Here is a 72,089-nt window from a genome sequence, read left to right on the forward strand (position 1 = left end):
CATATGAGATTTGCAAATTGATTTATTTGTTTTCAAACTGGGATAATTCAAATGTAAAATCTTTGAAAATATGAGATTTGTAAAGATTTTGACACTTAAATATTTCGAGTAAAAAGATCCTCCATACGGTAGTATCAGAAACCACAGTGCAGTGCACTGTTGCATGGTTTTGCGGCTACTTGACATAAGTGAGAGTGTTACACTTACTCTTACAATTTTCGACTAAGGCTAGGATAATATCTTTGTCTTGACTTCTTGATTGCTTCATCTTGATCATCTTGAAAATCCATTTGATTGCTTTAATTACTAAGCAATTTCAACTAAAATCAAACAATTAAATAATAAAGGGACTTGACATCATCAACCAAATATGTTCTAACAATCTACCTTAGGATTTAGCAGGTGTATCTATGGTTGGTGAAAAGCCATTGATGTTGATATAAATAGTAGCTGTTTGTGTTCACCCAGAACATGCGATGATAAGAGCACCTATATATATTTATAGAAACAGATTTGAAATGTTAGCATAAAATTTGTTAACACAGCATTTTCTAATATTGAGCATTATTGCTATAATGCTCAACTTACTCTTACTAAGAAATAAGGACATGGGTCAATCATCATTATGTGTGGAGCAGTAGAGGTGAAATTAAGGCACAAATTCTTATTTCAGACCGCAAGATCCGTCTGAAATAATGTGCTTGTTTGGTTGCCCCTTAAAAATTATGGGAGTTGAAAAATCCCATGAATTGAAAAATAGATACTTGTTTAGTTGCCCATTATTTGGCAAAATGTAGGAATCCTCCATAATGGAGGAGTTGAATTACCTAGCTCCCCCTAGGTAATTGCAAACTCCTATGGAATTAAATTCCCGTGTGGGCAACCAAACGGATTTACTAAAATCACAAAAATTTCATGTGGGAACTTAATTCCCATGAATTCGGTATTCCGGTGGAGTTAGATTTCAACGGGCAACCAAACAAGCACTAAGACGGATATCGTTTTCTCTCACAAAATACCCATTTAGGGAGTGAGTGAGAAAGCACATGGGGGTGTCCCACCACCCATGTGATTTCTACTTATGAGAGGTCTTATTGTTTCAGATGGATCTTGCGGTCTGAAGCAAGACGGACTGAAATTAAGGAGGTTGTCCTTTAGATGAAGACGTGGAGCCACAATAAGGGGGACATGAGGGGAAGGATCCATTTAACATTTATATGTTGGCCAAATTTCATACAAGGTTACGGTGTTTAACGGTTGGCCATTATAACCACACGATTTTCTCATTGTTATTCGTAAGTCTAATTAGTTTAGTTCAAATTGCCACTTGGCATAGAATAAGCACCTGTTTAGTCCTTTTGTTTTTTTTAAAGAAAAAACACCATCATCGGTTTAATCCCTGTTGTCAATAAACTGATGCCTATTTGTAAGAATTTAACCGATTCTGCTTGAATTTCGTAATTGGTATAGCACATACTTGACCCAAATAATGGTTGAACTATCCTGAAAGAGAAGTATCCAATAATGCTAAATGATCTAATCTCGCAGCAATTGATAGTTTTAAACAAATATCTGAACCAATAACCCACATCATTGCTCCGTTATATATTGAATTACTAACGGATCAATAGTCGATATTTCAGTGAAATAGCCAAACCAGTCTGGCCAATGCCCAATAGAAGATACACTTAGTATTCTAGCACATTAATTACTAATTTAGGCTAAACTAATATATCATGTTAGAATACTTCATTACATTAGCTACATCCTCGGTTACGCATATTGGCCCATACATAGATAATTAAGAGAGCATAACTTTAGTCGGATACTTATAACACACAAGCTGTTAGTGTTTGGTTCTTCATAACCTACCTAACAGAATCCCGGGAACAGTGCTTGGAACACGTCACTATACTATCGTATGCATTATTCGGATCTATGGCAGTGGCAGCCATTGTTTCAGCCGCTTGTAAGGTAGCAAGTGGGACCGCCACATACTCAACGTCGGCAGGAAAAAAGTCATCATCTAAAGAATTAGTGACCCAGAGATAGACCCTCCGTCCAAGTTCCAATTAGGTGAACCATGACCCCTAATTTCAAACATCCGTTCGAGTTTGAATGCTGATTCACAGTGGGCAAATGTTGTGCCAAATTCTATAAGAACCTTTCCCATGAATTTTGTGCCAAATTCTATAAGAACCTTTCCCATGAATTTTGTGCCACACCAGAGGGGCCTAACCTTTGTAATCAAGTAGCCCATATTGATAAGCGTATCAGTTACACTCCTAAAAGTCGTTACAATATTACGCATAGGGTCAGCTCTGCGAGGAGGTACTCCAACCATGATACAAGAGTATGGCCTGGATGCCTAGGCTGCCATGTTTTCAATTTTTTTATTCACTATTATTGTGATTTGTATTATCCAATTAATAGGTGGAATAATTCACCAGTAATTGTTTAAGATCTTATCTTAATAAATACAATAACATTTAACGCATTCCCGTGCGTCCACGTCAGCAAAAGCAATTTTTTTTTCCAATTCCGACATTGCGGGTCCCACATACAAAAGTACGGATTTAATTGCCAAATAGTTTGTTCTGATGTTGCGTAATTGTTCGCTACGTACTCATCTAATCATTCGCGCCGACTGATTAAATTATTCATGCAATTCGAGTATACTGATTCAATTATTTGCCCAAAAATATGTAATACATAATTATGCAGAATACCCAAATAAAATTTCAAGATTTTATATTACAATAAAAATCAACTACATCATTTTACATTACAATAATTACCAAATTACAAATACAATTTTCACATATATACAAGAAAATTAACTACTATTTAAAAAAAAAAGACAATTGTAAATAAACTACATAGTAAAATAGCCAAACAATAATTTGCAAAATCATAAAAATAGCTATACAGCTTACAAAATTTCAATATTTTATAATCTGCAAAACTATATAAATAGCCAAAACGATTACAAAATCTAAATACTTAATGATTACAAGTTTGATAAAGTTAAATATCACATTGGCTATTTATATGTGATATTTTACAGAAATAAATAGCCATTGGTGATGTGATATTTAACATTATCGATAATCAAATACTTTAAAGAAATAATTAATTTCAAAATACCATTATAAAATATTCGTTTTAATAATTACCAAAACTATGGAACTATTATAATAATTTCAAAATAATTTTAAAATGATACATCTCAAAAATTTAAATCATAGTTTAAAACATTCTCTCAGATCTGGTCAGACCACCAATCATCACCGAGAATTTACTTGGAGCAAAAATTTCCGGCAACTATCTAACAGCCGCCATTCCAGTTACGGAAGGTGGCAATGTTAGGCTACCAAGAAAAATCCGCGTCAACAAGTTTATTAGAACGGCCTAATTTTCATCATAATTTATGACTTACGATAATAACTCAAATTTGCACTCCTGGGCCAACATCAGTCCAATCCACATTCCCCTGGCCTTTTAGATTTCCAGCATGAACAGAACATTCCAGAAGAATAATGGTTATACTTGATTACAAAACATAGTGGAGGAGTGGAGGAGTGAGTGCGATAAAGAGAAGTTAGCGGCGAGTTTTCCCACTAATTAAGGCAACTGCAAGTCTGTACCTTATATAAAATAAACAGAACCAAACATCACACTATATCATTTACACCATCAAAAAATATTCATAAACATGGCAAATCATGAAGCAATTCCAATTTCAAGCATCAAGGAGACTACTCCAAGGACGGAATATATCAAGGTCCGGGTAATTCGTATGTGGCTACGAAAATCGGACAAGAATCCATCTGTGGTACAAGGCGTAGAACTTATACTTGCTGACTAAAATGTATGCTCCCCTTATTTACATTTTTACATCATATTACTCCACCATTTATGTTTAATTTACGTAGCAAACTAATATAACATTGTTGTTAACAGGGAGATACCATACAAGCAACAATCAAGAAAAGTTTGGTGAAGATTTTCTTAGAAGTGCTCAATGAAGGTGACACATATAAGATAAGGAAATTTAATACTTCGTCCAATAGACTCGGCTACGACATGGCAACATATCATCAATGCAAGATCTGGTTCGAGTACAGTACAAAGGTCATATCAGCACCAATTCCAGACATTCCTCATATTGTTCATACCTTCTACACATTCAAAGACTTTGCTATGGGCGCAATGCCGGATAAACTCTATGTTGGTATGCATCTTTCACCTAATCTCTACCAAAATTTCTGACAAAATTCATTTTAAGTAACAAATGTCTTACTATGCAGATGTTATTGGACAACTTGAACATGTTTACCCAATCAAACTCAACGGTGATGGAACAAAGAGGATGACAATCGTTCTAGGAAACTATGAGTAATACACTACCTTTTTATTTTGTAGTTTGTGTAAACAAATATCTTCTTTTTTATCAAAACATGTATCTTATAAACACAATTTTTTTTTCAGGAATGAACAACTGTGTTGTACAGTTTTTGGTGATTATGTTGATCAAATGACAAAAATTGAGAATGAATTCAAAAACAAAAACAAACCAACTTTGGTTTTGCTCTACATCAAAAGATCTGTCTATAATGGTAAGAATATATACTCCATATTTTATGCAACAATTCTTACACTTTATACAATGCAAAATACATTTTACGCAAGCATTTCAGTTTAATCTAATGCCATATGATCAATAATATGATTTAAGGGAAGTGAGCATCACCACAACATGGGGAGCAAGTCAAATTTTAATCAACCCCGATATGTTTGAAGTTCGTCAATTTAACAAACGGTAATTAAAGTTGTTCTGTTTGCATGTCAAACTTGAATTACGATTCCAGCAACTTAAATTTTAAAACATTTCTTTTCAAAGTTGTTCCATTTTTTTTTATTGAGTTACGATTCCAGCAACTCAATCTTAAATATCATCAAATTCCAAAAACACATCAGAAAAAGTACAAATATAAGTAAAAAGACAAAACAGGCCAAATTATTGATAAAGTTTCATTGTATCATTACCAGTTTCCCAGCTGCTGAAGGGGTCCAAAATCTGTTTGGTGTTCCAGAGAATGCAACTCACCATCCAGCCATTCTCGCAAGTGCAAACATTAAGTCATTAGACGAAATTCAGACCTTGACTCAAGGAGGTTCATATGTGACTGTGGCTACATTTGTAGAATTGGCAACATCTGGTGTGAGTTGGTTATACAATTCATGCACGGAATGTAGAGCAAAAGTTCAAATGAAGGATGACGGTTTATGGTATTGTGATAAAGACAACCAAACAAACCACCATGCTCTTTAAAGGGGGTTGGCACGAAATCAGCTATTCCTAGGTACAAAAATACTATCCTAACATGTGATATTTATTTATTTACACGATACTATGTAATACAATTCGGGAGTCCAAAAATTACAATTACAACAAATAAATGACATGAAATTACAACAAACAAAAACAGCACAACTAAAACATCACAATTTTGTTTCAAAACAGGTTCCAAGTTAAATTCTTTGCGACGTATGAAGGCGGCAACTTATGTGAATTTATCATTTGGGATGACGTTATGACGGAGTTGCTTGGAAAAACAGCCCAACAAATACTTGATGAAGGTGATGTATTCCTCAAATTATTTTTACTATTAATTTCAGAACATCAATTATCACATTTTGGCATTTTCGTCTAATAATTTTCGTTCTCCATTTCAGATTTTTCACCCTTGTGCCACCACCAGATTTCAGGCCTCGTATTGAGAAGGAATTTATTGTCAAAATTAGGGTTACAAAAGAGTTCAACATTGAGCAGAAATCGCACTCCTATGGTGTCATATGCTTTTCTGATGATCCTACGACAATATCTAAGTGGAAAAACATCCATGCTGCATCAAAGGTACTTCAATTTACATACTCTAAATTTTACAGTACAATCTGTATATTTTACATAAACAAAATTCATGTCTTAATGCAACAAGAAAAATCAATGTCAATTTCATCGTCCAACAAGGATACCAACAACACTGAATCCATGATGGTTTCTCTTTTAAATTCCTTTCCCTTTATTACGTGAAATCCTACTGCTTAATCTTTTTACTTACAATATTTTTATGTGTTAGGAAAAGTTGAGGGAGATGACTGAAGACGAACCTGTCAGGGAAGTTGAGGAGTTAACGCCACAGAAAGGTAATGTGGTAATGGCTGAAACGTCGGACAAATCATCTGCAACAAAACAGCAAGATATCAAAATGGGAAAGGCTCCACTGGATATTTAAAAAACTTTATTATTAGTATTTTTTCGGTTTTGGACTATGTTTTATAACCTGACTGTTTCTTTATGTCTTTGCACCGTTATTTGGACTATGTTATGTATTTCAGTTTCAGGACTTAATTTTATGTCATTTAGTACAAGTGTAATAGTTATACTAGGAAATATCGCTGCATTAGACTACCGAGCAACCAAAGCATTCAGATTGGACCAGCAGCAAATTTCAACGAGGAAATGAAGGCTAATACACAGATGAACCAGGACAGCATGCAAACAATAGAACCAAAAGTGTATTACTTTCCAGAATGATGCTTGCAACAACTTATGTAATTGTCCAGGAGTATAACTTATATAAAATCTTTGTTTCGTTCTCAGATTATGTTGCGCTATTTTTAGTAAATTCAAAATAATGACAACTATGTCAACTATGTTGTCAGTCAGATTATCACGTAAATTATAAAGTCAATGCAGCTAACAAACGACCTGATGTGACCAAGTAATGCACATTTAAAACTTTACGATACAAAATTCAGAAATACGAAAAAATACATGCAAGTACATGCTCATTTTGAAACACTACTTTACAAAACCCGTACAAATAAGATCATATACGATCAAAACCACGTTCAGCACTGAAACACTTTTCAATAAAATTTTCAAAAAAAAGCATTACGACAAAAAAAAACGACTACAACTAAAAAACATACCACCAAACAAAACTCAACTAAATTCATTTTCTAGCATTCTTACCTCCTAAATTGCATATCATCCAATTTTATTTTGAAAATACTTTTCAAATTTTCTAAAAAATTTGATTGATGTGTTTATAACTTCATCACAACGAATATATATAACTCTAAATAAGTGCATAATAAAAAATACGGAAATTTCCCATGGTACCCTCGAACTTTGGCAGATTACACATGGTACCCCTCATTTTAAGTTTCTACATATGGTACCCCTGTATTTACGTTTTTCTTTCCCATAATACCCTTGGCAACCTTCCGTCATAACACCGTTAATGTTATTGACTTAGGATGCCTTTTTTTTTATTATTTTTTTGTTATTAAATACACCAATCCTTATGTTATCTAACAAATAAACAAACCTCAACCATAATCTCACTCATCTCCCTACCACCACATCGGCCATCACCATAAGACTCCGACAGAGATCGTGCGCGCATCCTTATATTCCGCCCAACACCATATCAGCCACCATTATCATCTTACTTTTCTCCCACCATAATCATCCCTCCACCTCCCCCAAAAGACACCATTAAATTCGACCACCTCAACACAAATCCGGCCACTGCTTCCCTTTCTCGTCAAGTCACTCTAGCGTATTGTCGCCGTCCACCTCAGACCGCATATCCCTTCTCCGAGTCAGTTATTTTATGCTCTAAAAAATATGATTTTAATTTTAGATCTACAAAATATGGAGTACAATTTTGAAGAAATAATCGTGATAATGGCTTAGACAGATGATTGTCTTTGTCGGCCAAATTTGAGTCTAGTGGCGGTCGGGGAAGTATGAACAACGATGCTGACATGGTGTTTGTCGATGGATGGGAATGGTGACGGAAGGGCTCAAATGGTATGTTTGGTTGGGTATGTCAAATGGGTTGATGTGGATGTGGTTGTGATAAGAATTTTGAGTGGTAGGGGTCTGTTGGGGTTGACTTGTGCGTGGTTAGTTTGAGGTGTTCGGTGGCGCGTGTGGTGGTCGTCGGAGTCTGGTAGTGATGGTGTGGTGGTAGTGAAGGATGAGTGAGTTTAGGATTGATGTGTATTTATTTGTTTGATAAAATAAGGATTAAAGTATTATATAACAAAAAAAGCATCACAAGTCAATAATACTAACGGTGTTATGACGGAAGGCTGCCAAGGGTATTATGGGAAAGAAAAACGTAAATACAGGGGTACCATATGTAGAAAATTAAAATGAGGGGTACCATGTGTAATCTGCCAAAGTTCGAGGGTACCATGGGAAATTTCCGTAAAAAATATACAAGTCAAGTTACGTACACAACGTAAAGTCAACTTACGTACAATAAAAAGAATTAAAAATTAACATTATAACAGGTCAAATCTATTACAAATGAATTTAAAATTCATAATACCACCAAAAAACGTGGTAAGGTGTTAGTGGGGGCAAAAAACAGTTAGAAAGTAACTGCCATACCATGTAGTTTCTGTCAGTATATAAATCATAAATCAATAAACACTAGCTTTTACAATTAATTATCAAAACATATGCCATTCACTAATCTATAAATTTCACTTGAACTCTTGCCTTAAATTAATTTTTACATTAATGAATCGTTCATAGGATCACACGGGTTGAAAGAAGTTAAATTGAGACTATAATCATGGAAAAGGGCAGTTCATCAACGTCAGGGAAGAAAAGAAAAGAATACGAGAAGCGCAAGAAAAAACAAGAAGTCATCTTTATGTGCTCTTGAGTTTATAACTGTCATTTACTTTAATATAAACTTAACTAGGAATATAGTAAACTTAACTTATAAAACCATAGCTGTCTATTCCATTCCAGCCTTCTATTGCAGGACTAAAATGTTTCTTTATGTTCAAACCTGAAATTTAGAGTAAAAAGATATTAGTACAAGATAAACTCATGTGGCTAAGGTCGGGTGGAAACTGATCTGGGTCTGGGTAAGAGCTATGTGGTTATAGTCAGGCAAAACACATGTTGCTCAATTAAGGTAAACTCATGTGGGTAAGGTCAGATGCATTAAATTATGATTTCATGAAGGTCATTTGATTTGAACCGCTACACCAGATTCATTCTAATTGTTTCATTTCATGAACAACCATTTATAAATCCTTACCATTAAAAAATTAAACATAAATACAGAAATTGCCATTATTGATTGTTGAATTCATGCAAAGAAAACGCAGACATTGCAAACTGAACTAAAAACAAAGTTAAAAGTTAGAACTTCAGCATTGTAGGCAAAAAAAGAATAATACTTTGCAGGTTAAATTAGAACCATCTGGGTCAAGTCTGATCAAAACCATGTGCTCCAACTAAGGTCAGACTCAAGTGGGTCAACTAAGGTCAATCCTTATTACACGCACTAAGTTAGACCCACCACAAGCACCAAGTCCAACTACGCTGAGTAAACTTTACAGCAATATAGACGGAAAACATACCATTGGCTGTATAGTCATTTTGCTTCTTAGATGGTGATATTGAAAGGAACAAAAACTGTATCAAATACCTGAAATTCATTTAATGAAATTCGATTAATGAAAATATAATACCATTACTCAAAATTATAATATTACCTTTAACAAAAACAAACAGATAAAAACAACACTCAAAACTTGCAAATTTAGTTGGGTTGGGTCATACGGTTTAATTGGTTGCTTCGGGTGAACCCATGTGATTCGTTGGGTGGGTCAACCCATGTGATTCGTTGGGTCGGGTCAACCCATGTTGGGCTGGCTCGGGTCGGGTCAACCCCTTGTTGGGTTGGGTCGGGTCAACCCATGTTGGGTTAGGTCGGGTCAACCCTTGTTGGGTTGGGTCGGGTCAACCCAAGTTGGGTTGGGTTGGGTCAACCCAAGTTGGGTTAATTAGGGTTGGGTCGGATTAATCCATGTTGGTTTAATTAGGGTCGGGTCCAATGTTGGGTTATGTTAGGTTGGGTCAGGTCAACCAATAAATATGGGTTGGATTGGGTTGTTGGGTAAATCAGGTCATACCCATGTTCGGTTTAATATACGGTTATTTTTCTGAACGGGTTATAACCCGATTACATAGTTATACAAAAAAATTTTAAAAAAAATAAATTCAAGTCAAATTGTGGATTTAGATAACCAAAAAAACACTTAAATCGAAGAGTAATTTCAATCAAATTTTCAGATCGGGTTATAATCATCTATGTAGTTCTACATTTGGCACTGTAATTATTTTACTAATGAACAATAATACAACAAATTAAATTATTCCGACTATTAAAATCCTCATAAAATTTTTAAAATAATAAAATTTATTTTAACTTCTAAAAAAATACCATAAATTTTGTTCATCATAGATCTACCTATTTATCATTTAAAAAAATAAACTTAATTAATTAAAAAAACACATTGATTTTACATAGTGGAATAATTTTTTTTTTTAAATGAACAATATAACAGATCTACATTTTTAAAACCTAAAAACTCTATATTGCATAAGATCCACAAATTAATTATTCAAAACATAGAACGAAAAAAATAGGACCTTACAATGACGGTACTGTGTCTGAATATAACCTTGCATGTCCGAAAATGTTGTTATTTTAACAAAAGCCAGACGAAATTATTCAAAAGAAGGGAGAAATAAATTTGTTTACCTTATTTTCATCCATCTGACGATGTACTTCATCTTCAACCATTTGACAAACACGGTCTTTAAAGATTTCAGAACGAGTATACCGTTTAACCTTTTTTTAGGGATTTATAATAGATCAATGTTCTAAAAAAGTACGGTCTAAGAGGGAAACGGAGTGGGTCAGAGAGAAGATGTTGATTCAAAGGAAATGTGAGGTAGATTTATGGTGTTGATAGAGATTATGAGGGAATGAATGGCGGAAATAAGTTAGATTTACTGTCTTCAATGGCAGAAATTGAAAGGTGATTGATGAATGGACTGAAAGATGAGGGAGATGAATGAAGGCGGAAAAAATAAGATCTGCAGACTGAAAGATGAAGGCGGAATTTTAGGGTTAGGTTAGTGAGTGTGGCGGAAATATGAGGGTTAGGTTAGTGGAGTGAGGGTGAGGTTGGCTTTATATACATACAAATATTTAGGGTTTGGATTATTGGGTTGTTTGTGAGTGTGGCCTGTTTGTTTAGTGAGTGTGGCCTGTTTGTTTAACATTTACCTACTTCGGCCCATGTTAATATGTTGATGGGCCAGCTTATTGTTTATCTTTTCGACCCATTTTATTAACGTGATCAACCCATATTAATTTACTCGGACTTTTATCATTTTATAAACGCCTCATATTATCATATTAACATTTAAAATTCGGTTTTTTCCCATGGTACCCTCGAACTTTGGCAGATTACACATGGTACCCCTCCTTTTAACTTTCTACATATGATACCCCTATGTTTACCTTTTTCTTTCCCAGAATACCCTTTAGCAATATTCCGTCATAACACCGTTAAACCTAAGACTTATATGACACTTTTTTTTTATGTAATACACTAAACCTTATTTTTATCTAACAAATAAATACACCTCAAGCCTTTAACAAATAAATACACCTCAAGCCTAATATCACTTATCCCCACTACTACCACCACACCATCACCACCAAACTCCATTGACCACCACTCGTCGCCGACACCGGAACTCCGGCAGAGGTCGTGCAAATTTGGTGTGGCCTGATATTGTTTTACGTCATTCTCAACTAGGAGACATCACTGAACCTCCTTCCTTCAACCTCCATATCTAAGACCATCATCTAAACCACATTCCCCCAATTAAAACAACTCAACAACCAAATCTCCACCATTTCATTCTCTGTTCTTTACACCACACCGAATTTGAGTGATGTGAAACTATTTTTAATGAGATATTCTGAAGTTTTTTTAGTTTAATTTGGACGAATTACTGGGTTCTCTGTGCTACCAATTTGGAGCGATTTTCTATTTGTTAAGGCTTGAAATTGCATTCGAATTTCTAAGCAATTCAAGGTGCTGCTACTACTTACTTATCTCCTTGCGTTAACCGTTGGATAAGGCCGTCCTGTGTTGAATTTGATTGTGATTTTCTGGGTTGCTATAACTTGAATTTTTGCGGTTTCGAGTCTCTTTGAAAACGTTGAGCCAACTTAGCGGCTTATTTAGCTCAATCATGGAGTGAATCGAATGTTCAGCTCTGCTAATATTTGGAGTGGTATTGAATTGGGAAATTTGAGATTCATCCCAATTATAAAGTTAATGTTTGCAATCAAGAGTGGTCTGATGACATCCTATTGTGTTTTTTGGGGGAGGTGGAGGGATGATTATGATGGTGGGAGAAAAGTAAGATGATGGTGGCAGCTTGTATGGTGCTGGGCTGAACACAAGATGCGCGCATGACCTCTACAGGAGCTCCGGTGTCGGCGATGAGTGATGGTCGTCGAAGGTGTAGTGGTAGTGGGGATGAGTGAGATTAGGCCTGAGGTGTGTTTATTTGTTAAATAAAATAAGGATTAATGTATTAAACAACAAAAAAGAGGTGTCATAAGTCATAGGTTTAACAGTGTTATCACGGAATTTTGCTGAAGGGTATTTTGGGAAAGAAAAGATTAAATACATGGGTACCATATGTAGAAACTTAAAACGAGGGGTACCATGTGTAATCTGCCAAAGTTCGAGGGTACCATGGGAAATTTGTGACGCACGTGAACATCCACTATCAAATACTCTTACGCCACTCTCTGACATTACAAATGGTATATCGGTTTTTTTATTGTTTTTACAATTTATTATGTTTTTATATATGTAATGGATAAACATTTTTAAATCAAATCTCTGCAAATTAATTTTATTATACATGTTTTTATTTAAAAAAAACTTGCAGTTTCCCGTACCCCAAGTCAAAATACGAGAAGACATGTAGGTGAACAAAACCCACACACATTACGAGCAAGTAATGTAATTTTAAGCCCTGTGTCATCACCTGCCGATGCTCGCATTCTAACGCTTGATCAGTTACGGGTGAAAACGGCAAGAGACAAAAGGAAAACGTTTTCAACTAAAAAACGTACCGGTAATGTTAGTAATGTCTTTTCTCAATTAAGTCCCCCTACTACACCACTTAGCTCCACCAATACAGGTATATATCTATCTCAATTTGTTATATATCATACTTGGTCATATGCGTTATCATATTTATTCATAATTGTTTTTATTAACGTGATTTAGGAGGAGTGTGTAGTCCAACTGACGTGGTTGAGCGATTGGTAAGAGATCTATGTGCTGAGTATGGCGAATCTTTTAATGAAGTTCTTCCTTCTATAACTGTAAATGAACAAAGTCCCGGTCCCTCTGTAATAAATTCATCCTATTCACGTGGAGAATGTTCAAGAACTCAAACTAACTCATCCGTTGACTTAATTAATGACAGTAAGTATATTTACAACATTATTATTCCGACTTTGAGTTAGTCACTAAATGAAAATATACCTATCAATTATTATGTACAAAATTTAAACGTAGACTTTTTTTTTTACAAGGTTGGGAAGGATATTGGGATTTTGGAGATCCAGATTATGAATGTGAAAAATGTAGGGCGCAGATGTGGTTTGAAGAGAGAAAACTAAAAAGTCGTGGTACAAGACGGCCTAAATTTTCACTATGTTGTTCGGACGGCAAGGTTGTTCTCCCATACTTACATGAGCCACCTGAAATCCTTAAGTCTCTTTTGAATGGACAACATCGGTTTAGCAAGCATTTCAGAGAAAACATCAGAGCTTATAATTCGATGTTTTCCTTTACTTCAATGGGTGGGAAAATTGATCATTCCATCAATCAAGGTAGAGGTCCTTACACTTTTCGGATGTGAGGTCAAAACGTTCATCGAATAGGTACTTTAGTCTTGCCTGCAGAGTCAAGCCCTAAGTTTTGTCAATTGTATATATACGACACCGAAGAAGAGGTTTATAATCGTAAAACAGCAATCAGGTACCTATATTAATTCCTTTTTTATGTATAGTCTAAATTCATTAAATTTGTTTCCATTTTACTTTATTATTATCTTTTTTTAATTGGAAAAATATTCAATTCAATTTTCTTTTTAAAAAATGCAGTCCCAACGATCCCTCCAGGTTTAACGATGATCTTATTCGGTTGTTAAAAAATATGATTGACCAATACAATCCTCTTGCTAAGCTATTTAGGATGGTTAGGGATAAATTATCTATAGATAAAGACAGTGAAGTGAGCATCAGACTTATTTCCAGAAGAGAAAAAGATGGAAGAACATATAATCGTCCAACGGTTTCGGAGATTGCGGCTTTGATTGAAGGGGATATCGGTCCAAATATGGAGAAAAGGGATATTATTGTTAAGAAGTCATGTGGTGGTTTGCAGCGGATATCTGAGTTACACCCTCTATATACTCCACTCCAATATCCTTTGTTATTCCCATCCGGGGATGATGGGTATCGATTGGGTATCCTTCACGGTGAAGCTTCTATTGGGGTCAGCACAAGCGAGCAACCGCGTGAGGAAACAACGTGTCGGGAGTGGTTTGCCTATCTTCTACAAGACAGATCACCTGATATTGAATTTCCAACGTTGTTACTATCTGGAAAGGCATTTCACCAGTTTTTGGTTGATGGTTATATGATGGTTGAATCGCATAGGCTCAATTACATTTGTTTTAACCAAGAACGACTTCGGGTAGATAATTACAAGAACCTTTCAAATGCTGTTGGGAGAGGAGACATCGAGCCATCTTCTGCCGGTGCTCGGTATATTATCCCTTCGAGTTTCCCAGGTGGTGACAAGTGGAAGAAAGTGAATTATCTCGATACCATGACTATTTGCAAGTGGTTCGGTTATCCAGATTTATTCATTACATTCACGTGTAATCCCAAGTGACCGGAAATAGTTCGATTCGTTACTAAAAGAGGCTTGAGATCGGAGGATCGTCCAGATATTTTATGTTGCGTCTTCAAAATTAAGCTCGATGAGTTGATAACGGATTTAAAAGATCGACACATTTTTGGAAAAGCTAGAGCAGGTACACATTAAAGTTAACCGTTTAATTTAAAACATTATTTATTATTTAACAGTACTGTATATAATCTCATGCATTTCAAATATTTATTTTCCAGTGGTATATACTATTGAATTTCAAAAACGTGGTCTGCCCCATGCGCATATTCTATTGTTCCTACATCGAGAGTACAAGTTCCCTGAAGCTGCAGATGTTGACAAAATAATTTCTGTCGAGATTCCTGATCCGATTAAGGAGCCTATCTTACATGCTGCTGTTTGTGAGTACATGCTCCATGGCCCGTGTGGTAAAGAAAAGTTATCATCACCGTGTATGGTCGGGGAAAACTGCTCAAAACATTACCCAAAGCCGTGTACTGAAAGAACAACGGTTGACGGTGAGGGTTATCCTATATACAAGAGAAGCAAGAAAGGAGTTACGGTGAAAAAGGACGGTGTACCTCTCGGCAACGAATTTGTCATTCCATATAACGCTCAGTTGCTATTGAAATACCAGGCTCATATCAACATCGAATGGTGTAATCAATCTCGATCGATTAAGTATCTCTTCAAGTATATTAACAAGGGCTCTGATATAGTTACGATGCAGTCCTCTTATATGCGTCGCAATGAGGACGATCCTGGTCGATTTGATGAGATTAAGAGGTATTACGACTGTCGATATTTATCCGCATGTGAAGCTGCATGGAGGTTATTTGGTTTTGAAATTCATTATAGGACTCCTGCTGTTGAAAGGTTGCAGTACCACCTTCCGGATGAGCAGCCTATTTTTTTTTATGATGATGATTTCATTGACGACGTTGTAGATAAATCATCGATGGGAGTATCGCAGTTCTTGAATTGGATGGCCTGCAATAATTCTGAACAACGGGATATTCAGGTTGCAAAAGAATTGTTATATTCTCAATTCCCAACTAAGTTTGTTTGGAAGAAGAAGGAGCGGCATTAGAGCCTTAGAAAAAAAGGGTTTACGATTGGTAGGTTGGTTCATGTTAAAGGCCCCAAGTGTTTTGAGGACATCAGGACCGTCGACGAAAATGTATGTCCGACATTTAGAGAAGCGTGTTACAAATTGGGCTTAATTGGTGATGACAGAGAGTATATTGATGCAATAAAACAAGCTGCAGATTGGGGCTCTGGATTCTACCTTCGGAACCTTTTTTCGACTTTATTACAGTCTGGTACTTTGTCTATGCCGACCACAGTTTGGGAAGAAACCTGACGGCTTCTTTCCAACGATATACTTTATAGGCAACGGAAACTTCTTAAAAATCCAGGTTTGTCTTTTATATCACTCTACATTTATGGCTTCCTTGATTATATTAATTTTTAAATAACGGGTGATTTCTTTACTTTTCCACTCTATGTATCATTATATTTAGGGGTCGTTTGGTTACCCACTAAACAATGCAGGAACTTAAATTCATGTGAATTGGAAAATGGGTATGTTGTTTGGTTACCCCAATTCACATGAATTGGAAGTTCCCATGAATTCCAATTCCTCCACAATGGAGGAAGTTGCTTACCTAGGCCCCCCTAGGTAAGTTAGAATGCCTACATGAATTGCACTTCCTCCATGGCAACCAAACATTTTTTTGCAATTCACATGAATTCCAAATTCACGTGTTTTATGACTTCCTAGGCAATACAAATTCCTATATGCAACCAAACGACCCCTTATTCTTCTGCAACATCTATTTGTTGATCAATAATATATTCACCTTTTTTCCCTATATCAGCCTTACAACTGACTGATGAAGAGTTGAAAAATTATGCTCTGATGGATATTGAAAATTCTCTTCAATTAAATGGGAGTAGCCTAACTAGATTTCAAGGAATGCCTCTTCCAGATTCTTCAACAACGTCACACCATCGAAACACGTTAGTAATGGATGCGTTGTCGTACGACAAACAGTCACTGAGGGAAGAAAATGAGCTTCAACTTTCTTCAATGACTGATGAACAAAGGTCGGTGTACAATGAAATAATGGATGCTGTTTTAAATAATAGAGGAGGAGTTTTCTTTGTTTATGGATATGGCGGTACTGGGAAGACATTCATTTGGCGTTCTTTGTGTTCTGGAATAAGAAGTAAGGGAGAAATTGTTGTAGCAGTTGCATCAAGCGGAATTGCAGCAACCTCGATACCTGGTGGTGTAACAGCTCATCCGAGATTAAGTATTCCGCTCAACGTCAATGAGGACTCTACTTGCTCTCGAATTAAGCCTGGTAGTGATTTAACTGAACTTTTGATAAGGGCCAAACTCATAATATGGGATGAAGCACCTATGACTCACAAACATAGCTTTGAGGTTGTTGACAAAAGTTTGAAAGATGTAATGCGCGTTGTGAACGCGAGAAATGCTGAATTACCGTTTGGTGGTAAGGTGGTAGTATTTGGGGGAGATTTTCGCCAAACTCTACCGGTTGTCTCCAAAGGAAGTAGAGCAGACGTTGTGCGTGCATCTCTTTGTTCATGATATTTGTGGCGTTCTTGCAAGGTATTCTTCCTTAACTACCATAGTAATATATATGTCCACCAACGTTATTAGTTACAACTGTTCTTAAAAATTAAATATATAAATATGATAACATTTGAATTTGTGCAGGTGCTTAGACTAACAAAGAACATGCGTTTGCAAGGTGGAAGGACAAGCGACAATGTTGACGATATAAGGAAATTCTCGGAGTGGCTCTTGGAAATTGGAGATGGTTTAGCGGGCGGTGAAAATGACGGGGAAGTCGATCTTCAATTCCCAGACGACTTACTCATTCAACATGTGGCAGATCCGATTGCATCAATAGTAAATGTCACATATCCAGATCTACAAAACCAGTTGTGGAACCCAGATTACCTCCAAGAAAGGGCAATTCTCGCCCCTACTCACGAGATAGTTGAAGCGGTAAATGACTACGTGTTGTAGAAAATCGATGAGGAGGAGGTTATATATCTAAGCTCTGATGAAGTTTCTAACGATGATAGAGGCGTAGGTGACCCTGACCTTCATTCTACTGAATACCTCAATAGTATTAAATGTTCCGGACTCCCAAATCATGAGCTGAAGTTGAAGGTTGGTGCTATGGTGATGCTTCTCAGGAACATTGATCAATCACGCGGTTTGTGTAATAGAACACGATTAATTGTGACTGATTTAGCGTCACGCGTGATTAGATGTACGGTTTTAACAGGTAGTCATAAAGGTGATCACGTGCATATTGCTCGACTAACACTAACTCCGTCGGACTCCAGTAAATTCCCGGTACGTTTTAGCAGAAGGCAATTCCCCATCGCGGTCTGTTTTGCTATGACTATAAACAAGAGTCAAGGACAATCATTATCTCAGGTCAGCATCTACCTTTCAAGACCAATTTTTAGTCATGGACAGCTTTACGTAGCGCTTTCCAGAGTTACAAGAAAAGAAGGTTTGAAACTCTTGATTTGTGATAGTAATAAGGTTACATCAAATACAACAACAAATGTAGTCTACCATGAAATTTTCCAATATTTGGAATGATATTAGACTATTTTCGTTAATTTTATAGTTATGTTTCTTCAATTTGATTGTAACCGCTTTTCAAATTTGATAACTATTTCCAATTTATAGCGATATTTATTTTGTTTGCTTTTTATTATTTCTCATAAATTACATTTATTATATATTATATACTATGTTCCATATTACAACACCGAATTTGTGGGTTTATATCACAAATTTAAAACATGTTCAAGTTTCAACCCCTTGCAAATTTAGCACGTGTTTTATTCTATTATGAATATATACAAGAAATACAAATTAAAATATACATGTTCATTATTTAGTATTCTTTATATATTCATAGCGATTTCAATGATTATAAATTCATACCCGTGCAAATTGTACGGGTTGAAAACTAGTATTAGGCTAAGTTGAGTGCACATATTTATATAGGCTCATGAAGTAACTATTGATCTGAAATAATAGGACAAGCTAGGTCACTTCAAACTGCAAAATGACTGCAGAATTTTGACAATCCTTGTTTGTTTATAGAATCAATATATATATATATATATATAAGCGGGTTTTTTCAGGCAATTTTAGAGTTTTCAACTTTTGTAAAACACCTATATACTTTAAATATTAATATGTACGAAAAGATATAAATTTGGCCACACAGATAATGCAGAAGATATAATAATTACTCCCTCTTATTCTAGATAAACCTCCCTATTCATAGGGGCACTAGAATTAAGGAGAGGGATTAAAATAAGGTAAAGTATTATAGTGGGGTTTGGTAATTGGAGAGAGGGAAGGTATTGTGGGGTATTATTGTGAGTGTGGTGATTAAAATAAGTATTGTTGTGGGGGTAAGTTGATTAAAATAAATATTGTTGTGGGGTGAGGGGGTATTATTGTGGGGTAAGGTGATTAAAATAAGTATAAAACTTTACTAAATAAGGAAATAGGGAATGTATTGTGAATAGATGAAAAATAAAAGAGAGAAGTTTATGTAGAATAAGAAAGAGTATATTATAATTAATCACAACTGACAAAAGATCTATTTTACATTTGAATTTGTTAAGAACTAAAACACTAATTACAAAGTAGGTATATATATATATATATATATATATATATATATATATATATATAAATTGCATCAAGTGAGTCTAGGTATCTTAGGTGAGTCTAGCATCTTAATCTCAACCATTAGATCTACTCCTAATCAACTACCGAGATTAAATCTCAAAAATTATAATTAGACTATATAAGGCTCGATTTCACGCTAACCTTACAATTCTGTTTCACTTTCTCTCTCTTCATTCACACTTTTTCTCTCTCTACGAATTTCCCTCTGTTTTTCTTCGTTCTCGCGTAAAACAAATCCAAAGAAAAATATACACAAATAATTTTACTTTTCAATTCATCATTCAATTATTTCTACAGTTCAATCGTTCTCGATTTTGCTTGATGGTTGATACTCCTATGGATGCCGATTCTCATGAAAATAGTTTGCGCGAGTAATCCTTTTCTTTGATTATAATCGTTATTGTTTTTCCTGTCAAATTTGATTAGAATCGTTGTTTTCTCTCTTGAATTTGCAATTTCGCTTTATCCTTTGCTTTCATGATAATCGTTGTTGTTTTCCGTCATATTTGATCGAATTTGATTATAATCTATGTTTTTGCTACAAATTCGCTTTTTCCTTTGTTTTTGCTACCGACATTAACATGCAAACAGGTAATTTCCGTAATCCTTTCGTTTTCAGTTTTGCTTTTCGCGATTTCATCTGGATTCTATGTCGCTGATCACTCGCTATTGTAATTTCATTATTCCGTTGCTTTTCAGTTTTTTAGGTTAATCGATTTTATGTTTGCTTCAATTTTAACGAAATCCGTTCACTTCTACTTCAATTTTACGATGTCCTTTCCTTTGATTCTTCTCGTATTTGCTTTTCTCTTAAATATTAGGTGAAATATCCTTGTATTTGTTGTTTTTCCTATCGAATTTTCATATTTGCGTTCTCCTCTGGCTTCGCTTACAATCGCAGTTGCTTTATCGTCACATTCCGTCAATTTTGATTATATTTGTCTTTATTTTGTTGCTTTTCAGTTTTTTAGGTTAATCGATTTTATGTTTGCTTCAATTTTAATGAAATCCGTTCACTTTTACTTGATTTACGGTCTCCTTTCCTTTGATTATACTCGTAGTTGCTTTTCTCTTAAATATTAGGTCAAATATCCTTGTATTTGTTGATTTTCTCGTTCAAATTCGGTCAAATTTCATTATATTTGACCTCTTATCCTGTCTTGTATATTCATGTTCCCCTGTCTCGTATATTCCCTACTGTTTCTCATCAATGCTTACAGGTCAGCTTGTTACAATATCAATGTTACTGTAACACAATCACATATATTCATTTTCCATTGCACATATAACATATGCTGTACCACTTCTGGACGTCCTCTTATTCTGCTGTTACTTCAATGTACTTTAGTTTCTTGTTCTAAATTGAAGTCCATCCTCTTCGCATATTCCTGTTCTCCCGTCCATCCTTATGTCACTACATTGTCATAGTACTAGTATTACTGTAACAATGTTACTCTTTGTAATACCACCGTTGTATTCCAGGTCACTAATACTCGTATTTCCCTTTTTGTATTACAGACTCAAGTTCTGTCACTCAACCCCATTCTACGCCAATTGTCCAAGAGCAACCCAATCCTCAACCAAATAATCGCTTTTCTGTCTCACACGCCTAATGGAGGTGAGCGTTGGATGCGTGTGGTTGAGCACAAGTTTAGACCTACCATTGGTGCGCATTTCGCCTCCTTGAGGCTGGAATCAAGTTCTACGAGGTTTATGCTCGGGCATGCGGATTTACCCCTCGGAAGCACAGTACGAAAACACTACGAGGTGGTGTTGCACACCAAAAATTCGTAGTCTGCAACCGTCAAGGGTTCAGGGAATCTAAACCGAAACAGCGTCCCAGAACCAAGGATGATGAGAATATGGGTAATTGTTCGTCCACAAATAGTACGATTACACGGCGAGTTAAAATCACAAGAATTGGATGCCGAGCATACGTCGATTTGCCCTTCTACATGGCCTTGATGGCCCGACTATGATTGACGAGTTTTCAAGTCCACAATCATCGTCTCACCTCTGTCAGTATGTGAGAGATCTCGATAAGATTTCACGATCCCTTGATATGTTCCCGAAGACGCTTATCTTGGACAACTCCAAGTTGAATATTGGCGCTGGATTGACCTTTAGACAGGTTAAGGAACTTGTCAATGGGTATGAAAATATCGGTGCTACATTGATAGATTTTAAGAACTTTCAAAGAGATATCAAGTGCTACATTGGGTTAAGAGATGCTGACCTTTTCATCGATCGACTCGAGAAACTCAAAGCAACCCAACCCCGATTCTACTTCGCCTATGATGTTGATTCGCAAAACCGTCTAACAAAGTTCTTTTGGGCTGATGCTACATGTATTAGAAACTACTCATTCTTTGGGGATCTTTGTGTTAACCCCCTACTTACGGAACCAACAAGTATGATATGGTTTTTACACCATTCACAGTGTTAATCACCACGAGAAAGTCGGTGTTGTTTTTGCGGTTGTCTCCTGTTACACGAGGATGACATCTCCTTCCAATGGACCTTTCAAAGATTTCTTGACTGCCATGGGACAAAAAGAGCCACGATTCATGATCACGGATCAATGCCCTGCATAAAGAAGGTAATAGTGTGACAATGTTATCAGAATAGACTTACTTAAGATTATTGTACCACAACTTTCTGACTCCAACTACCACTGTTCCATCTCTTCCTCTTTTACAAGGTTATTCAATAACAATGTTACTGTAACTAAATTACTAACATATAATTTACTCACTTGCTCTTTCCCTATCACTGGTCAATATCACGTTCGACTTTTTGTTTCATTATGCCTGGCATACAACAGGCTTTCCTTCATTTTCAAGACAGCTAGGCATCGTTATTGTATGTGGCATATTACACAAAAGATCACGGACAAAGTTGGTTCAGCACTCTGCAGAGACACGGACTTCCTTGCTCGCTTCAACGCTGTTGTTTGGGACCCTGATATGGAGCCGTCGGAGTTCGAAGAGAAGTGGCAGAAGGTCATTTCAGATTTCGAGCTGGAAGATAATGATTGGTTGACTACAATGTTCGACGACATACACCATTGGATTCCTGCCTACCATCGTGACCTTGCCTTGGGCTGCATATTAAGAACAACACAGCGATCAGAAAGTACAAATTCGTTTTTCAAGCGCTATGAGAATCACTTTGGTACACTGGACGAATTTTGGATGAGGTAAACACCTCTTTTTCATTCCTTACGATGCCGGGAACAGTGTATGTTACAGTACCATTGTTTCATTGTTACATAAATAATTTGTTGCCGAATCCTTGTTGCATTAAAACCAGGTTCCAAATCTGCTATGGACCAGCGCTATACACGAAGGTGCGATGATTATAACAAATGACCACTCATTCCCCGAGCTTAAGACAGAATTACCTATAGAAAAGCATGGCGCTATTATATACACACATGCTGTGTTCAAGGTGTTCCAAGAAGAAGTAATGGCGGCCGATTCATGTGGTGTTGATGACTTTGAGAAGGAGGAGCATGTGCGCATAATTCATGTAATCGATGCTGAGACAGACAGAATTTTCAAGGTGAGGTTGGACCTTAGAAGCACGAGATGCGATATGCGAGTGTAAACTGTTCGAAAGAATTGGATTACTCTGCAGGCATATTTTGTGGGTGTACAAGGGCAAAGGAATTGGGCGAATACCAAGCAAGTACATTGTAGATCGTTGGCTAAATAACACACACGCAGCGAATGTTTGATTCGAAAACATTATTACAAAGGATGATTTTGACTTGTAACAATGAATTGTTTTACAAATAACATTGTAACCATAATTTCTTACAGAACATTGTCACCATGATAAACGATGAACTGTTTTTACTTCCAGGCTTGATTCGAATGGGAATGTCATTGAGGATTCATATATGGCTACCTCTGATAACAGTCATTTGTGCAACGTATGGTCAGAGTTCCGTCAGATAGTTGGCGTTCTCAAAACTTTACCTGTTGAACACACGGAAGAGTTAGCATCCCTCCTAGTTGAGTTCCGGTAGAAGTTATGTATTGAACCGCTTACAAAAGACCAAGAGATGGAGATGCTGTTGGGCTGCAGCTCGTCGTCTGAAGTCACTATCCACCCTCCGGAACAAGCACGCAACAAGGGTAGTGGAAAAAGATTGAAGTCAGCTAAACAACAGGCCATTGAAAAAGCAGCCAAGCCAAAGAGGCTATGTGCATACTGCAAAGAAAGAGTTACCCACGACAGGAGAACATGCCCTCTTCGCATAGCTGATGTAGCTGCTGAGAAAGCAGCTAAAAAGAAAAAAGTTTGATACTGTTATGATGTTACAGTAACATTGTGACCTTAGCAATAATTAGTAGGATTTTGTGTTGCTGTGACAATAATATGTCACAGTAAAAATAAAAAGTAGAATTGTGTGTTGCTGTGGCAATAACATGTCACAGTAAAAAGTCATTCGATTTTCCTACATCATAGTTAACATTTTATACAGCACTTACAACATTTTATACAAAGAATACATATTGTTTTAGGACCATTTTCTCGTCCGTTTTAGGAGCATATTTCCTAAGTTTTACAATAATGATATTATACAATTTGTTATACGATTTGTTTTGTTTAAGGAAAAGGGTTTAGGGTTGGATTAGGCGGCTCCGCGAAGCGGTGCCGCCTAATCCAACCCTAAACCCTTTTCCGTCCCGTTTAGGAGCGTTTTTCCCCAAATTTTAATCCGTCCACGACGGTATCACCCGTCCTTCCCTAGGGTTTAGTTTTGGTTTTACCGTAACAACCTTTGTTTAAGGAAAAGGGTTTAGGGTTGGATTAGGCGGCTCCGCGGCGGTGCCGCCTAATCCAACCCTAAACCCTTTTCCGTCCCGTTTTAGGAGCGTTTTTCCCAAATTTAAATCCCGTCGACGACGACGGTATCACCCGTCCTTCCCTAGGGTTTAGTTTTGCTTTTCTTTGTAACAAGCTTTGTTTAAGGAAAAGGGTTTAGGGTTGGATTAGGCGGCACCGCGTGGACAGGGTATCACCCGTCCTTCCCTAGGGTTTAGTTTTGGTTTTACTGTAACAAGCTTTGTTTAAGGAAAAGGTTCGCGGAGCCGCCTAATCCAACCCTAAACCCTTTTCCGTCCCGTTTTAGGAGCGTTTTTCCCCAAATTTAAATCCCGTCCACGACAGGGTATCACCCGTCCTTCCCTAGGGTTTAGTTTTGGTTTTACTGTAACAAGCTTTGTTTAAGGAAAAGGGTTTAGGGTTGGATTAGGCGGCTCCGCGACGCGGTGCCGCCTAATCCAACCCTAAACCCTTTTCCGTCCCGTTTTAGGAGCGTTTTTCCCCAAATTTAAATCCCGTCCACGACAGGGTATCACCCGTCCTTCCCTAGGGTTTAGTTTTGGTTTTTTCGCACCACGATTTTTAAAGGAAAAGGTTTAGGGTTGGATAAGGCGGCTCCGCGAAGCGGTGCCGCCTAATCCAACCCTAAACCCTTTTCCGTCCCGTTTTAGGAGCGTTTTTCCCCAAATTTAAATCCCGTCCACGACAGGGTATCACCCGTCCTTCCCTAGGGTTTAGTTTTGGTTTTACTGTAACAACCTTTGTTTAAGGAAAAGGGTTTAGGGTTGGATTAGGCGGCTCCGCGAAGCGGTGCCGCCTAATCCAACCCTAAACCCTTTTCCGTCCCGTTTAGGAGCGTTTTTCCCCAAATTTAAATCCCGTCCACGACAGGTATCACCCGTCCTTCCCTAGGGTTTAGTTTTGCTTTTACTGTAACAAGCTTTGTTTAAGGAAAAGGGTTTAGGGTTGGATTAGGCGGCTCCGCGCGGCGGTGCCGCCTAATCCAACCCTAAACCCTTTTCCGTCCCGTTTTAGGAGCGTTTTTCCCCAAATTTAAATCCCGTCCACGACAGGGTATCACCCGTCCTTCCCTAGGGTTTAGTTTTGGTTTTACTGTAACAAGCTTTGTTTAAGGAAAAGGGTTTAGGGTTGGATTAGGCGGCTCTGCGAAGCGGTGCCGCCTAATCCAACCCTAAACCCTTTTCCGTCCCGTTTTAGGAGCGTTTTTCCCCAAATTTAAATCCCGTCCACGACAGGTATCACCCGTCCTTCCCTAGGGTTTAGTTTTGGTTTTTTCGCACCACGATTTTTAAAGGAAAAGGGTTTAGGGTTGGATTAGGCGGCTCCGCGTAGCGGTGCCGCCTAATCCAACCCTAAACCCTTTTCCGTCCCGTTTTAGGAGCGTTTTTCCCCAAATTTAAATCCCGTCCACGACAGGGTATCACCCGTCCTTCCCTAGGGTTTAGTTTTGGTTTTACTGTAACAACCTTTGTTTAAGGAAAAGGGTTTAGGGTTGGATTAGGCGGCTCCGCGAAGCGGTGCCGCCTAATCCAACCCTAAACCCTTTTCCGTCCCGTTTTAGGAGCGTTTTTCCCCAAATTTTAATCCCGTCCATGACAGGGTATCACCCGTCCTTCCCTAAGGTTTAGTTTTGGTTTTACTGTAACATTGTTGTACTACGAACAAGCTTTGTTTAAGGAAAAGGGTTTAGGGTTGGATTAGGAGCGTTTTTTGACAATTTTAAACATAGTTACATAATCGTTGTTCAATTTAATATACCACAATTCAAATAGTAAATTGGACAATTAACCGAATTAAGATGTCATTCATTAAAAACAAGTGTTACAAACACTGATTACAAACGAAACACTTAGAAACAAAGAATAAAGAGTTAACTTAAATATAAGTGTCACATCCGATAAGCATAAACTGTAATGTGAAAAGGAAATATTAAATCTTTTACTCCCTTCTTAGTCGTTTATTCACAGGAGGAGAATGAACGCTGCTTTCGCCCTCTAGCAACTCCCTTTTCAGATTATTCCTGTAACCTTCCATCTCTTCAATAGCTTTGACAACAAGAGGCCACTTCCTATTAATCGAAGGGTTGAGTTTAGCATATGACTCCCTAAGAGCTGTAACACCAAGGAGAAATTGACGGTCTAAATCAGTTTCAGTGTACTTCTTCAGCTTATTTTCTTCTAGCTGTTTCCCAATACACTTGTTTTCCGCCATCAGAAACTTGATATGAGCTTCAGCATTTTCCAAGTCATTTTCAAGCACTTGTACTCGTTCCACCATTTCTATTACCTTACTATCAGATGATATAACCTGCTCAAGTAATGAATCTCTATGCCTTGTCATTTCTTCCAGTTCAAACTTGGTGTCTTCTAGTTTCCTTTGAATTCGTTCCATTTTTCTCTTGCTGCAACAAAAAAAAAAAAAAAAAAAAAAAAAAAAAAAAAACCTATTAAAACAGAAAAATAAACTGTTTTCCCTAAATTAGAGAAAACAAAATCTATTTATAAACAAACAGAAACTGTTTTCCCTCAATTAGAGCAAGGTTTTTAATATTACAAAAGATTTAAAAAAAATTAGACATGAAAAACCTTTGAATTTGTCTTGGCTTATTTTTTTTGTTTAGAAAATGAAGTGTAAATGTTGAATGAAAATGAGATTATTTATAGATAACTGAAAAAAACAGAACAGTTTTAAAAAAAAAAAAAAAAAAATAACTGCCTTGAAACACGTCACTTTGAACAAAGTGCAAAACTGTTTTAGAAAGATAACTGCTGCAGATTGTAGAATTCAAAGCGTCAAAACCGTCTGTTACAGTAACATAATTGTGCTTTTTTACAATGACATTATTTATAGATAATTGTGAAAAACAAAACAGTTATTTTTAAAAAAAAAAAATTAACTGCTTTAAAAACCACTTTTATTAACTGCTTTGTAAACTGTTTTTAAATGATGATTGATGTTAACCACGTGCATGTTCCCCATAATTAAGTCCAGTTATAAATGCTGCAGAGTGGAGAATTCTAAGCGTCAAAATCTTTTATTATAATTTTCATTTATTACTATCACAGTGTTACAGTAACATTATTTTCATTTTGTCTCGACTTTTTTTGTTTAAAAAAAAAAACACTTAACATTTTAAAAACTGTTTTCAAAATTAAATGCTTTAAACAAACAGTTAATTTTTGAATTCCAACAGACAAAATCAGACATGAAACTTATCCAACCCATGTTTCGTATTCCCTATGAAGTGCGATTATAACAAAGCAAGAGTGAAGAATACAAAACGTCAAATTATGTTTTCTCTTTTCACTCTTGAAATCACACATTCTGAAGAATATAGTTAATGAATTCTCGCATATAATAAGTTATCATTAAGAAACAAACTTATTTGTAATATATTCCAAAATATTCGAAAATATGTTCCACTTGTCTATGACACCACTATTACGTTGTTAAAGTAACATTGTTTTAGAGTACATCACTTGATTTTCACTTTAAAACGAAGTACAGACATTTCGGTGTTGAGTGGCTTCGGTTCATTCTCAATCGGTGGTTCTTTGTTTGACAATTCATCTTCCGTTGCCTTCCCTTTGAGCATTCTAGCCGCTTCCCTCCTTGCACTATATCCGGCGGATTGTTTTCTTTGATTTTTTGAAAATTTCAACAGCGTCAACAATTCAAATTTCCGTATTTTGTTGATGTCAACCATGAGCAAACATGCAGCAATTTGGGAAGCACATGCCCGCCGATAAAATGTGTTGTTGAGCAAAGAAGACTTGTTTGCATATCCCAAAAATTGGAGACTACATCATAGTGATACAGGCTGACTCTTCAAATACGGAAGCCCGTTTCTGCCATTTAAACTTCACATTTACCACAGGATAGCGGAGCATTTCAGTTACCCTCACGTCGCCCTTTGTGTCCAGGTAGTCACTCATGCAACCTACCTGTCGAAAAGTAACATTAATTTCCTTTTACTATCAACTAAGAAATCATGTAATCAACAATGTTACAAAGATAGGTGTAACAAGAAACACTCGAAACAACATAATAACGTTACGATAATGACATCGTAACATCGAAATCAAACTCGAAATCTGAAATCAAATCGTAAAACATACAATTCGACAACTCGGGGGACTTACTGCTGCCATTGCGATGTCGTAAGTGAATGAAGACTCCCAGTTAGCATACGATTGACTGTCGATCACACTAATCTCTTTGTTGAGGAAATTAATACACACACAGAAGTAGTGATAGCCAGCCAAACAAGGTATAAAAATAAGTTCGGCATCAAGTCTGTAATTTGCCTTGCTCGCGTTGATGAAATTATCCCAAATTTCAAACAACTCGTTCTTTATATCAGACTGTTCACTATCCTCCTGCATCACAGCCAGTAGAGCATGCTGTAGTTTTTTAAAAAAAAAAAAAATGTAAGGGTTAGATTTCCCTTGTAAAAGAATCATATGTTCTTGAACAGAAGCAGACATTTAACACCGATGCAACTTACCATGTGACCTAGTCCTAAGTAAAGTATGGTTGGCCCTGCTGCCCTTGTGCCTCTTTTGCTGTTCTCGACATAATTCAAGAGTAGAGACCAACATTCAAATACCATCCAATTTGTGTGACTCCTAGGACGTAGTGAGAGTATATCAGCTCTTGTCAACCTCCTGTTGTCTCCAAACGCAGCCAGGATCTCACTTTATTCTGGAACCATAAGAGTCAGATTACTCAAGAGTTTTCGCAGAAACAGTGTAACATAAACAGTGTTTAAAAACCAGTTTTACAGAAACAGTGTCACAGTAACACTTTCACAGTAACAACAAGTATTTTACCTTTTGTGGAAGTCGATATCATCCATAAACGCATAATCAAGAACGTGCCTTCTCAGATTAGTTGTCTTTGGATGCAGCTTTTACGATTTGCTCTCATAAATTCAGAGACTAGGAATATATCACCGTCAATTTCACCGTCACCTAGAGAACATCCCATAACATCATCTTTATGAAATTTAAATATTATCTCCTCATCTTCACCAATTGCTCTAGGAGAATGCTTGTAAGCAACCGACTTCACCCTCAGCTGTTTGGGCTCTTCCCCTTTTGTTTTTCCCGTGGCTTCTTTGTTTTTCCTCTTCCTTTTTTCCTCTTCCTTTTTTTCCTTCTTCTCTTCCAAATTCTTCTTTTTTGCGCGACTTTTCCTTCACTGTTCCTTTCATTCCTGAATTTTGATATCCTTCCTTGCACCTCTTTTCGTACTTGATTCAAGTCGCTAAGAACAAGTATTGCACATATTTCAGCACGGTACAACATTCTTTTCCGTTCATCCCCACTCGAGTCAAAAACCTTCCCCGTGTAGAAAGCCATGTGCATCATCATGAAAACCCCACAATCCACGTTTTTGCGGTGCTCGCCATTTAAATTTCACATTCTTAAGTGGGAAACTTTCCACTTTGGAGCCTTTTGCAATTTGCATTTCTAACAACATTTTCCCCATGATATTTGCACTGCACAAAAAGTAATCATTCATATCGTATCTATGTTCTTCAGAACTATGATTGCCAAATTTATTAATGGAAATTTAAAGGTATAACATTGTCACCGTAAGTAGAGAAACTTACCGCATTTCTTGCCATTTTTGCTTTTCGGGATCTGGCATATAAGGGTTTGTTGTCTAGGTAGTCAACGGTTTTTGACATGAAATTTATGCAAGCACAGAAAAAGTGGTCCTCCAGAATGAGTGGAATGAATATCTGCAATTAAGCAGATATATATCATTGCTAAACAGAATTTCTATACACTCTACTTATATAAGAATAAAAAAAAATTAAACGAAATGTGGTTTTACCATATCACGGTCGAAATTCAAAGGACTCTTGTTGTATTTGATCCACTGTGTGAAGGACAGCAAAACTTCACTTTCTAAATGTCTGTTTTGAATGGGTTTTCCAAGAGCCATCGTTGCTAATGCGTCCTACAAAAATAAATATAAATACAAAGTCAATAAACATTATAGAAACACAAAATCAATAAGAATAAAAATTTATTTATTACAAGAACATCTGATTGACCCAAGCCCATGAAGATCCTCAATGGTGTATCACTTGCTACCTTTCGGAGATGAGGTCATTCAAAGAAACATTGACCAACATTCAGTGACCATTATATAAATAAGCTCACCAGGAGCCAATGAAGTTAAATCTTCCCTTGGAATGAAGTGATACTTCCCATACGAGACAAGCCTTTCCTGTTGGACAATGAGATGTAATAGTCAACACCTTTTAATAGAGTAACAGTTTAAGAATAACTATTCAAATGAAACAGTATTCACTTGCAAAGTAAAACGTTTTGTTTATCACAGTGCAAGAGTAAATAAAGTACTCACGTATCTGAGAGGTTCTCGTCATCGTCGATAAAACAATAGTCAATTGTTTCTTTCCTAACTTCAAGAATAGGCGCCATTATCTCCTTGTGTTTTATCATACTCTTGGACACAAGTGTTAGATCCGAGCTGGTAGGCCACATTCGATTGTGCGGCCGTAGCGAGGATCCATCACGCGCATCCGGTCTTGATTGTTTCGACATGTAACAAATAGTGGTCGCCATATCTTCGTCGTAATTGTCATACAGATCTCATCACGCAATCATCGACAATATCAACTTCATCATCGCGTCATCTTCTCGCTACCGATGCCCGAGTAGTTATTGGTTCTTCTTAAGCCGCCAACTGTCTCATCATCGGCCTCACCGGGTTTTTCTCCTTCCTCGCCTTTTTCATCATTCCCATCGGCGTCTTCATTACCGGTTGCTTCATCCTCCTTCTTTGTTATCTTCGTTTTTATCGCCAAAGATTGTCTTCATCTTTATCATCATCGTTCTCTTCATCTGGTTTTTCATTCCCATCATCCTCTTCATCTTTATCGTCATCTTCCTTTTCATTTCCCTCACTGGTTGGTTGGTCAACAACCTGGCCTGATGCATCATCATCGGCCTCTTCCTTGTTATCTGTGGCACAAGTAATTGAATTAAATATAAATTACTAATGTTTTTCGGATCAACAATGTCTCATAGTTATACTAACAGTGTTACTGTAAAATTACCTTCAGAAGATCCTTCTTCAGCTGCCTCAGTCGTTGGGTTCTCTTGACTTGGCCCGATGCATCATCTTCGCCTCTTCGTTGTCATCTGTGTAGCGATAATTGAATATATATATATCATCAGTAAACTGATAAAACTACGACACGAATAAATTACTATATAAAGATGTTACAAAGAATAAAGTGCTAACATGTTACATCGGCTAATACAACGAGTGCAAATAGATTTCTCTATTACCTTCGGAGATCCTTCTTTAGCCGCCTCATTGGTCGGGTTGTCTTCGGCTTGCACGATTCATCAACTCCGCCTCTTCCTCGTCATCTCGTGTCACGGTAATTGGATTCAATATATATTAACAATTTTTCTTTGAACCAAAAAAGGTACAATAGATAAACGTAAACTTCATTTAAAACTACGTCACGGAACATTGTTACTATAACCGTGTTACAAGAATAACATGCTAACGGTGTTACATCGTGTAATACAACGAGTTTAAATAGATTCCTCAATTACCTTCGGAGATGGCTCTTCACCGCCTCACTAGTTGGGTTATCTTCAGTGGCTGATGCATCACCTTCGGCCTCTGCCTTGTCATCTCATCTAGCAGATAATGAATGAAAATATATTACTAAATTGTTTGTTAAAAAAGCACCCGATAATGAAAAGGCTATAACAAAGATTACACTATTACCTTCACCAGATTCATCTTCTGCTCGCTAGTTGTTTTGTCACCTGCCCGCCTGATGCATCATATTCATCAACATCATCGTTTTCATCTAAAAGGAAAGTAATTGATTATTAGTAATTATTTGTAAAATGAAAACTCTATAACAAATGATCATCATAACAAAGATGTTAGTGCAAGTGATTAGATTATTGTAGTATTGTTACTATATTACCTTCATCAGATGCATCTTCATCATCCTCGCCACTCCCCTCTTTGTCGTCTTCATTTTCTTCTTCTTTATCATCCTCCTCCTCTTCATCTCCGTCATCCTCTTGACCTTTGCCAGATTCATCCTCCTCATCTGCATCATCGTCTTCATCTGCATCATCCTTTTCCTCTGCATCATCCTCTTCATCTGCATCACAAGTAAGTAATTGAATATTATATTACTAACTATTAATATATATAAAATATTACGAAAGAATGATGTTATTGTAAAAGTATAACTAAAAGTAATAACAAAGAATAACACCGTTACTCGATCTATTACCTTCACCAGATTGGCTTTCAAAGATCCTTTACATCCTCCTCTTTGTCCTCTTGGTCTTCTTCCTCTTCATCCTCCTTTTCCTTTTCATCCTCTTCATCGTCTTCCTCCTCATCGGCACTTTCTTCATCGTTATCTATGTCCGTGCCACCCTCTTGAAGACTCTTGTTTTTAAGACGACTCTCAACATCGCCGCCATCGTCATCCCCGTCCTCATCATCATCCTCTCGCATCATCGGTCCGTCATCATCATTGCCATCATCAGTCCCGTCATCATCGTTGCCATCATCAGTCCCGTCCTCATCGTCACTTTCCACTCCGTCCTCCATCTCATCTTGCCTGTCCTCGTCATGAACCTCTTCATCATCTTCTTCATGATGTTGCTCACTTAAATCGCTCAATACTTCCTTTACCAGGGATTCTCGATTTAACTGTCCTAGGACTTTTCTCTCGTTGGAAATGGTTCCAACTTCCTATCGACTTTGGACCTTGTATATACCGGAAGTCATTCGCCCTCCTCTTCAACGATTCACCTTTCGCACAACATCTTCGGCATATTTAAGGTATTCGGGTTTTAGTGGTGATTTACTTTCTCGCTTTGATTCGAAAACCTTCAATCGCTGAGCAAATCTCTCGTGAACAAGGTTGGAATCCCTCCTATACATCAAAGAACATCAGCTCGGTCTCCTAAGTCAATAAACCAAAAAGAAAGAAATGAATTAGATACCAGATTTGGGAGTTGTAACAATTGCAGACAATTAAATTTATAAAAATAACTCACATCAACAGCTACTTTTTCCTTCAACTCGGCATCTGTTTCAATGCCAGGAAGCTTCTCCATCAAGATGTACTCCCTTCCCTCATTACTCTTAAGAAAAACTGGCTCGTCATCCTCACCTTCATCGATTCTCGCCCATCATATTTACGAAACATATTAGTAATTAGTAATTAATATTAATAATTAACAATATAGTAAGGTAACAAAGATAATATTATTACAAGAAAAGCCATTACAATAACGATATCACAAAGTGACCATATTACGGTGACGATATTACACCGATGCCACATTACCTTCACTGGGATCCCTTGCCAAGGCAAATAGGATAGACGATTTACGACATCTCATTAGTTCCTAGACAACCAATCTTTCCTTCGTCTTTGACTCTTTTTGAAAGATTTTCATCTCATTCCAATGTCAGTATCGAGGTAAGTCAGTTGGTTGTACCTCGCCATGGAACTCAAACCGGTGAATGTAGGCCAACAGCAGCACCACAATACACCCACAAAGACACTTAACCGTTCCTGTCTTCAACCCCTTGACGCCCTCTACTACCTTCTCATAGACATACTTTGACCAATTAAAACCTTTTATTTTTTCAACATCGTCCACAGCCTTCAACAGTCTGAAATCAACAGAATAATTTGGAGTCGGCGCTAAAAAAGTGGAGAGCGCATAAAGAACGAACATCTGCTTGAACTCATCACCGCAGGCACCCTTGTTATTCTTAAACCAACTAGTCACCAAATCTAGCTTGATGTTCTGTGCTGTAGAGATGTTGAACTTCCTTCTCCATTTGTTTTTTAACTCAGTGTCCTCAGCATGGGATCCGCGACCAGTCGCGGTCAGCACCACATTATTACCCTTCACCGGCAGTAAAAATAGGTCATGAACATCATACTGTGACAGCACAAACTCCTCTGTTTCAGTTACATGAACCTTCAAACTGTCGCAATCAAAAGCCTCAACAAGCAAGTCTGTTAGCCCGGAAGGGACTACTGATATATTCATCTTCAATAGTCCTCCAAAACCAATTTCTTTAATGGCTTTCTTCTGCTTTACGGTAAACTTGCTCATAACATCAACCAACGACTGGGCCCGGCACTTAGTTGGGTATTTATCCGACTGTATTAAGGAAGTGTAAATTAGCACCACTGCTTAAACAGTGTGACACTATTTTATGCCAACAAACCAGCAGTAAGAAAGCAACAAAACAAGGATACAGTAAAGCTGTTACTGTAACACTGAAACTTTAAACAACTCAACACGACGAACAAATAAATCAGTAGAAAGGAGAACGGTAACACACATTAATTGCTCATTTATTACAAATTATTAACCCTAATTTTGAATCGAAAAACTAGAACGCAGAAAATCAATTACTCACTTCGAGCAAAACAGTTAGGATAAATTTATTACGAATCAGTATAATCGACACAAACAACAACAATAACAAGAAGAACAGCAACAAGCTAATTTTTTAATGGAAAATTAATTTCCTTCTAAGATCAATTAACAAACAAGTATAATCGACAATGTTACAAAGACATCATCATTACAGTAGCACTTAAACAAAGATATAAAAATGTTACAATAGGTGTTCTTTGTAACAATGAAACTAAACCCGAAACTTTAAACATACAAGTTTTGGCAACTAGAAAGACACATACTTTTTTAAGACCTCTTCTTTTTCAAATTTCTTCACCACCGTCTTGGCTGGTCTCTTCTCTGTTTTAGCCCTCTTCAACATTTTGGAGCTGACGCTCGAGTCATCCGAAACCTCATAATCTCTATCACTTTCATCTTCAGATGACATGGGCTTATCTCTAGGTCTCTTTTTTGTTACTCGTCTTTGGTTTCTTTGTTTCTCGCCTTTTTTTTTGCACTTTGCGTTTGTCGGTTTCTTTTTTTTACGTACACCTTCACGCTCTCTTTCTTGCTTACTAGCTTTTCTGCTATTGGCTCTTTTGCCGCTGAAACTTTCTTTTTTCGTACAACCTTCTCCGCCATCTTTTGTTTGGGCACCTTCTTTGCCACCTCTTCTCCACCAACTCTGCAGATTTGGCCGTTCTTTGTTTTTCTGTCCGACCCTTTGTTACTGAAACTTTTTGGGCACCTCTTCTTTTGTCTCCTTTGCAACCGATTTTGATTGCTTAGTCGCGCCTTTGACGTTGGCACGATTCTTTGCCTTTTGAGGAGGTGCACTTGCTTGCTTCTCAATGGGCACCGATTGCTCCTTCAACAACACTGGAACATCATGCGACGGCTTTTCTGCTGCCTTCTTCCTGGTCACATTGGTTTCTTTTTTACTTTGCTGGATCGGAACATTCGCAGCCTGCTCCTTTGGTACTGCTGCTGGTGGCTTAAGGACCTTTTCAGTAGGCACCTTACTTTCCTTCACCGCACCTTTTTTGAAGGAGCGGGTGTTGCTCGGCGTAGACTCTCTGTAGGCACCTTTGTCGCCTTTTCAAATTTGTAGGATTTGAAAGCTTTTCGGTCTGCATCTTCTTAGTCGGCTTTGGCAAGTTCTCTGTCGGCACCTTTTTGCTCTGTGGCTTCTCCGATGCGGCCACTTTAGCCTTTTTAGTGGTAGCCGATTTCTCGGGTACCTCTTCTTTCCTGACATTGTTATTTTCAAAAATTAAAATCAGAAGTTTACAATAACAATATAAAAGACAACAATTAAATTGAAAAGGAATGATGGTAGTCAAGTCGTTGAAGAAATGACAAATGGAATACGAATAATGGCGGTCGAATAATTTTTTAAAGATCAATTGATTCTTTTTTCCGTAACAATGAGACAATATATCATAAACCCTAATAGTAGTGACTTGCGGTCGAGCAAAGATTTGTAGACACATACTCGGATGCATGAGATGCTTCGACTTCCTTCGTCTTTGTTGGTTTTGATGGCTTCGTGTTGGCACCTTTTTGCTAGGTGTCTTCTCGATCTTTGCTACTTTTGCCTTCTTCGTCATGGTGATTTCTCGGGCACCTCCGCTTTCCCGACATTGTTTTTCCAAAATCAAAATCGAATAAGATTAAAAGTAAATCAATTACGACTACTACACCGATAGGTAATGATGTCTTGCTCTTTAAAAGGATAGGGGTAGTATACGCTTATTCTTTGTATCGTGTTACAAAGAACATTGTTAATGTATATATGTTGAGAAATATTATAAACTTCAGGAAAAGGGACATTTCATGCAAATCACTAACAACTCAACACAACGAAGAGTTATAGGGACATACTTGATCCGCATGAGATGTTTCAACGTTTTTCGTTCTTTGGCATTTTGGAAGGCTTCGTGTCGGCGCTTTTTGCTCGCTTGTCTTTTCCGAAGCTTCCACTTTAGCCTTCTTACTGACAAGATTTCTCGATTACTACGTGCCTTTTTCCGACATTGTTTATCAAAAAACCAAAACAGAATAACATTAAAACTAAAACAATTACAACTATTAAACTCAAGCGAGAATGATGGTGGACGAGTCTGACAAAGAATGTGGAATGGAACAAGAATGATAGTATCCTCATAGAATGAGACAAAGTGTTACATATTGTCAAACAATTGTTTTGTTATAAAATTACAGAACAACATTATGTAGCAATTGCTTTGCCCTTCAAAAGGATAGGGGATACACTTTTACTCGATAGTGTAACAAGAACATTGTCAATGTAGATCTGTTGAGAAATATTATTAATTTCGGAAAAGGGACATTTCATGCAAATCACCAAAGACGACGAAGAGTTATAGGGACATACTGATCAGCATGAGATGCTTCGACGTTTTTGTCTTGGCGGTTTGGAAGGCTTCGTGTCGGCGCTTTTTGCTCATTGTCTTTTCCGATGCTTCCACTTTAGCCTTCTTACTTGACGTCGGATTTTTCGGTACTACCTCTGCTTTCCTGAGATTGTTTATCAAAAACCAAAACAGAATAACATTAAAACTAAAACAATTACAAATATTACACTTCAAGAGGAATGATGGTGGACGAGTCTTAGAAAGAATGTGGAATAGAATAAGAATGATAGTATCCTCACGAGAATGAGACAGTGTTACGATTGTCAAACAATTGTTTTAATATAAAACTACAAAGAACACCGTTATTCACGCAATTGCTACTCTTTAAAACGATAGGGGATACACTTTTACTATGACAGTTTTACAAAGAATATTGTTATTCTTGTAGATTTGTTCAGAAATTTTATTAACTTCAGGAAAATGAAAATTCCCTGCAAATCACAAATAACTCAACACGACGAACAAATAATTCAATCGAAAGCAGAACGGTAATACACATTAATTGCTCATTTATTACAAATCATTAACCCTAATTTTGAAGCGAAAAACTAGAACGCAGAAAATCGCTTACTCTCTTCGAGCAAAACAAAAAGATTAACAACAAGAACTGTAATAACCTAATTTTTTTTACTGAAAACTCAATTTCTTTCTTCGATCAATTAATAAACGTTTCAAATCACTATAATCGAGACTAACAACAACAACAATAACAACAACAACAACAACAAGAAATAACCTAATTTTTTACCGAAACTCAATTTCTTTCTTCGATCAATTAATAAACGCTTCAAATCACTATAATCAAGACTAACAACAACAAGAATAACAACAACAACAATAATAACTTAATTTTTCGCGGAAAAATCAATTTCCTGCTTTGAGCAAAATAAGAACCCTAAGTCGGTGTTTATTTGAAGAAAAAATAGTATAATCAACACTAAAAACAACAACAATAACAACAATAATAAAAATGAAACAACATGAAGTGGCGAAATAAGTTTAAAAACAATATAATGAAATAGAGCGATTTTATACCTCTTCGTCATCTTCAAACGATTGTTCCGAGTAAATATAATAATGATCTTCACTTGATTAATGCGATTTTGCTTGATGTAATAAAATTTTCGGAAAAAATTTATGGTTTAGTGAATTAACGCAAAGAAAAAGAACGTGAAGCGGTTTGTACAGAGAGATACAGGCGTTTTAGAGAGAGAAAAGAAAGTGAATTTATGATGAATAATGAATGTGTCGTTCTTTATATATCAGTAGCGCCTAGTTTTTTTTTTTTTTTTTTTTTTTTTTTTTAAAATAAGCACACGTGTCATAATCAGGACGGTTGGATCAATAAGATCCAACGGTTCTTATTGATATGCTAGACTCATCTAAGATGCTAGACTCATGGGATGCTCACTCTATATATATATATATATATATATATATATATATAGAGTTAGGATCATGAGAGTCTAGCTTCTTAGAGTGAGTCCGTCCTACCAATCTAGACCATTAGATTAACAAGATCTGACGGCTCAAAATAGAGCGCGGGTTTGAGGGTAGTTTTGTAATTTTCTCACCTAGTATAAAGACTCATCTCCAACGTGTTTCGATCATTCTAGTTCTAAATTATTTCTCTCTCTAACTTATTTGTCGCTCTTCAATTTCTCTCTCTGGAAAATCGTTGTCCGGATCTCGTTTCCTTCGAGCCGCTTTCCTATGCTCTATTGTATATGTGTGATCTTCCAAATCATTATCTCATGTTATTGTGCAATGTTTACGGAGCTAGATCGATGCTAAGAGAAGAAAATTTAGGTCTGACATTTCTCTTAATTCAATTTTGCCAGTTTTGTGATTAGGTTTTGTGTTTGTGTATGTTATCTTTTATTTCGTTCAATGAATTGCTCATATCTTTCAATGTTTTCTATTTTGTCCTTCAATTAGATTGTAATACGGAAATATGTGCCAATGTCGATTTAAATCGTCATAATTTGTAGTTCTTGTGACAAGAAATACTCAAAGAGAGATCTATTGTCTGTAACTTTATATTCTAACATTTAATAAATTTTTCTTTAGGTAAATTACAATCCCTCCGTATAATTAATGAGTTTGTGCTAATGGTGGATCAAATCTCCATATCCCTAACATTTTATGTGCATTCCTATCATTTTATGTGTTTTTCATACTCCATACTCCTATGAAACGTCTAATTTTGCTTGCTACATGAAGAATAATCAAATCAATTGATAATTTAGTGGACTTTTAATCATATGCTTCGTATAATAGCATAATAGTGCAAAAGTGTACTGACAAGAGTATAATAACTACACAAGTTTGCTTGACTACTTGTTCGATATCGAAATCGATGCTTTCTTCGGTGCATTGCACGTGTGCTTTAACTTTGTTACTTTAATGGTATTATTGTGTTACACTAATAGTGTAATCGTGTTACAATAATTGTATAGTGGTGTTATTTTAATCTTTTTAACATTGCTTACTAATTTCTGATGATTTGCTGCTAGTTTAAGTTAGGTGATTCTGGTAGTTCAAATATTCAGAATCCGCTATGAATTTCATTAACCATTGTTAAGCCAAGTCATCGAGTCGAATGGAGTTGAGCTTCAAAAACTGAGAGGCAATCTCCAGAAAACACAGTTACAAAATTGGCACCTTGCTCAAAAACAAGTCACAGATGTTAGCGTTTCGTCTTACTTATTCTTACCACATAACCATTGGTTTATGTTCGTTACTGCAGAAGCACTCTGACATTATTTCCTGTTGCATCTATGGAGGAACTTAACATGAGTAAGGATAAGGCAAGTATGACCACCTTAAGACTGAAATGATTTTAGAGCGATTTAAAGATAAACTTTGTTCTTTGATTTGTCTTTCTGTAGTTCATGAATGAAGCCGCAACTGTTATCTAATTTCGTATAATTTGATGCATTGCTTTTATTGATTGAGCGCAAACTTCGATTTGGTAGTGTGGTTCGTTTTTAAAGAAAGGCTATTAGCTCAACGGTAGAGCGATGTGTAAAGTTGCACAATGACGTGGGTTCAAGTCCCACATAGCCTAATATAGTTATTTCACCATCATTTTAATACCAAGAGTTCATTACAAGTGTTCTATTATATTAATTGGTATAGAATTTACCGATGTGAACAATGATCATGGATTAAAGTCTTCAATGATCATGGATTTTAATCAAAAAGTGTGTTACTGAAACGACAATATATGTTAAAAACCGATATGTGTATACAATAACAACTATTCTATGTCACAATAACAGCTCATATATGTTACAATAACAGATTCTATGTTTCGATAACATCTTATATACGGAGTATGTTACAATAACAATTATTCCATGTTACAATAACAGCTCAAATATGTTACTATAACATCCATATATTACAATAACAATTATTGTATGTTACGAGTATAATAAAAATTATTCCATATTACAATAATTGCATTTCATCTTAACTTGAGACACCTACATAAAACTGATGAGTGATTATATCTTTAATGGATTAGTTTTCTTCAGCTCAAACAACGTTTACTTGCACTTAGATAACTAGCCACAATTACCTACATAAGAATTTGCAAATTTGATACAACTAAACATCAAGACTTCTTGTAACAATGCAATGTAGTCGACCATCAATTTCTAACTCGGTACCTATGTGGGATTTGAACCCACATCCTTCATGCAATTGCACGATACTCTGCCAATTGAGCTAATAGGTAAGTGTTTCAAGTAAAGAACATTTTAAAGCTTGATTAAGCCAGAAAATATATAATACATTGAGATCGAACTACGTACATTAATAAGAGAAAACAGGTGTATTGTGCATCAGATGTATACTAAACCTGTTACAATCTAAGAGACGAAGCTTCATAAACGACATCAGCCTCATGATTAATCATCGCAGTAGAAAAGGTAATAACGTGGCAATTTCATAGCCTTTAAACTAATCTACTATATTCTAATTTTTCTATCAACAGATTTAATACACAATGAAAACAAACCAACCGCCAATTTTGTAATAGATACGGAATTCAATATATCAATGATTGTGCCAAGTTCTACCGATTATTGTGCTAATTTCATCATAACGCAATTAAAACAGTAGAATAAAACAACATCCCCATTATATAAACTATTTTCGTCATTATTAGATTGGAACATAGTAATATTATTAACATAATAACACAGTTATAGGATTATTATAACATAGTTAAATCATTAGAGTAACATTACTCTAATAATATGTTTTGATAGTAATTAAAGAAAAAACTCAACAGATGCACAGAGAAACATAGTTTCGCATTCAGAATAACACAATTGTCTCATTATTATACCACACTTACACCACTAAAGTAACATAGTTACACCATAAATAGTGTAACTATGAGGATAAGCGTATAAGACTAATCCAACTAGAAGAACAATAGACAAGACTAATCCAACAAGTAACTACACAATGAAAAATTGCATCAATATACCAAACAATCAAAGTTACGGGAGATATGTGTTACAATAATAGTTAATGTGTGTGATAAGGATAAAACTCATGGTTTATGGGGGGAAAAAAATAAATATGTTACAGTAACATCAAAGTTGTGTTACAATAACGGCTTATATCTGTTACTCAATACACCAAACAATCGAATAGCTATAACTCAATACAATTTACTTTAGTCAACAAAGTATACATATATTCATCAGAATTATTCAATTTATCTGAAACGTAGTTAAAATGTGCAATTAACAAATAGCTATCAATGATTTCTTTTGAACCAAACATTCTGCAAATTAAAGCGAGCGAGTACGAAGCCATTCGGATATCGATCAACTCAAAATTGCAGAAATAAACATTCTAAATCAAATAAAAACCACACAATTCCTATAAAGGTAAGAAAAATTTAAAATCTGTAAAAATTAAAGCTCTAATCTAAATAGCTATGGGCGAGAAAATCGATTTCGTAAAATCGAAATTGCAAAAGTAAAACATAAATCGAATGGTACAAATGTACCTGATTTTCAACGGTTAATTATGCTACACTTAAGTGGAGAAAATCGACATTGGATAAACAATAGTTAAGCAAATCTTCTATAATTGAATTGTAAGAACTTGAATCGAAGAAGAGAAATCGTTTTTGCGTGATGTATTTTGGGGGAAAACGGTTGTGGGATGAATGAAGAGGAGAGAGAACGAAAAAAAATTAAAGATTTGGAAACGCCCTTTCTTTGCCGGTTTTGTTCATCCCTTACAACTGACGTGGCACCTGCAACGTGGCTTCATCCTATGCGTCTATTATTTTGATCAGACGGTTTAAAATGGTAGGACGGACTCATTTAAAACCCTGGACTCACCGGATCTCTACTGTATATATATATATATATATATATATATATATATATATAGAGGCCGGATCCGGTGAGGCACCTCATTATGGCGAGGCGGCCGGTCTCACCAAATTCCTCATTATGGTGAGGCAAGATCCGGTGAGTCCACCTATATATTTGAGTCCATGAGTCCATAAAACAATATCACGCACTATACAATACCATATCACGAATTTTTTTTTTTCGAAATTTTTTTTTTTCAAATTTTTTTTTTCGAATTTTTTTTTTCAATTTTTTTTTTCGAATTTTTTTTTTTCAAATTTTTTTTTTTCGAATTTTTTTTTCCGAAAAAGTTTTTTTCCGAATTTTTTTTTTTTTTTTTTTTTTTGTGAATCTCATACCTTATTCAGTGAATCTTTAAGGCTTGTTTTGTGAAACTTGATCATCATAATTGGTTAAAATCACCTATTTCGCTCTTTTCTTTATTAGGTGAATCTCGGACTTTGTTTTGTGAATCTCGGACCTTGTTCGTTGAATCTTAGAACTTGTTTTGTGAAACTTGGTCATCATAAGTGGTTAAAATCACGTTTTTTCCTCTTTTCCTTATTTTGTGAATCTCATACCTTAGTCAGTGAATCTCAAGACTTGTTTTGTGAAACTTGATTATCATAAGTGGTTAAAAATCACCTATTTTGCCCTTTTCTTTATTAGGTGAATCTCAGACTTTGTTTTGTGAATCTCAGACCTTGTTCGGTGAATCTTAGAGCTTATTTTGTGAAACATGGTCATCATAAGTGGTTAAAATCACGTTTTTTGCTCTTTTCCTTATTTGGTGAATCTCAGACCTTATTTTGTGAATCTCATACTTTATTCAAAGGAATCTTAAGGTTTGTTTTGTGAAACTTGATCATCATAAGTGGTTAAAATCACCTATTTTGCTCTTTTCTTTATTAGGTGAATCTCAGACTTTGTTTTGTGAATCTCAGACCTTGTTCAGTGAATCTTAGAGCTTGTTTTGTGAAACTTGGTCATCATAAGTGGTTAAAATCACGTTTCTTGCTCTTTTCCTTTTTTGGTGAATCTCAAGCCTTATTTTGTGAATCTCATACCTTATTCAGTGAATCTTAAGGCTTGTTTTGTGAAACTTGATCATCATAAGTGGTTAAAATCATCTATTTTGCTCTTTTCTTTATTAGGTGAATCTGAGACTTTGTTTTGTGAATCTCAGAGCTTGTTCAGTGAATCGTAGAGCTTGTTTTGTGAAACTTGGTCATCATAAGTGGTTAAAATCACCTTTTTTGCTCTTTTTCTTATTTGGTGAATCTCAGACCTTATTTTGTGAATCTCAGACCATGTTCACTGAATCTTAGAGGTTGTTTTGTGAAACTTGGAATATGACTTGCACAAATAAGTTCATTTCCAGCAGACCAATTGATCATATACAGCATCAGATAAGTTCAATCTTAAATTTACACATATATCAATCTTAAATTTACCGTAATATAAGTTCACGACATCACAATGCCAATTATTGTACGCGGCTTGGCTTTGCTTCAATAATCAAAGATGATCTGTAGGGAACTCAACAACGCAATGTCAGACCCGACCTCCGGTCTTAAATTTACAGTATATAGGTTCATCAAAACAGTCAATGCAAAAATTCACAGGACCAAAGTGATTAATAAATAACATTATATATCCTACATAAATATTTCCACGCACAAAGTGATAATATATTCTTACATTCTACATAAATAAATACATTCCATTACAATACAATCCTAAATTCCAAGTTCCGACTTAAAAAGAAAAGGTCTGTCCTAAAGCGGATTCCAACTTGTACAGTCGGCAGCCTCTTTAAAAGATGCGCAAATTTCGATGCCATAATGTTCTCCTTCAATGGTCACATAATATGGTTCCTCGAGATCAAACTCGAATTCTGCCAACCCGCATATAGAATCACCAACACCGTCAATGCCGCATACGCTAAGGTCTGCTTCGATAATCAAATCCGCATCACCTGGAACAGCAAGAATGTTGTTATAAGTAACCCAAATAAGTTATCATTCCCAATGATTAGCATGCCGGGTCATACTGAAACCAAAAACGAAATGATTAGCATGCCGGGTCTACTTGAAAATTTGTCTGAATGCTTCGCCTTCAACTTATTACAAGTAATATTGAACTCACTTTCTATCAGTGATCACCATAGAACGAAGCTCACAATTTGCAAACCTGCAAGTGTCAAAACAGTGTGATATTAGCGTTCAATTTAAAATGAAAGTATTGGAAACTTGGTTATAATACACGGTGGAAAAAGAGAGGACGGAATAGAACTAACCGTTTGCAGATATCATCCTTGATTAGAGGGTGACAGTCATTTCCAAATTGACTCAGAGTATGTTGTAAAAAACCACTGTGAGTTACAACAGCTATTTCCTTCTCATTTCTGGTCCACAACCTGTGTGACGCGATAAGCATGAAGCATAGTTAATAGTCATGCAAACTACATACTGTCATACTTCCTAGGTTTTCCATGTACAAGTGGTTTCTTATATTCAGATACGTTTTCTTGAACTTTCGTGAAGCCAACAAAGTTGCCGACTTTATGGCTTCTATTGGACATTCATGTCCTACTCTTTCGAGGTGGTTTCAAAGCCGGTGGCTTCAACTTACCTCTATCATTCGAAAGGATGAGATAGATTGTTCTTACCTTTAGAGAATCAATCTAGTTTTATTACCTTATCAAAAAAAAAAAAAAAAAAAAAAAAAAAAAAAAAAGGAATGTACAGAGTATGAGTAAAAAACGATTATAAACTCCTCCGAAATCAGTTTCAACAACACAAAGGTCAAACGGTCACACAATTCGCTATTCTACAAGACTACAAGTCGGACATTTTGCAAAAATCCCGACCATTAATAAGTAATTATGTATGCAGCTCCTCTTTTATCATTTAGGTCTTCCATTTTATATGTTTAGACGCTTCACTGAGGATGTTATCTTCTCCAGAAGCATTATAATATAAAAAACTTAACAAAAAAAGTTGCACAAAGAACAAACCAATTCATAAACTTCATTCCCCTTTCTGCCACTTCTGCTTTGGTCTCTCGAACATCAGCCTTCCATAAAACATCTTCATCGCTTTCGATCTACAAGTGCAAAATGTAACTCTAAGATCCATTATACCCTGAACCTTAAGTGAAATATCACACTAAATGGTGCTTACTTACATAGAAATCGATAGTCGGGAACAGATAGTGGGTATTCATGAATGTGTCTCCTCCGGTCGCAAGGATGAACACCACGAAATCATAATGAGTAAGTCCTCCGCTTCTCTAGAGAATTGGTATCCTTTATTATTTAAAAAAAAAAAAAATAAATAAACGAACGAGCAAATCATTCAAGTTAATAATTGGTTACACTTTGAACCTCATCACGCTCGATTATGCTTACAAAATGATCAAAACTCGCATAAGAACAAGATAATAAGTAATGAAAGTAGTTTAGCGAAAATTTATCAAATTAAATCAGTAATTTATCAAATTATATAAGTAATGAACAGCAATAATAAGTAATCGAAATGAAAAAATAGATGATCGAAATTACCGGATCATAATAGCGGTGGAGAAGCTTAGTGATAATGGCGGTCGAAAAGCTCGGTGATAATGGCGAAGATGGAGTGAAGATGGAGCTCAGTGAAGATGAGTTAGAAGAGAGAGAGAAAGGGCGTAAATGAAATGTGTGTTTTGGTTAGGATAATATAGAGGGACATGTGGCATCATCTGGTGAGTTTATAATTTTTAGATCTGACGGTTTAGGATGGGTTCAGCCGCCTCACCCTAAGAAGGGTGCCTCACATGATTCAATCTCTATATATATATATATATATATATATAGAGGCAAGATCCGGTGAGTCCACCTATATATTTGAGTCCATGAGTCCGTAAAACAATATCACGCACTATACAAAACAATATCACGGATTTGTTTTTTCAAATTTTTTTTCAAATTTGTTTTTTCAAATTTTTTTTTTCGGAATTTTTTTTTCAAATTTTTTTTTTCAAATTTTATTTTTTCCAATTTTTTTTTTTTTTTGAATATAAGCTGTGATATTGTTTAATATAAAGTGTGATATTGTATTATGGACTCACGGACTCAAAAAGATAGGGTGGACTCATGTGATCATAATTCTATATATATATATATAAACCATGCATGTTATCAACTGAGGATATAACATCCTCACTTTCTTAATCTGCAGAAACCTAATTCACACGTCTCTCTTTTCTAATTACCCTTTAGATCAAAATTCAATTCCAATTAGTCATCATTTTGATCTTCTCTTCATAATTAGGCACCTGGGTCTTTGATTTTAATTGATTCATCAACTAGGTTTTGATTCAAAGAATCATTTTTGCTATAAACTTGGGACGGAGGGAGCAGCAATTTTGAATTATAACTCACTTTTTAGCATTTAATATTGTTTTTGTTTGTTAGTGGTATGTTCTACAATAATGGGTACAATTTGTTTTATGTAAAATCGGAATTTATCTTAATTTATTGGTTTACTTGGTTTTTTTTCAGTATAAGGAAATTCTAGGAAAAGGAGCTTTTAAGAAAGTGTATCCTCTTTTTAGTTGCTGATATTTTGGTTAATTTCTTGCTGTTGTTATGTTGATGTTCCATTTCGGTTTCGAATTCAGCCATGTTGTTGACAGTATAACATCAGTAGAATTCCTAAAGACCCGGGTATATTAGTCTCAAGCAAAAAGATATTTAGTTTTGGATTTTTCGGCCCCCTAATTCCACAAATCGTTACGTTGGAATTTGGTATAATCAACCTTCTACCAAGGAAGTTATATGGGTTGCTAACAATAATAAAGAGAAGGGCACTTTTGGGAATAAACAAGCAACAAAAAGACGACAACAATAAATTGAAGAAGAAGACCATCATCAAAAACAATAATGATAAGACATAATATGATTATATATATTATTATAAGCAATAAAGAACGTTATTTTATTTCCTCTGTTTAAAATTAAATATTTTTGATGTCTATAAACTGATTTCTTGATACATGGGTGTATTTTCACAATTTTTGTTGATAATAATATAGTTGGTATCTTTAAACTAAAGTATGATTCATTTTTTTATGGCGTGTTAATAATTATAATTAGACAAAAATATACAATAATAACACTATTGTCCAATTGCTAAATCAAGACAATATAGGAAAAAAAACGCATGAAATTCAAGGCTAAATAAAATTGGACTTAATATTTATTTTAAGTACAATGTGGACTCTATCTATATATAAAGAGGATAATTATTGCTAATGCAATTATTAATTATCTGGATTAAATTAGTTTTGATTAGATAATTATTTAAATTTAAAATTTAAAATTTAAAATTTAAATTGAAAATTTTTTTAGAAATAAAGAGGTTGATAAATTAAATTTGATTCCACAATAATTTCACATTTCTGTTCATGTCATCCACAATATCTTACCTTTTTAGTTAATATTAAAAGGTCAACCAATATTATAACCCGTGTAACGCACGAACACAAAATCTAGTATAGAATAAAAAGGACATGTATGGCATACACCACTTCTCACCTTCCAAGAGAGAGCAGTAGTCATAGATTTTTATGAATGAATAATTCATATCCTTTCATAAGTACCAACAGCTGGCATCCAATTAGGCCATTAGATTGTGTTTTTTTCTAAAAGTGAATAAACCATTGGTAATATACATTGTTAGCCACTAGCAATAGAGATTTGTCATAGGTTTGTAAGATGACATGTCAAGGTTTGTTAACAAACCTTTTATTGCTAGATAAAGGGGCTGAGGTTTGTTGATAGGAATGGTTACTAGATAGTATACGGGTTTGTTGAGTGAGTTGTCCATAAAATCTGACAAATAGTGGCCCCTACAATTATAAAGCAACGGCTATTTTGCATGCAACAGCTATATTTTTCACATTATACTACTGCATTAACCCATGGTTGACTAACGCTAATTTGTGAAAGACTAATGATGCTAATTGGAATGCTCATGTAAAACGTACCAAAAGTTTGTTTATTTTGGTCTACTTCTATTACTGTGGTTTCTTAATTTACATTTAGTGTGGGAACAAATTTATTTGTGTGAGACGATCACGCAATAAATTTACTTTCGCACCTAATTTATTGTGAGACGGTATCGTAATAAATTTATTTTGAGACGGTCTGACATTAGATTTAATGTGAGACATTCTCTCAATAAATATAATGTGAGATGGTCAATCGGATAAATTTAGTGTAAGACGGTCTCACAATAAATTTGGTACAATATTGATCAGACGGTAGTTAATAAATTTACTGTCATTAATTTGACGGTAATTTGATACCATAAATCTGATGGTAGTTTAATACAATAAATTAGATTTGGTAAATCACATTTGGCAAAAATATGGAGGAAATGAAGACTAATTATTGATTTTATGAGGCAATTTTTATAATTATCATAAATCATTAATCATAATTTCTTAATATATATAATTTTTAATCTAATACTGAATTATGATGATGGATTTGTTTTAATGTTTAAAATTTGACAAAATATATCCAACATATATATGAGGGAAAGAAATGAATAATTTTATATGGGTCCTATGGTATGAACCTTGAAAAGGTTTGTCTATTGTTATGTATGGGTTTGTTATTAAAAGGGTTTGTTAAATTGGTGATGTATCATGTGAGGTTTGTCTATTGTGGATGCCCTTAGAGCTTGAACAATTCAACTCCGCCCCTATATAAATGACCTGCTACAAGTGCTAGATAGAAACACAATTTTTTTTTTCATAACCCTCCTTACCCTTGTGCCATTCCGTGTAACAATTATAAACATCAGTTCCATTCAAAATGTCCACAAATGCGCTTATAGTCCAGCACATACAAATGAAAATTGACGCAATAGTCGTAGACGCACCTAGGCTCTTTAGACGACTAAACATAGTTATGACATCCGACGCAATATGGAAATTGCTAACCTAGCCATATGCTAATTTGCAAAAGCTGAGCCTTTTAATGGTAGAAGACACCAGCCATGTAACACCCCAACCCAAATCTAGGGTCGGGAGCGGTCACTCACGCAGGTAACTGCTGTACAGGTATACATACCACGATTAACACCTGCATTTTTTCCAAACCATTTTGCTTCACTCGATCCCTAAAACTTCCCCGGGTCACCCATCCTAAGACTACTCCCAGTTAAGCGTGCAGCGTGGCACGCTTAACTGTGAAGTTCTTTTGCATGGATAACACGAAAAGAAAGTGCACTTTATTGATACGAGTAGTACTTTCAATCACTTTAATCACTAGTCAGATTTTAAGCTTATCATTTTATCAATGGACTTCTTCAAGGGGCTATCCCACCCAAATAACATCTTCGGTTCAGTGGAATATTACAAGCCAGATCACACCACCCGTGTTGAACAATATTGTCTTCGACGGTATTTTTACCATGTCATTCAAAATTTTAATTTTATCTTATCACACCTTTACGACGTAAGTGTTCTTTTCTTGTTCCAGACCTAATTCATTCGTTTTTTCGATTGTTAATCTCTTTATATCAGAAATTGTATGCGCGAAACGGGCACTCTTAGACCAGTTGAAGAGAGTAGTCGTCCTGTTTTTCATGTTTTTCAAGAGGCTGAAGTTAGTTCTAACATGGAATGTAATATTTGATCTGTGAGCCAACGGTGGACGCTTTGTAGTCCCTCAAGCAGGAGATGACGGTACGATCGACATGATTGAGATTTTTTGTAGCCACATTGAAGAACAGTATGAGGAAAGACTTATGGAGCAAAGACGTCAAGAGTTAGAGCTTTCATCTTCGTCCAATGATAGCTGTAACTGTCTAATCTGGTAATAAGAGCCCAGAATAAGCTTAGAGGAGTATGTAATTTCTAAGCGGTCGATTTGTTATCACCTTTTAATGTCAGGTTGTCCAACTTTTCTACCAGCAACATAACATGGCCTACCCCTCCTCCTAATTATGCTCTCGTTCCTGAGACTTAAGAAGAATGCAACACTAAGGACACGATTTAGTGTAAGGTTAATGTATTATCTACATGTATGTGTAATTAAAAGTGGGCATAACATGATTTAGTGTAAGGTTAATGTATTATCTACATGTATGTGTAATTAAAAGTGGGCATAACATCTATGTGGACGCCCGGTTAAGTATGCCGTGTGTGAAATTTATATATTTTGTGTTGAATAACATGGCCTAAGCACAAGTCTAGAGGTTAATGGGCACCATGCTCATACGGACTAAAGTATCACACCTTCATGAATAGAGGACCATGGCCATCTGATGAAAGCAGATACATATCATCTCTTCCTTCTCGAATACTGTTCGCACAGAAAGGGTAAATTAATTACAAATCAACAAGGAGTAATCAAATCCAGCGTAAAATCCAGCACAGAGAATGTTGCTCAAGTAATTTTTATGATCCTTTGTTGATTAATTTTGTTAAGTTAATAATGGATTGACTATTCCATTGTCTTCTCATACTACTTTTCATTATATCCTCAATCTCTCCCACTCCTCCTTTCTCTCCCTCCTCCCTTCTCTAAAGATGAAAAATATACAAACTAAAGGATCATACCGTCATGAATAGAAGACCACAATGAGGACTACATGGCCATCTGATGAAAGCACATACATATCATAATTCCCCTCTAGACTCTTCTTCTCACAAAAAGGCGTAAATTAGTTAGAACAATCTGAATCAACACATTCTAAAATCCAGCGTTAAATTCGATGGCGGGGCTAAGGAGGAAGTAACTTAACTCATTAGGAGTTAGCGCTAAGATAAGCAACTTTATGCACCCATGTCTGCCGAGACAATTGCCACGTTTCAGAAAATGTTAATTCATATTATGGATTTCTTTACAACATTAAACATAAAATAGCATAATCACGACGAATTTTATGTAAGAAGTTAAACTGGTCTAGTTCTAAATCCACGAAAATAAAGGTTCATGATGGATTTGAAGAGAATGCTGTTTAAGTAATGTTTGGAATATTTTGTTATTAATTTTGTTAAAGTTATTAATGGATTGACTACTTATTTTCCTCCTCATACTACTTTTCATTATCCCCTTAATCCCTCCCTTCCCCCCTCCTCCCTTATCTAAAGACGAAAAATACGGACAAAAGGATCAAACCTTCATGATTGGAGGTTCAGTATAGTACATGACATATGTACATCTCCATATTATCAGCGACCAGCTATAGCGATAATACTAATAATGAGTACGTTATCTAATTGTGCATACAAAATGGTTTCACACACACCAGTAGTAGACAACTTGCAATCACGAAATTCTTGTCATCATTTGATAACAGTACCAGTACATAAGTAGTATACACAAACAAAGGTGCCCGGAACTTAAAAGTATTTACCACTACCTACTTTGACTACATAATCAGGACAAAGTAATTGGACAACCAAAGTTTTTGCGATTGTCTAACAGCAGTTTCAACTTCCAACGGCTACTCATACTACTTCATCAGAACATACCTATTACCAAAAGGATTTACCAATGCATACACTTAAACACCCTAGGAGAGCTGCATAACACATGACAACCAGAGATTTGAATTGTTTGACGTACTTGCAGAACGTGTACTTTTCAGTTAGTTCTGCATCCCTGGACCACCACATTTTATTTTATCTTGTGTGAACTGTTCTAAGATAAAGGATGTATTACTAACAGCTTCAAGAAAAGCATTTTCTAACTTGGAATTCGCAACTATAAGACTTGTATTGCATCCTTCTGCCACTGGGTTTCATCTTCTTCGACCCACTTAAAATACCCGATTCGTAAATAGCGGCGACGTTTTAGTAACCATCGACGACGACGTTTTCATTCCGAAAGACAATTTTGCCCTTCACATCTCACTAACTCTCTTCTTTTCTCTCCAAGTCCAAAAATCCCCAAATATTCCCAACATCAAACACCATCACCACCTCCTACCACCACGCCGCCACTGCCACGCCGCCACTGCCGTTTACCGCCACCACCGCCACGGATCATATCCGGTTAGTTTTTTTTTGTATTTTTTGTTTTTAAATTGGCTTTGTAATTGAAATTAAATCGTTTATTGTTATTGTTAATAGATTATATGACTTTATTTGTTAGTTTTAATTAATTAAATGCTTCGATTTGGCTAATTAATTGAATTTGTTTTGATTATTTTAGTTTTTATTAAACTTTATTGAATTATTCCCTTATGTCAACCAAACAAGTCCTTAGTCTTGAAAGATAGATTGTTGTTTGTATTATTGTAGTTGTATTGTTGTTTTGTTGCCAATCTTTAATTAGTTGTAATTGTATAGTTTGCGTGAAATAGGTCAATTATATGTCGAATAATGTTGTTGTTGGTGTCGAATTTGAGTCGAAGAAAATGGGGAATGGGACACCATAGATGTAACGTGGGAATTCATCCATGGTGAAACGTGAATTTTGGACGTTTGGCTCCGAGAATGATGGTTTTGGCCATTTGTCATGGATAAACGTTGGGTTTGGTTACGTTTGGCCATTTTGGTTTTTTTTTTTTTTCAATTTTTTATTTTAAAAATAAAAAAAAAATCTCATGTGGAATTCCAACGTTTGGTCCATGGTGAACGTGGATTTCCATTGTTTGGACCATGGTGAATGTTGATTTCCAACGTTTGGACCATGGGCTGAATGTTGGATTTACGTTTGGCCATTTTGATTTTTTTTTTTTTTTTTTTCAATTTTTTATTTTAAAAAAAAAAAAATTCTCATGTGGAATTCCAACGTTTGGTCCATGGTGAACGTGAATGTCCATTGTTTGGACCATGGTGAATGTTGATTTCCAACATTTTGACCATGGGCTGAACGTTGGATTTTAACTTTGGTCCATGGTTGAACCTTCAGGGGACAAATTTCAGATTTACGCAGAAAAATCGCAATGTTTCCTAAAAGTGGACAACCTTCATACATTTTCCCATATGTGTCTGGACTAAGATCTCTTGAAACCTCAGCCTCGGGCCCACACTTACATTTGCCAGAAACTACTCCCTCCTATTCTACATAACCGTCTCATTGTGAAAATGGCACAAGAATTAAGAAAGTGAGTTTAGACCACACAAAACGGACAATGGGACAGTTATGTGAATAGAGGGAAATGGAATTGAATTTGGACCACACAACACTTACCAAAAATAGACAATGGGACAGTTATCCGACTAGACGGAAATGGACAATGGGACAATTATCTAGAATAGGAGGGAGTATATGCTTAGCCGTACCTCCGCTCGACGCCATCTCCGCTGATACTGCACAATCAGATGTTGAGATGCTGAACATAGAGTAAAGACCAAGATTTACGTAAGAAATTATACACTCCAACAATATATTCAGCCAGGAACAATGAGAATAGCCAATACTCTAGTATCAAGGCACCATAGAGGAGGCATCAAACAAAAATAATGAAGCGGTCATCAGAAGCTAGATAACTTCCATATTAAGTAAGTTTTCAAATGTTCAGAAGCCGAACATAGAGCAAAGACCAAGAAGGAAGCAACGAAACAAGCAATTATACATTCCTTCCTATTAAGTAATCAACTAAGTATAGAAATCACAATAGATGGACAATTAACACAACCTTGTAACACTTGAACAATTAACAAAACCAATAAGCAAGAAATCCAGACCATCTCAGCAAATGGACACGACAACACATGAACAATCGAATAATTGTTAAAATAAAATTTACCAACTGAACTCAACCTGAACTATGTATAGAAATCTCAATAGATGAACAATTAACATAAATTTGTAAGAGCCGAACAGCTAACACAACCAATGACCAAGAATTTGAAACCATTTCAGCAAATGAACTTAACCTTACCCTAGATGAACAATTAACACAACCTTGAAACATTTGAATAATTAACACAACCAATCAGCAAGAAAATCAGACCATCTCAGCAAATGGACACGGCAACACATAAACAATCGAATAATTGTTAAAACAAACTGTACCAACTTAAATCAACCTGAACTGCTCTACTGTTCATGCTTGGCATGTTTTCCCACATTGAAAGAGTTTTTAGATAGTGTAACTTGAGCGTAACTTTAGCCTTTTACTAGTGTAATTTTAGTGTATTATGAGTGTAACTTTAGCCCGACAACCACCACAACATCAATATCGCCAACCACCACCTATATCTAGATCTGCACTACCCACCCCATATTTCCCCACCCCCGTCGCCGCCTTTCCCCTCTACCACAGCCGACAACGACAACAACAACGACAACAACAACAACAACAACGTCCCTCCATTTAGATCTGAGTTTTATTTTAAAAAAAAATGAATGAGTGGAAGGAGGTATGAAGAGGAAGAAGAAGAAGGGTGGTGAGGGATGGTGCGGTTGTAGAGGGAGGTTGTGGTGGCCGGTGGCAGAGAAAGGACGTCGGAGACGGCAGAGGAGGAGAAAGGCAGCAGGGGCGGCAGATCTGAAGAAAAAAGCAAGAAAGGAGAACGGCAGAGGAGAGGACGGTGTTTGTATGGTGAGGTGTGGTGGTGTGGTGGTCGGGTGGTGGAGAGGAAGGTGGTAGGCGTTGGTTGGCGGTGGTGGCAGTTGTGTTGGTGGTAGGCGATGGTGGTTGTTGTGGTGGTAGGGGGCTGTGGTAGTCGAAGGTGGTGCGTGGTGCTGGCAGGGGGCCATGGTGGTGATAGGTGGAGCGTGGTGGTGGTAGAGAGGGTCCGAGGTTGTGGTCGGATTTGCTGAGGGAGGGAAAGGGGAGGGGGAGGGGGAGGGGGAGGGGGAGGAGAATGAGAGAAAAGTGAATTAGAGAGAGGGAAGGAGAGTAGGAGACTGTGAGAATGAGAAAGAGGGGTAGGATTTTTTGTTTTTAAAGGGTGATTCTAGTCCATAATTTTTGTTTTAATCCTAACTTTTTACTTACCCATTTAGATCTAATGTCAACCATCCATTCTCTTCCTCCAAATCTCCAATAACGGATAAGAACTCATGGACCTAAAAGGTTGTTTGGTTTCCTAAGGGAATTGAAGTTCCAAAGAAATTAGAGTTCCCATGATTTTGTAAATTACATTAGGGATATTCTACCACGTATGCACTGAGTTTTTGGTTTTCTACGGTGTCTCTGATTTTTGAAATTCATGGTGTCTTTTAAATTTCTTATTTATTTCTCTATCATAACCTTATTTAACTCTCGTTAACTTTATCACTATCAAACAACCGTATTTTGACCTTTATTCTAACTCGTGAATGTTGTATCACCATCCTATGTGAAAAGTATCACAAATAACTTTTAATAAGCACAAACTACTTTTAAGAACCTTAGTTATGATTCATGAAATTATAATGGAGATTTGAAGAATTTTAGTTAGATTCGTATACTGTTTGGTGTGTTAATGGGTAAATCAAGCGAATTAATAAGTAGATGGTTAGGTTATCGAGTAATTGGAATGCTAAATAAACGATTTAATAAGCCAATTAACAAACTTGCATATTAAAGACAAAAACTAAGGTCATGGTATAGACTATTGTGTAGAGTTCAGGGGTACACTATAGAATTTCAAAATTGTAGGGGTACATCGTAGAAAGTTGAAAAACTCGAGGGTACACCGTAGAATTTCCCATTACATTAAATAGAAGAAAGTTGTCTGGTTGAAATGTGGGAAGTTAATTCCACAGGAATTCACACTTTTCTAAGGGCCTAGGTGAGTAACTTCCCACATCATGGAAGAATTGGAGTTCCTATGAAACTTCAATTCATGTGATTTGGGGCAAACAAACAATTCTCCCATTTTGCAAATCCCATGAATTATAATTCATGTGTTTTAAAATGGGTAACCAAACGACCCTTATATATATATATATATATATAGGATCACATGAGTCCACCCCGTCTTTTTGAGTCCGTGAGTCCATGATATAATATCACACGTTATATTAAATAATATCACAGCTTACAGTATCACATGTTATACTAAACAATATCACAACAGGAAAAAAAAAACTTTTTGAACAAAAAAAAAATGAAAAAAAAAAATCGTGTTATTGTTTTGTAATACAATATCACAATATCACACGTTATATTAAACAATATCACAGCTTTCACGAAAAAAAATTGTTAAAAAAAAATTTCGAAAAAATAAATTTTGAAAAAAAAAATTCGTGATATTGTTTTGTAATACAATATCACAAGTTATGCTAAACAATATCACACGTTATACTACACAATATCACAGCTTACACGAAAAAAAAATTGTTAAAAAAAAATTTCGAAAAAAAAAATCGAAAAAAAAAATTTCAAAAAAAAAATTCGAAAAAAAAATTTCAAAATTTTTTTTTTTTTTATATTGAAAAAAAATAATTTTGAAAAAAAAAATTCGTGATATTGTTTTGTATAGTGCGTGATATTGTTTTATGGACTCATGGACTCAAATATTTAGGTGGACTCACCGGATCCCACCTCTATATATGGTCGAGATCCGGTGAGAACCACCCATATAATGAGAACCATGAGAACCACTAATAATACTACAATCAAATAATACACACGCTGTGTATTATCTCAAACAAACCCCAAATTTTTTCGCGCGTCCCTCCCAAACCCACCTAATCTCAGCCATTTTTAAATTTTGCTTTCTCTCTCATCATTCTTTCTTTCTCTCTTCAACTCATCTATCGACTATTAAAACCTTCCGCCATCGCCTCTTCGATAATCAAACCTTAACTTTCTCTACAATCGAACGATAAATTCTTCGACAATCAACCTTTCGACGCTGCTTTAATCAATGACGCCTTTAAATTCGAGGTAAAATTTCGATCTTCATGATTATTTGTTGTGAAATTAGTTGATTTAGTCGATTAAATTAGATTGTTCGTGAAATTAGGGATTGATTAACCGATTAGAATTCTGAATTGAACAATTATGCTTCTGAATTTAGGATTTCGTCAATTAAATTGGGGAAACTGAGAAATTAGGGTTAGGGGATTTGAGAAATTTGTTGAAACCATGAAATTAGGGTTCGATTCGTCTCTTAAGTTTCTGGATTGATAAATCATGCTTCTGAATTTAGGGCTTCATGAATTAAATTGGGGAAACTGGGAAATTAGGGTTGGAGACCGTTTATGTGCATCAAAATCTTGTTTATGTGCATCCAAATTCCTGTTTATGTGCATCAAATTCCTGTTTAGGTGCATCAAAATGTGATTTTGTGAATCAAATTGGCCTAATTGAGAAATTAGGGTTTCATGAATTAAATTGGGGAAACTGAGAAATTAGGGTTAGAGACCGTTTATGTGCATCAAAATCTTGTTTATGTGCATCCAAATTCTTGTTTATATGCATCAAATTCCTGTTTATATGCATCAAATTGGCTTGATTGAGAAATTAGGGTTGGAGAAATTGTGAAATTGCCTACATTTATTAAATTCAGGGACTCAATTTCATGAATTATACTGTTGTATTGTTGCTTATTTAATTTTTGACATTTCTTGTTGCAACAATAATGACAAAGACAACTCCTCAATACTATCACAAACTTCTTCAAATGTCATTACAAACGAAGGAGCGAATGTTGAAGTTAATGCATGTCAGCCTATATTAGAAATATCTGCAATAGCAGTTGAACATGATGTTCCTGAAGTTGTGACTTTCGAATTTGTTGAGGGTACAATTCTATTCATCCTGGTAGTTGCTTGATGTTTTCAGCTTTTTAAAGGTACATTTCATATGCTTTTGTATCCCTCACCTTTCTTACTTTAATTGCACCACATATGCAGATATCATAGCGAGAGGAGGCGGGAGGACGAGGAGGCGTGAAGGTTCTTCAAGCAACACGAATCGGGTTTTTGAGTGTCTCAACCATCTTAAGCCAGTTATTGGTATGCTATTCGATAAGCTTGAACTAGGTGTTGAGTTTTATGAAGCATATGCAAAAGAATGTGGGTTTGTGACTAGATTAAGCTCACCAAAGTCTAAAAATGGTGTCGTTACGCATAAAAAAGTTGTGTGTAATAAGGCTGGAGTATGTGAAGCGAAAGGGAAAAATCACAGGAGGCAAAGGACTAGGATAGAATGTCCTTCTTGTATTAAATTTAAGAGAATTTTGGAGGAAGGTCTTGATATGGGTAAATACCAAATATATGATTTTCATGAAAGTGTAGACACCTCGTTTCTACACCCCTCGCAAACCACCCGGTGATGATTGGGCCGCATGTTTGATTCGCGGAACGATTAGCGACAGTTCGTAAGATTATCGTCAAGTGATTGCTCAAATATTAAATGTCAACCTCTTAGTTGTCATCTACGTGCCGATACGGTCGTTTTGGCGATAATTAGAGTACATTCGAGTCCGGGTCAAAAACCGTCTCCATTTTCGATATAGTTTTAAATCCCGAGTCGAATGTTCGGAATGTTCGGATATTTCTATTCCATATTTATCAAATTTTATCTTTTGGCAAACAATATCCCGTAATATTCAAAAGATAATCGAATTAAATCCGTCCTACCATAACTTAAACACGGAAATCTTTCTTAAACAGAGGAAACCTCACGGGAATAGACGCAGAGTCTGCGCCTCTTCCAAGAGACGCAGTGGCTGCTGCGCCTCTTCCCAGGCCCTTCTTTGCATGATTTACGTATCTTTTTCATATCTTTCCGAGATTCACTTCCAAAGAGTCTCCGAAACCCTATTCCTTCACGTGATTAGTATAAATAGGAGCCTTCGTTCCTCATATTTCTCACGCGAGTGTCCGCCCTTCTCTTCTCCCTTTGCATTCTAGACTTCGTTCTTACTAATTGGCGCCTACGTGCTTGGACTTCCGACCACGTAAGCTCGGATCTTTCCGGGTACCAACCTCTCCGTTGCATGACCGACCAATTTGACCAACTACACTCAATCAATCTAATTAATCAATCTTGTTAAATCGTTTTCCTCTCACGAGGGCACTCTTTCCTTACGTTCGCGTCGAGCATTCACTAATCGATCTTCTTAGTTCTTCTCGTTCCGTCAACATGTAAGTCTGAGGGTGTATAATCCCCTTTTATTTATTGTATTTTATTTATTGAATAACAATTGTAAGATTTATGTCGGAAACACCATTAAAATCGATTTCTAAAACCATCTTTAAAACTGTTTTTGCGGATTTCCGAAGACAGAGACGTCGAGAAAAGACGCAAAGAATCGCTGCGCCTCTTGAAGGAGCGCAGCACTGCTGCGCCTCTTCGTGAGGGGCCGCCAGCTTCTCGCTTCTTTTCTTCTTCCTCCGTCCTCTGCAATTCGTATCAAAATTGTTCCTTTTGTTTTGTTCTTTAATTCTTCATCACGGTAATTTATAAATCATATGTATATTGTATATAATTCATCACTCATGCTTAATTAGTCATCAAGTCCGACTTAAATCCCTTATAATTCATATTTGCGGGTTTTCGTCATTATATTCAATTCGAGTTTTAGAGATTCAATTCGTTCATATTGAGTTTAAGAATTCGTTGTTGATAAATTTGCATCTGTTTATTTATTGTTCATCACTAATTCGTCCTCAATTCATCATGTTTAGTTTAATCGATTAACCGTTTGTTAGTTTGTTCATTAATTAACATCGACCCTTCACATACTTAATCCGTTTAATTCCGTCTCATCCATGTTTTGCTGTTTTATGACATATTCATATGTAAAACAATCCATTAATCACTTTCATCCGAGTCGGTTATTATCATAATCAATCCATTAATTTACCAATTAATATTAACGATTTGCGATTCCGGCTTCACGACCAGAACTCACCCTTGGAATGACGCGAAGAATCGCTGCGCCTCTTCCAAAGGGCGATGTCTGCTGCGCTGTTCCAGGGTGATTTACGTCCCCTCGAATTCGTTTACGCCTTGACCTAGTTTGTTTAGATTATGTATAAACTAACTATTATTCGTATTATCACCTTCTGATCTGTCGTGTTTTATCCTTTTATTCTTTTATTCTTTTTTATCAAATCATCCGTTTTAGCGGTATTTTCGACATAAATCGCCTAATCCAATGTAATTATTGTAATTTTCATTATTGTAATTTATCGTTATTGTATTTATCCTATTTCTTGTATGTTCTCACATGTAATTGAACATTAAATCCTACTTCGACATTAATTGTATGCTAATTACGTGTCAACCGACTTAGTCTAATTCTCACATGTTAGGATTAATTTATGGATGTTGCATTGCATGCATATAGCCGACGATATATCGAGTACAAATAACTTCCCTAATCATTAGTAGAGGCCGCTATCGAGGCGGGCGGGATTAGGTGTTCGATCAAAAGAGCTTCCTAATACGTACCCTCACCCCTTACTCCAGATCTCCGTGAGCACCCGTGTTCATTGGCATCCACGAGAGTCATTCTAGACATAGAATGCTAAGGGTAACGATTGCTTAGTGTTCATGTCACTACTTTATGTCTTGACATGACATGAGGTATTCGAACGGTTCCAATTTCCCATAAAAATTGGTGGCGACTCCATACAAAATGCAAACGCTTGTTTTCGAGCCCCTTCGCCAAGCGCCCCCGTGGGCGGCCCGCTGTCCACAGTTTGGCGACTCCGCTGGGGAAAATACACTTACGTGTAGCTAAGGGTGAAACTTGAACAAGGTTAGGGAACAAGTTTGTACAAGACAATTGTCGGTTTTCATAACTCGGTCTTCCTAGACCGTTTAATTCGGCCTTCCTAGGCCCAACCCAACCCATTCGACCAATCGTCCCGTCTAAACGGTCCTAATTCTTATTTGGGCCTAAGGATGGATAGCGATTGACGTCATCCATACCATGATGCTTACTCTTGTTTGTATCAAGGGCCTTCACTACTTGAGGAAATGGACTAGGAATCGGCCTTACTCTTGTTTGGCACGAGCCTCTCCACAGACTTCGGGTTTGATGGTTCGGTATGGCAACCTACCCTTTAAACCAAAACCCTTCTAAATGCACTCAGCATCCCGTTATAATGCCTGTATAAATGTGTAAACCCTACGTGATCACCACTTCTAAACAAAACCATGACGAATTTTCAAAAAATCAAAACCCAAATTTCAATCAAAAATTTCGAAAAAGTAGGCCTTTAATTAGCGCAAAATCCGGTCAAAACGCTGTCCGTTTGTCAAGTCAAAATTCGGGCCACAAGCCCATTTCAAAATCTCACTTCGAGTCCACTCCTACAACTACACTACGGTTGACTAGGACACACATTTTCAAAGACCTTGTCTTTCTTCAAAACTCACTCAACACAAGTGGCACACACCCACTTCATGAGTCAAATCTTTCTTCTTTTAGCAAGTGTGATAGAATGGTCGTTCGTGTTTTGATTCGTCGCCGATCTCTTGTCCATTTTCCAAGATGCCTGGGTCAAGTGGTGAAACGAACCTCCAACAAATTCAAGAAAGTAATGATCGAATCCTAGCCGCGATAACCCAAATGCAAATTACCCAAGAACAAACCTATGACCGCCTTGAGCTTATCGAAGGCCGTATCTTTGATGTAGAGGGAAAGTTGCCTCCCATTAAAGGTGAAGTACTACAATTTTCCGATGACGAGTCTAAAGATGAGAATCCCGTCCTAGGAACAACCGCAATTGAGAAAAGACTCCAATACCTAGAGGAGCAATTGATGTACCTTAAGGGGGATGACATTTACAGAGAGAACAATCGTAAGTATGAAGCCGTCAATTCCAAGTTGCCAACTAACTTTAGCATGACGGATATCCCTAAGTTCAAAGGGCACGAGAACCCTTTGAACCACATCCGAGCTTTCAAGGACTACATGTCTATCAAAGGCATCAAACCCGAGATGTTCTTAAGGATCTTTCCTTCATCTCTTGACACCATCCCAAAGCAATGGTTCTACACTTTAGACCACAAAAAGGTCGCTACTTGGGAGGACGCCGCGATCGAATTCTCAAAACAATACGCGGATAATGCCGAGATCCAAGTTAATATGCGCACTCTAGAGGTTCTTACCCAGAATGACAAGGAAGGATTCACCGACTTCCTAAGTAGGTGGAGGAAGACTAGTACTCAATTAGTTGAACGCCCGGATGAGGCTACTCTTGTAGAGAAGTTCGTGGACAATCTCAAGCCCATATATGCCAACCATTTGAGATATCAAAATATCAAGACTTTCAAGGACTTAACCGTATTAGGGACACGAATTGAAGATGACATCCGCAAAGGACTCTTGTCTAAAACGGTAGGTCGAGGATACCAAGGGTCCACAAGTCGTTCATACGGCTCTACTAGCAAGACCGACGAAGTTAACCTTCTCGAGCCATCCAAGAAAACTAGCCCACCAAGGAAATTCACAAACCTTGGGGACACATACTCCAACGCTCTAAAAAGGCTAATGAAGCAAGGCAAACTCCAACCCATTGGACCTACTCCCGAACCCGAAAGAAAGTCTAAGTTCGGGATGAAAATTCCTCTTGTGAATACCATAGGGGCAAGGGGCACGACACCGAAAAATGCTACAAGTTGAAACACGTGCTTCAGGATATGATTGAAGACGGTCGACTTCCAATTCCACCAGGAGGTAAGCCCAACAACACTCAGAATCCTCTTGGAGTTCTAGTGATTACAAGTGATGAATGTACCTTAGATTGCTCACATCTCATTTCTCCCACCGAAAATGAAATTCATGCAATTGAGAAAGAAAGACTCTACTCTACCATCTCCCCTACCATTTCCGACTTCATCGCATGGGCAAGGAGTGTAGATAGGCAAGTGTGGGAACTAGAAAACATGGTAACAACCTTGCGCAATCCCAATGCAACGCCTAAAGAACGTGTACCATTGATCTTCTCTCAAAATGCTACTATGCAAGAAGTAGTCATCGTGGTCGACAAGCTAGTCGATCAAATCATACAACTAGAAAGTGACATCATAAGAATGAGAGAACTACCTGCAATCAACGGGGTTTGGGCCGATGATGATGAGGACGAGTATCTCATTGAAAACTCCATAGTCAAAGAGATAGTCCAAAATGGCAAAGACCAAGATGTGGATCACCTAACTCGTTCGGGTCGTCCATACCAAAACACCATTCAAAACGGTCCAACCAATGTCATCACACCAAATGACAACGAAGACGACCCCACTGATCATTTGCTCAAGCAATTACAAAGAACCAAGGCTGATCTTTCAGTCTGGCAACTAGTGGCAAGCTCATTTCCGCACCGCCAAGCTTTACTGCAAGCTTTGGCCAAATTGAATGTAGCACATAACTCTACTCCCGAAGATGTAGTCAACTTGGTCTTCCAAGAATCACCGAAGCTAAGTAATCCTATTACTTTCTCAGATGAAGACTTGCCACCTTTTGGCGCTAGTCACAACCTTGCTCTATACATCACCGTCATCTGTCTAAAGAAGAATGTGCCAATGACCTTCGTAGATGATGGCTCCGCGGTCAACGTCATACCCCTCAAAACGGCATACAAACTAGGCATGAAAGAGTCGGACCGACTCCTACAAATCAAGGTGTACGTGCATATGACGGTACACGACGAAAAGTGGTAGGACTTGCTAACCTAACCATAGCAACGGGACCAATCGAACGAAAGGTTAACTTCCAAATAGTGGACATCGAAGCTTCATTCAACATACTTCTGGGAAGGCCTTGGATTCACGCTTCCAAAGCGGTAACGTCCACCCTTCACCAAAAGATCAAGATCCCACTAAATGGCAAGGTTGTGACGATCACTTCATCACCCATCAAGGCCATAATCGAGAAGCAATCAAACAATCAAGTCCTTGCGGATCCCATATACGAACTTGGGGGCTTCCAAAGTGTGAACGTCATAGAAAGTGAGTTGGCACCCTTATACTATAATCCCTACTCCAACTTGGTGGTCAACCACATACTCAAAAACCAGGGATACTTCCCTGGAATGCCTTTAAACCCAATTCGGAAGAACACCTTTGCACCATACAAGAAAGGCAACTCATCAAGAATACCACTTGGGTTAGGATACAAACCCACAGCAGAAGAAGTTCTCGAAATGCTCGCCCAAGTCCAAAACCGCAAGTATGTAGGAGTCCAAATGAGGCCATATCTCCCTACCTTGAATGGATACTTCGTTCAAGAAGGAAGTTCGGAACTCTTTCATGGATTTCCCGAACCTTGGCATTACCTCGAGAAGAAGTTAGCCGGAATCGAGATCTTTCACGATTGCTACTTCATCCCTCCAGAAACGGTTCCTACCGTCAAAACCCGTCAAGCACCTTGCTTAGACGAACAAGCTGTTAGCCTCCTATTTGGAGAGGACCGATTTGTTAGGGCCGCGCAGGATGAGATCATTACTACGATACTTCAAGACGATCGCTTCAACCCCACTGCCTTGATCACGGAAATCGACACAAAGCAGCAGAAAGGGTGGAGGAAATCAATCAAATGGACCAACAACCAAGGAAGACTCTTCAAGCTCACCACTGGAGAAGGAGAGATGTTCAAAGAAGAACCAGAAGACGACGAGTTCGAATCGGAGTCGGAGTCGGAGTCAGAGTCAGAGTCTAGAGAAGTCATTAGAGAGTCTACTCCTGTCGTCATCCCCACTCCCTTCGTTTCTCCTAGCTTATTTTCAAGTAGTCACAGTAGTTCGGGAAATGCCCCAATTACTGTCCCTTTGCCGCCACTATCCATCGATCAGTTGGCTCATTTGTTTCAACTTTACTCAAATCTTAATATGAATAAATCAGGTTCTGCTTACTCTTTGCGTTATCTTGAGTGCAATTCTGTTTATGATGATACTGAGAATGACCAAAACCCGGACTCGATCGAAATACCTCCCTACGTAGCCAAAGAAATACTACGGGGAAGGGGAAGGGGGACCTGTAATTGAGGACACCGAACCCATCAATGTAGGAACTGAACTAGAACCCAAAGAACTTAGGATAGGGACTACCTTGAGCTCTACCGAACGGGCCGACTTCATAGATCTCCTAAATGAATTCAAAGACGTTTTCGCTTGGTCCTACAAAGACATGCCAGGGATCGACAGGGATATCGCCGAACATAGGATTCCGATTAAGCCGGGTTTCAAACACATGAAACAAAAGCTTCGACGAATGAGAACAGAATGGGCTCTAAAGATTAAGGAAGAAGTTGACAAGCAATTCAAAGCCGGGTTCATCAAAGTTTCCGAGTATTCTGACTGGGTAGCTAACATAGTACCCGTACCCAAAAAGGATGGGAGAATCCGAGTTTGTGTTGACTTTAGGGATTTGAACAAAGCAAGCCCAAAAGACGACTTCCCTCTACCTCACATTGACATATTGGTAGACAATCTCGGACCACGCATTACTATCCTTCATGGATGGATATGCGGGTTACAACCAAATCAAAATGGCCATGGAAGACATGCATAAGACCGCGTTCGTCACCCAATGGGGAACCTATTGCTATACAGTGATGCCGTTCGGATTGATCAACGCCGGAGCTACATACCAACGCACCGCGACTACACTCCTACATGACATGATGCATAAAGAAGTTGAGGTATATGTAGATGACATGATCGTCAAATCCAAGGAAAGAGAGGGACATATCGCGAACCTTCGCAAGTTCTTCGCAAGGCTACGGAAGTACAACATGAGACTCAATCCTCAGAAATGCACATTTGGGGTAACGTCTGGCAAACTCCTAGGATACGTCGTTAGCCAACGAGGCATAGAAATAGATCCTTCCAAAATCAAAGCTCTGATCGAAATGCCACAACCTCAAACAGAAAAAGAAGTCAGAGGATTCCTAGGAAAAGTGCAATACATAAGTCGATTCATATCGAAACTTACGATGATTTGCGAGCCTATCTTCAAGAAACTCAAGAAAACAGAGACCACACCATGTGGGACGACGATCAAAAGGCGTTCGACGAACCAAGGAGATATTGGCTAAACCACCAGTGCTCATGCCACCACAACGAGATCAACCTCTTGGTTTATATCTCACAGTAACTGAAACTGCCATGGGTGCTATGCTAGCTCAAACCGTAGGAAGTGAAGAAAGAGCTATTTACTATCTAAGTAAGAAGTTCTTGGAATACGAGTGCAAATACTCACAACTCGAAAAGACATGCCTCGCTCTTGTGTGGGCAACAAAGAAGCTACGTCACTACATGCTTAGCTACTCTGTCAAGATATTCTCCAAAATGGATCCAGTCAAATACCTCTTCGAGAAACCCGTTCTCAACGGACGTCTGGCAAGATGGACCATGATGCTCTCGGAATTTGACCTCAAATATGTGCCACTGAAAGTAATAAAGGGTCGCGCCGTCGCCGAATTCTTCGCAGAAAATCCCATCAACGACGCACAAACCATAGATACTTGGTCATTTCCCGACGAGGATATACTTCAAACTGATGTAGACTCTTGGGATCTATACTTTGATGGAGCATCAAACCTAAGAGGATTTGGGATAGGAGTGTTGCTCATTTCTCCTGAAGGTGAGCATACACCGATCGCCACAAACTCGACTTCGAGGTGACAAACAACGCTGCAGAGTATGAAGCTTGTCTCATTGGACTACAAGCGGCGATAAGCTTAGGCATCAAAACCTACGAGTACACGGGGATTCGTCACCGATCATCAACCAAGTTACGGGATCCTGGAAAATCCGAAGTGAAAGCCTAGCACCCTATCAGGCTAGAATAGACCAAGTGGCTCAATTCTTTGATCACGTAACCTACTTACACCTACCTCGAGAAGAAAATCAATTTGCAGACGCTCTTGCGAAACTTGCATCTTTGATAAACATGCCCGATTACATGATGGAAATGCCTTTGTGTATCGAACGACGGTCGGAGCCAGCGTATGTCCATCAAATTACCGATGAAGAAGAAATCGCACAAGAACCCTGGTTCCAAGCAATCCTGAATTTCAAGCTTAATGGTACCTATCCACCGGATATGGACAAAAGGGGACAACGAGCTATACGCCTACTAGCTTCCCAATACATCTTAATGCAAGGAGAATTGTACAAAAGAACACCTCTTGGTGTAGTCCTACGTTGCCTTGATCATTCACGGGCACGAAAGGTGATGGAAGAAGTCCACGATGGAGAATGCGGCCCTCACATGAGCGGACCTATGATGGCAAAGAAAATCACACGTCTAGGGTACTATTGGACCACAATGGAATCCGATTGCATCAAATATGTGAGGCATTGCCACAACTGTCAAATCTTCGGGAACGTACAACATGTCCCTCCTTCGTTGCTCTATACGATGACATCTCCTTGGCCATTCTCCGCATGGGGAATTGACATAATTGGGAAAATAACCCCAGCCGGAACAGGAGGTCACTGTTTCATCCTAGTAGCGATTGACTACTTCACCAAGTGGGTAGAAGCGGCTTCCTACACCGCTCTTACAGCTAAAAATGTGGCAAAGTTCATACAAAACAACATCATCTGTCGATATGGTTGCCCACATGAGATCATCAGCGATAATGGGTCACACTTCCAAGCCGAAACCGAACAATTGCTAGCCAAGTACAAGATCAAGCATCATCACTCATCGCCCTATAGACCACAGACTAACGGTGCGGTAGAGGCGGCTAACAAGAATGTCGTCACAATTCTCAAGAAAATGACTGACAATTATAGAGATTGGCCAAGCAAAATACCCTTCGCTTTGTGGGGGTATCGAACATCCGTCAGGACACCCACTGGGGCTACTCCTTTCTATTTGACCTACGGCATGGAAGCCGTACAACCAGTTGAGCTAGAAATACCATCCCTGCGTATTCTACTAGAGAGTCAAATCCCGGAAGCCGATTGGAAGAAAGATAGATACGAAGAACTCATCCTCCTGGATGAGCGTAGGCTACGGGCCTTACATAATGTCCAAACATATCAAGCACGTATCAAACGAGCTTTCAACAAAAGAGTTAGGCCAAGAAACATCAAAGAAGGAGACTTAGTACTCAAATCGGTTAGAGCTCTTTTACCAATCGACCCGAGGGGAAAATTCAAGCCTAATTGGGCCGGACCATATCTAGTCAAATCCATACTCCCAGGGGGTGCGGTTAGAATCACAGACCTAGATGGGAATGAGTTTTCAAACCCACAAATCTCGACCAACTGAAACGATACTATGCCTAGGATAGAACAAAAACGCGCCTCGCGTAAACCCACGTGTCGTTCTTGTGGCACTAAATAAACGGCCCCTGGCCTATTTGAATGTCACTATGCTCTTGCATCTTGGCAAACTTGTCATCCTCATATCATCAAACAAACTAAATTCGCACCTCCAGAGTAAGCAAAAGCTCATGCTTATTTTCTATGTTCATTACAAGCTCTTGCTTCGAACAATTATTCTTTTACATTTACTCGAACTACGCGCAAGGGTTTGATTTCACTTTTTTTTAAGTGAATACGTAGGCAATCCTTCACGGGATTCAACCCACCGTTATATTTAAAATGTAAATAGAAGGACATTTGCATTGCATTTGAAATTCGACAAGGATAATAATAGAAAATACCAACGGTTTCATAACCATTTAACCTTTTTATTTCATTCATCCTTTTTCTAATAAAAATAGTACGACAAATAATAAAAAATAGATAGGCTAGGATTCTAAAAATCCCTCCTCTTTATTACAACAATAATAATAATAATCAAATAATAATAATAAGACTTGGGCTATTCCTCCATCTTTCCCTTGCCCTTGTCGTTCTTGTCATATTTCTTGTCACGACCTCGAGCCGGGCGCTCTTGCACCACTTCAGACCTAATCACCAACGGTCTTTCTCGAGGCCTGACTCTTCCGTTCTTGCCAACCACCATCTCTGCGACAGGAGTAGTCTTCGATTTCTTCGAAGGATGAATGACTTGAAAGCCGGCTTCTTTTTCTCCTTCAGTCAGATGCTTCTCTTTCTCTTTCTCTCCCTCGCGCACTTTGTAGTCAACGGGCTCACGCTTCCTCGCCTCTTTCGCGCTCTTCCGAAGTTGCAGCCTTTCTCCACCTCGGATAGGAATCCGACACCCACAAAGCATTGGCGGAGAAACTCAGGAACCACATGTTTCTTTGGGCCCATTTCATAGCCCACTCTCTTCGGCTCTCGGTAGTCAACGCCATAGCGATCATGCGGGACGGTGTCAAGCCTAGGGATCATCTGCTTCAACCCGACTTGCCTCATCAATCTCTCCGGAAAGATGCATACCATAAACTCCAATCCAGGAATGCGCACGGACCTAGTAAGATCCAAAGAAGACACTCCGTGTGATGACTTGAGGTGCCACCACGGTACAACCCACCGATCAAAGGGCCATCATCGAGTCTTGACTTGTTCTTCCAATAGTCACGGACCGAGTGAAATCCACCATGTACAACCTCGTCCTCATCGAAATCATACGGGCATGATAGGAAAGTGCATGAACTAGGGGCTCGAGCAATCGGAGCCGTTCCATAAGCCAAACCTACCAAAACAATTATTAGACACCCGCAAAAAAAAAAAAAAAAAAAAAAAAAAAAAAAAAAAAAAAAAAAAAAAAAAAAAAAGTTGTCTTTTACCTGTAGGATGACGGGACTCCCCAAAATGGAAGATCGTGGTTGGATTTCCTATTGTCCAAGCCCAAGACAATCTCCCCTAAGCATAGACAAGCCGGGCTCTGCGCGACTCCATTTGCTCAATAAGACCCAATAGACGGGGATCACCTCGCAGTTCTTCGTCAACATGTCCCTGAAAGACATATACATGAAGCAAACAAAAGCCAAATGCTCTCCTTCTAGCAACATAAGAGACAGTAGGGTCGGCCCATGATGAATCGATCTATAAAATCCAACATCCGCACGCCTTTCGAAGTAACAAGACGATCCACCTCGAGTCCGTCGGTCAAAGCAAATCTCTAAACTTGCTCTTATACCCTTGAACAAAGAGAAGGGATGGCGGGTAAATGTTCAGGGTCCCACCCGCCAATAGCGACAATTTCCTCCGGAAAAAGGACAAATATCACCTCCTGGGAACGCAAAAACATGATAATTTGGATCCCAATAATCAAGGCAAGCATCCAAGAACGGTCTTACAACCTTAATGAGTTTCAAGCTCAACAAAGACCCAAGGTTATAAGCACCCATATCATGCTTCTCCGTGTTCGAAAACTCATTAGTCCATTCCTTCAAGCGGATCTCCAAAGTATTCATGATGATAATTTTCTCTTGAAAATTTATTGAGAATTTTATGTGAGGCGACGAAGAAGAGACGGAAGAATTATATGATTTAACGCTTCGTCGACGCTTCTATTTATACCAATTGCTGTTTCCAAAAATCCGTCAGAACTGACCTGCTTGGGAACAGGCGCGGCACCTGCTGCGCCTCTTCAAAGGGACGCAGCTCATGCTGCGCCTCTTCCCCAGACTCACTTCTGTGATTTCCGTGTTTGGATCTTTCCTAATTCTATAACGAATAATTTCCTATTCCTACGGGATTTTATTTTGGTAAATCCGAGAAATTTACCATGCTTCAGGTTTCCTAAATTCGCGGGCACGCATTTCGAGGCGACATCGACACTTCCGCCATTTCAGCACACTTTAAATCATTTCTTTTTGACATTTTTTTTTTTTTTTTTTTTTTTTCTTTTCTCTTTATTTTCATTTTAATAAAATTTCAATATTTATATTTCTCCATTTTCTAACTTATAGGTTTCTCTTTTTTCTTTTTTTTTTTAGGGTAGCTCTCCCTACCGTCCGGTCATTTCCGACAAATTTTTTGCATTTTGGTCCTTTTGAGTCTCATTTTGCACTAATTAAAGGCCTTACGTGTATATAAAATGTATGTGTTGCGTGATTTTTCTATGTAAATTCCGGCGGATGACGGCATAAACCGTTGTCTACCAAACCTGTTCAAGAACTAACTGCGAGTACAAACAACACAACCCGAAGAAAAAGGCACTCGGGCCGTCGTATATGCAACAAAAAGCAATCGTATGAGCAACCGGGGCTTGCGCCCCGAACAAGGTACAAATGTACAAGCAAACTGGGGGCTCCGCCCCAAACAAGTCAAAAAGACCAAGTAAACTGGGGGCTCGCGCCCCAAACCAAGTCCAAAAATGTTTCAAAATCAGATGTACAAAACTACACAAGCTACTGCTGGGCACCCTCCAGCTCGGCAACCCTCGCCATAAGAGCAGCGATCTCGGCATCCCGAAACTCGAGCTCCCTAGACAGGCGAGCCGTCTCCTCCCGAGCTGGGCCAACTCTCGTCCCGACTCGCGGTCACCCCCGCAAACAAAGAACG

At 37.3% G+C, this 72,089-nt stretch overlaps 2 protein-coding genes and 4 long non-coding RNA genes across 8 annotated transcripts; 1 reads left to right on the forward strand and 5 right to left on the reverse strand.

The window, feature by feature from the left end:
* The first annotated feature begins 14,154 nt into the window (after positions 1-14,154).
* Positions 14,155-20,038, forward strand: LOC141632106 (uncharacterized). The gene is made up of 7 exons (XM_074444685.1): positions 14,155-14,884; positions 15,135-15,954; positions 16,132-16,217; positions 16,776-17,491; positions 17,645-17,839; positions 17,960-18,106; positions 19,961-20,038. Exons 1-7 carry the CDS (start codon positions 14,155-14,157, stop codon positions 20,036-20,038), a joined length of 2,772 nt encoding a protein of 923 aa, XP_074300786.1.
* An 8,629-nt stretch (positions 20,039-28,667) lies between these two features.
* Positions 28,668-29,417, reverse strand: LOC141634446 (uncharacterized). Its single transcript, XR_012539163.1, has 3 exons — positions 29,353-29,417; positions 29,028-29,217; positions 28,668-28,923 (listed from the first exon to the last, which is right to left on the reverse strand). It is a non-coding gene; the product is annotated as an uncharacterized LOC141634446 (long non-coding RNA).
* Positions 29,418-34,026: 4,609 nt separating this feature from the next.
* LOC141632107 (uncharacterized) lies at positions 34,027-35,619 on the reverse strand. Its single transcript, XM_074444686.1, has 2 exons — positions 35,530-35,619; positions 34,027-34,734 (listed from the first exon to the last, which is right to left on the reverse strand). The coding sequence occupies exons 1-2, from the start codon at positions 35,617-35,619 to the stop codon at positions 34,027-34,029; spliced, it is 798 nt and encodes a 265-aa protein (XP_074300787.1).
* An 8,801-nt stretch (positions 35,620-44,420) lies between these two features.
* Positions 44,421-45,945, reverse strand: LOC141634447 (uncharacterized). Of its 3 annotated transcripts, none has more exons than XR_012539166.1 (4): positions 45,822-45,945; positions 45,102-45,221; positions 44,894-44,995; positions 44,421-44,780 (listed from the first exon to the last, which is right to left on the reverse strand). It is a non-coding gene; the product is annotated as an uncharacterized LOC141634447 (long non-coding RNA). The 3 variants fall into 3 exon arrangements; XR_012539165.1 differs by having other exon boundaries at positions 44,421-44,854; positions 44,951-44,995; positions 45,822-45,941; XR_012539164.1 differs by having other exon boundaries at positions 44,951-44,995; positions 45,822-45,936.
* Positions 45,946-50,719: 4,774 nt separating this feature from the next.
* Positions 50,720-51,532, reverse strand: LOC141630567 (uncharacterized). The gene is made up of 3 exons (XR_012537518.1): positions 51,419-51,532; positions 51,095-51,161; positions 50,720-50,814 (listed from the first exon to the last, which is right to left on the reverse strand). It is a non-coding gene; the product is annotated as an uncharacterized LOC141630567 (long non-coding RNA).
* Positions 51,533-53,364: 1,832 nt separating this feature from the next.
* LOC141630568 (uncharacterized) lies at positions 53,365-55,676 on the reverse strand. The gene is made up of 2 exons (XR_012537519.1): positions 54,845-55,676; positions 53,365-54,121 (listed from the first exon to the last, which is right to left on the reverse strand). It is a non-coding gene; the product is annotated as an uncharacterized LOC141630568 (long non-coding RNA).
* Between the last annotated feature and the right edge of the window lie 16,413 nt (positions 55,677-72,089).

The sequence above is a fragment of the Silene latifolia genome, chromosome Y, assembly GCF_048544455.1.
Source record: "Silene latifolia isolate original U9 population chromosome Y, ASM4854445v1, whole genome shotgun sequence".
NCBI lineage: Eukaryota > Viridiplantae > Streptophyta > Magnoliopsida > Caryophyllales > Caryophyllaceae > Silene > Silene latifolia.

What these genes read in the sequence shown, in the direction of transcription:
- LOC141632106 (XM_074444685.1), top strand. Translation starts at nt 14,155, where the DNA reads ATGATTGACCAATACAATCCTCTTGCTAAGCTATTTAGGATGGTTAGG. An exon ending in TATTCTCAATTCCCAACTAA is followed by an intron (nt 15,955 to 16,131) that starts GTTTGTTTGGAA and finishes TGGTGATGACAG; the next exon opens with AGAGTATATTGATGCAATAA. An exon ending in AAGGAAGTAGAGCAGACGTT is followed by an intron (nt 17,492 to 17,644) that starts GTGCGTGCATCT and finishes GAATTTGTGCAG; the next exon opens with GTGCTTAGACTAACAAAGAA.
- LOC141632107 (XM_074444686.1), bottom strand. Translation starts at nt 35,619, where the DNA reads ATGGCGGAGAAGGTTGTACGAAAAAAGAAAGTTTCAGCGGCAAAAGAG. An exon ending in GCAAGAAAGAGAGCGTGAAG is followed by an intron (nt 34,735 to 35,529) that starts GTGTACGTAAAA and finishes TCCTTAATACAG; the next exon opens with TCGGATAAATACCCAACTAA.